A 63,738-nucleotide genomic window follows, 5' to 3' on the forward strand; every position below is an offset into this window, starting at 1 on the left:
ACAAATTGACTACTGTTTTTGAAGATGGTAAAAGTCGAGCTCAATGCAAAGATTGTAAGAAACTGGTAATAGATGATAGTCATCATGGGACGGGTAATATGAATAGACATTTGAAAACATGCCCTGGACAGACTAGTGGAGTATTGTCGGTGTCTGAGTTTTGTTCCCAAAACTTTGATCCTGTGGTATTCCGTGGGTTATTGGTAGAGGCCATAATCAAGCATAATCTTCCCTTTAGTTTTTCTGAGTACGAGGGAATTAGGGCTTTGTTTGCATATATATCTCCTGATATTAAATTACCATGTAGAAATACAATTAAAGCTTGTGCGTTGAGGATGTTCAAAAATGAAAAACAAAGGCTTCATAATTTGTTAGCCTCAGTTGAAGGTAGAATTTGTTTGACATCAGACTTATGGACCTCGCAATGCACTGATGGGTATCTTGCTCTTACTGCTCACTTTGTAGACAAAGATTGGAAATTGCATAAGAGAATTTTAAGTTTTTGTCACATGCCTCCTCCTCATACTGGTGTTGCATTATCTGAGAAAATTAATGCATTGGTGACTGAGTGGGGTATTGAGAAGAAGTTATTTTCTATTACTTTGGATAATGCTTCTTCAAATATTTCTTTTGTTAGCATTTTGAAGAATCAATTGAAGAAGTCTTCTCGTGATGAATGGTGACTTCTTTCATGTGCGTTGTTGTGCTCATGTCTTGAATTTGATAGTTCAAGATGGACTTAAAGAAATTGATTCTTCGGTGATAAAAATTCGTGAATGCATCAAGTATATAAAGGGCTCTGAGGCTAGGAAACTAAAGTTTTGTGAATGTGTTAAACAAGTAGGGATATTGGATAGTAGGAGAGGGTTGAGACAAGATGTCCCTACTAGATGGAACTCAACCTATATTATGCTAGATAGTGCAATTTTCTATCGATATGCTTTGATTCATTTAGGGTTGAGTGATTCCAATTTTACTAGTTGTCCATCTTCTGAAGAGTGGGATAAAATAATGAAGATTTCCAAGTTTTTGGGGTACTTTTATGAGGTTACTTGCTTATTCTCTGGGACAAAGTACCCCACATCAAATTTGTTCTTCCCTAAGGTCTTTGTAATCCAACTTCAAATTAAGGCAGCCATGAATGACTCTGAAAGCTTCATGAAGAAGATGGGGACTTACATGTACATGAAGTTTGAGAAGTATTGGTCGGAGTATAGTTTGATTTTGGCAATTGCAATCATCTTAGACCCTCGTTATAAATTGCATTTTGTGGATTGGGCTTACACAAAGCTTCATGGTGTGAATTCGGTTGAATTTACAAAGGTTGATGACAAATTGAATGATCTCTTTGGTGTGTACTTGGAAAAACTTTCACATCTTGATAATTCAAATACTGCAGTGAATTCAGTGCCTATTCATCAAACAGAATCTGTGGATGTTATCTTTGAGGTAACCTAAGTTTGTTTTTATTTACTTTATATATTTGTAGATTGTAGTATTAGTACTATATTAAGTGTTGAAATTATATTTGAAATTGACATGATGCATGCTTTTTTATGATGTAGGATTTTGATAATAATTATGATGGTTCAAGTTCGATTGAAAAAAATGAATTGCAGAAGTATTTGGAGGATAAAAGAATAGATAGAAAAGTAGACATAGATGTTCTTTCTTGGTGGCAAATGGAGCGTTTTCATTATCCGATACTTTCTCAGTTAGCACGAGATGTGTTAACGATTCCCATTTCAATTGTTGCATCAGAATCTGCATTTAGTATTGGGGGTAGAGTACTAGATCAGTATCGTTGTTCATTATTACCAAAAACAGTTCAAGCTTTGTTGTGCACACAAGATTGGCTATTTGGAAAAGGAGGTAATATATTTTTATATGGTATAGTATTATTATTTTATTTCTTTTCATAATTATTTTGTTTAACTTTTCATAATTGAATGATTTTTAATGTTTGCTTTTTCTATACTTAGTTTATGCGGAAGAGAGTTCTGACGTGGAAAATCTTACTGAAAACATCTTCAACATAACTCTTGAAGGCAATAGATCAAGCCAAAGTTCCAATACAATTTCATGATGATCGATGTAAATTGAAGATTTTGTAAATGGAGGTGTAAACTTTTAAGAAAGACTTACAATCTTAAAAACAAAAACTCTTTATCCTTGCACATTTAATATTTGTAATAGATTAGTAGTGTATGTATTATTTTTTTTATTAGGCTTTTATTTTCGAGTGTAGATATAGTACTTGAACGAGAAATGTTTTAATGTTTTGAAGTAATATTTATGTGGCAATGTGTGGTATGTGCAAATTTTAAAAAAAAATATTTTTTTTTCTTAACGGGTCATAACGGGTCGGGTCACTTTACCCGTTGGGTAAAGTGACACGACCTGTTAGGTACCGTTTGGTACGTGGGACGGGACGGAACAGAGTTGGACAAGGCGTTCCGTCCCACGTTTGGTGCGCCTAAAACGGGTGGAACGAGCTGTTCCACGGGACGAGTTTTGGGTGAATCTTTGTTCCGCCTCACCCCCCTGGAACGACTCGTTCCACATCCGTGGAACACAAAATTATAACCTCTCCGTCTCCTTCTTCTTCCTCCTTATTTCCATCCGAGCGCATCTTTGCTCCCGCTCCGTTCCGTTCCATCCTGTCCTGTCCCGTCCCGTCCCGTTCCGTTCTGTCCCGTCCCGTCTGCATACCAAACGATACCAAGGACCCGTTAAGATAACAGGTGTGACACGACACGACCCGTTAAGATAACAGGTGTTACACGAAAATAACACAAACACGATAGACACGACCCGTTTGCCAGGCCTACACGTGATGTGTCAAGCGACTCCCACCCACGATGAAAAAGAAACAATGTGTCCTCCGACGTGGCGTCTGTATGTCAGAACGATCTCCTCGTCGAACCCTTTATTCCCGACCACGAAGGAGAATGTCGGGTGACGCGAACTGACTCTGTAGAGTGCCTATAAATATACCTCATGGTGAAGTCATGGCCTTCACCATAGTTAAGCCCAGAACACCCTAGACTTAGGCATCAAAGCCTCCACGTCGGGAACCACCAACACACATCACCCCACCCCCCCCCCCCCCCCCCCCCCGGCGGCCCCCAACCCCCGCACGCGCGCCTGGACTCACGGTGTTTCCTTATCTTTGGTCTATGCAGGTTTCACTCCACGACAAGTCAAAATCTGCTCCAACAACTACTAATTGTTTAGATAAATACGTATAAAATAAATGGAAATAGCATAAAATTGTATGGCCGTATAGGACATTTAGGCCTTCATCCTCTTAGGCCTTGCATGAAATTTTTGGGCCCTAACAAACAAGGAAATACTATCACCTTCGATTACAAATGATACTATACTACAAATATATATACATCATACTGATATGATCCACATTACAACTTTGTCGCTACAATAAACAAGAAGCGTCCCTCCTCAATCACCCCCCATCCCACGACGATAAACTACCAACTGCACAACCTAACGCGAGCTTAAATCCTAGCCTAAGGGAAGGAACCAATATTTTAAGAACAAAAAAGATTCTTGTGAGAAAATACCTACTGAAGGAAAAGAATATTCCCAATTTTCAATCGAGCATCAGACAAACTAAATTGTAAAGCCTTTTCAACAATATCTGCCTTTCCTATGTAAGATATTAGAACTCTGATTTCATGAGTTTTACTTGAGGTCCTATGTAGACGTTGTCAAAAGGCTTTGCCTGTTCCACATGGATGTAATCCCTTGTCTTAAGCACCTGCAAAAGAGTGAGTAGAACCACGAGTGAAAGATTATTAAGCATTTCAAACTACACACCCACAATTTGGACAAGTAGGCTAAAGTATACCAAAACAGAGTATTAAACTTAATGGCTACTAAAACCCTATTTTAGTAGTATTTACATGGGATAAATGAGATGATGAGGCGCCGAGGAAGAATGGTGAGAGGGTTGTGGAACAAATGCATAGGGTATGGTACACAGTTCTAAGTTATTCTCCCTAAAAACCTATAAACTGAACACGGATCTAAGTTGTTTTCCCTTTCAAGTTTTTGTTTCATACATTATCCTTCATTTCTCCCTCCTCCCACCTATCACCCTTTGTCCCTCTTTTCCCCCATATGCTCTCTCTCTCTATTTCTAGCACAAAAATAAACTAAAAACAAAGTTTTATCAAATGGGCCTAAACTAGTTAGACAGGAAATTATTTCCCAAATACTTTTCTAGAATACATAAAATAAAAGATCAAAATTAAAAGCTTAAAGCCTTCCATTGGTAGTTAATATCTTCCTTCTCTTGTAAAATTAATGATGTTACATAAGAGGTTGCCTCATGAATTGCTGCTGCTGTAACCTATCTTCAAAGTTTTTGCTTTAACTCTTTCAGGACATGCTTTTGGAGTTCCCAACATTGTACTACATTCTATATATGCATATATATATATATATAGAGAGAGAGAGAGAGAGAGAGAGAGAACACACTACATCCTCATTAAGTCTTCTGACTAATTTAGCAGATCACCCAGATATAAGAAAACCTCAGCATAACATTCAATTATAACACTTACCAATGTTTCAAAAAACATCCTTGATGCTTCCTTTCGAGTTTTACCATTTAATAAACTGTCCATCCCAAGAACCTTTTTCCCATGCACAGGTTCCTTATAAAGTAAAGTCTGGAGATACTTGGCAACAGCCCTATAAGAAAATCAAGAGTCGGGTCTTAATAATAATAGAAAACTGATATCAGAATGATAACAAATAATTGACAATCATCATCACAAAAGAACAATCAGCAATTTTAACTTAGGAACTGTGACTAAAGGAATTGTATAGCATAGGAATTATGAAAAACACCTATTTACAAGTACACAACCATTTTCTCAAAGTGGAGAGAGAGAGGGTTTCGGGTTTTTCCATTTAAAAATTCTTAAATCAAAACATAGCAAATTATTTCATATTGTAAGGCTTCAAAACATAAACTTGTCAGTATCACCTTCAATGAGGTCATGCAAACCAGAAAAAGTAATTCCACTGACTTACAATAAAATGAAATTAGCAGCATGAATTAAACATGGAACTGACCATATTAAGCACACATACCTGGTGCGGGAAGACCATCCACTATTCTCAAGAAGACGAGTATCTCCAGCGCATGGCATGTCATCGACATCTTCAGCTATTTCATCATCATCTACATTCAAAAATTCTGAGAACAACAATAAAATATGTTATTCAAAGGAACTCCAGCACATAAGTGCAGGGGCAAAAGAGTATTTTACTTAAAATAGACGTGTAGACACCAGAATAAGAAAGCACATAGTCATCAATTATGCATGCACAGACAAATCTTCATTTATCCTTTAGGTGTTTCACAGCATTTAGTTGTAGCTAAAGTCCAACAAAGTTGAGAAAGGAGTTTGGAAGGGCCTAAAACGTACGAAGAGTACATTCATAAATGCATAAATAGTTGTGTGTAATGTGGATAGTCCGTGTACACCAAATCTTCATACCAATAGGTTCTAAGAAGGATACATAAGAAAAAAGACAGGCCAAGAGATATAAATAAGAAGTCAAGAAGGCAGGAAGAAGAAAAGGTCAACCTGTATCATCTCCAAAAGCTACATCTTCATAATCCTGCACAATATAGCCAAAATGTGAAGTTAAAAACACATATTGAACTTTACAGAGAGACAATGCCTATAAAACAAAATGACATGATGCAGAAAAGAGCCCTGTTTCCAGACGATAATGCCTATCCGCGAGGCAAAAACATAAATAGTTTAGGAACAGCATTACAATGTCACTTCATCTTTTTCTAGTCATTATTAGGGAACTTAAATCAAACAATTCTCAAAGAATCCGGGGTAAAATATGGCAATCATAAAATGAAAAGGATGGCCGGGAAAGTAGTTTTGACAGGCAAGGGAATGGAGTAAATACTTGTTTGAAGAATAAAGGTTTTATTTAGTTCTAACGGAAATAGGGCATCAACAGCATGAGGGTGTACCATCGTAAACAAAGCCAAATATATACGTACATGTGTACAAAATGTTTTTGTCCCCAAGAGAAAAAAAAAAAAAAAAAACACATGCATTGGGTTTCCTTTTTCCTTTTTAAAGGCTTACATTCAAAATAACTCTTTTTTTATATAAGAGAAGTTCCAAATTATTTTCAGAACCAACAAGAAAGAATGTTAACAACTTACACCACGATCTTCTGGAGGGGGGTCTGCAGTGACTTCTGCATCAATACCGCTACGTGGACCAACCTCCCGGCAACCTAGATTTTCCTTACCATTCCAGGAAGCATTCTCGTTGTCTTCACCATGAATACAATAAGAGTTTGGGTTGTCATCACAATGCAAGTTTGCCTCCAGGACCTCAGTTTCATTCACAGTATGTTGCTCGCTGTTTTCAATTTCTCCCACAGATTGATCAGTTGAAAAACTGAGGTTTTTGCATTCCCCAGTTGCAAGCGTAACATCTACACTGTCAATAAGTTCAGATGCACCTATCTGAACATCCGCTCTGATTTCGACACTGTGGTCAACAACTTGAATGGCATCAACTTCTTTCTGGATACTTGACTCCACTATCAATGCGTCCACCTCCATGGGTTGGGCGTCCAACTTATTGTCTAGTGACCCGCATAATGCATCGATCTGCAGTGATGCATTTTCCTCCTCAGTTTTATCCACAAGCCTTGACTGGACGTTAACATCAGCTGACACCTTGTAAATATCTTCTAAAACAGGATCAGCAACTTCAAAATTTTCTTTGTCAATTTCCATTTCAGCTATCTCTCCCAAGTGTTCATGTTTGGAAGTATTAAGTTCTTCCAAGTCACTGATCCTTTGTTCTTCAGCATCAGTATGGTGAGACTTTAGGTTATGATCTTCCTTCTGGTTTTCGTTCTCAATGTCAGCAGGCTGTACTGCTGTGTCATCTCTCGCTATTAAAGGTTCAGTGCTTAGAAGGGGTTCAATTTCTTTAGTAGCATTTGGCTCCAGAGAGGATGCTACATCCTTCAATGGCTCCATAGAAGCATTGTTTTGATCATTTTCAGAAACCCGGATTGTGCTCAGATCAAATGTTTCAGTGTGCAGATATATCAGTTCCGCCGACATGCCTGACAAACAGCAAACGAATTCAGGTGGCTTGTAAAGATTTTGCGAAGTATATTAATCATTCACATGGCTACCAGTATTCCTAAATAAACCAATAAATGATAGGCAGTAATTGTATCCATGCACATCTAATTATATTTAACTTACCAGTAAATATGGGTTCGGTGAAAATTGCATCTTCCAAAAATTGTCGCTGAATCATTGAAATTTCTGGGCAAGTACAAGGAGCCTTTTTTCGCACACGACGTATGTCTTCAGTATTTGTCAACTGCTGGCGTATTTGACTTCAGAAAACCAGCAGGCAAGTAGTTAGCATTAAGAGAGAGAGAGAGAGAGAGAGAGAGAGAGAGAGAGAATAATGTAGTATGCAACAACTCATACAATCAGATAGGCCTAGCATGCTTAGTATGTTTATTTTCATTTCAAAAATTTACAGAGTATCTAAAGTATATCTAAAGTAAATTACCAGTCAGTCAGGTCCCACTCTGCTACAACTACCGAACAATATACTTTTAAGGAACAAAATGCCAAATTCTCATGGAAAAACAGGCCCACACCACCCCCCCCCCCCCCCCCCAACAAAAAAAAAAACCAAAAAAAACAAATTAGCTTCTATATGCAGCTAAAATGTCAATTATACAAATTTAGTAGTATAGGCTTTTTATAGTCTTAAAACAAGAAAACATTATTTTCAAAAGGAAGCACTTTTCTTATGCTTGATCAAAATTAGTTGGTGTCCGTTATCACATACTCGCCATGCAAAACCATTGTATCATCCATTAGCACTTTCCTCTTTGAAGAGGTACCACGGACAGCAGTTCTTGAGCGTTTTGTGCACATTATTTCAAGTGCAGGCGGAGTGGGTTTCATTTTTAGAACTGAAGACCTTCTTCCAACTGAAGCAACAAAAAAAATTTAGTTCAGTCTTCATCATATAAGCCTTATAACTCTATCAAACAAAGATTTAGGGACAAAAAAAAAAAGATAAATGCCAGAATGATCTATCAACACAAAATGACATGTAGAAATTTCTGATGGCATGAAGAAAGAACCCATTTGATACCTAAAATAGAAGACAATAAATCATCATCATCAGGGATAGATTCTGCAGTTCTCTCTTCTCGGGCCACCCCAAATGATTCAACTGAATTTAAACTCTGCACTGTCATTGTACTTTCTGTGGAACTACGTTTTTTCCCTGATATGAATTTAATCCCATCACCATCACCGGCATCCCCAACTATGACTTCTTTTTCAGGCGTAGTTTCTACTATAAAATCACTTGGTTTAGAAGTGAACCCCTCTGGTACAGAGAGCAACTTTTCAGGTGCAGGCAAGTTAGAAGTGGCAGATCTATCCAAGTTCTCCAATTGAGTCTCCAAAGATGTTGCATTCTCCAATGAAGTTGGCCCTACAACCTCAGATGGTAAGTTGCAAGGGACTTCCGAAATTTTATTGGTAGGAGATGGTATATCATGATGACTTGGGAGGGAGCCACATGCCCGGAGCACAGGCACTTCAGCAGCTGCTGTGTCTTCATACGTAACAGGCTTCAAAGGATCTGTAATGATATGTGTGCACGATTCTCCCATATTATTAGCAATTTCAACATCATTCTGTATTTCAGGCTTTAAATATGTCTGTTGATCCTCCAAATAATCCTCTGATACTCTCGGAAAGTTACTACTTGAACAAATCTTACGAGAAGGGTCGTCCAACTCAGATGTGACCTGGGAGCAGCTAGGAGATGCATCAGTTTCATCCAACCTAACTCCAGCAGGTTCTACATGTTGGTCATCCTTTTGATCTAGGCAGGGCATAAGTGGTTCATTGTTTATCACAATACCATTATGTATATCTTCCACCCTGTTTCGGCCATCCAATGCACCAACTGTCCCCTTTGAACATTCCAATACTGGAGAAAAAGGTTTAATTTGGTCATGCTCCTGTGGCCTTGCTTGTTTGATCTCTATATCGCCCAAATGATAGCCATTCTCCTTGGTACTATCATCCCCACAACGCGGACCTGACATACTACCAGCATTTTCTGAGTTGCCCACGGATGCTAAGTTTGATAAATTATGGTTTGATAAATTATGGTCTTCAAAATCCAACTGATCATTGCAGGCCATAGGTTCCTGAACAGCAAACAGATTTGGCTCTTCAAATAGTCCAGGAGTTGATGGAGCCTGAGCATATGTGACAAAATCAGTATTTGCAGCCAGGACTTCATTCTGTTCAAAAGGGATAATAAAAAAAATATTCGTCACTGAGGCAAGAATTGTATTATACATAATATTGCATGAATCGCACCTCCGTCCACCCCTCAATAACAACGAAAAAAGAAACAGAATAGAACCTTGCTTACACATCGCAAATGACGAATAATTAGGACAAGACTTAAAACAGAAGAAAATAAGCTTTTGGGTGGTATTAATAAACCTGGCTTTCAATCCCATTCATTTGCATGGTTTCTGAGGTTCCAGGTATCCCCTCATACATATCATGCTTTTCCAAAGGTGTTACTGATTGGCCCAATGTCTGAGGATCACCACTGAAATAGTAGAGAATGAATAGGGTACATCAGAAATGTTGTAGTGTCCTAAGTGATTCCATGGATCAAAGAAATAAAGAAACCACACAACCATACACAACACCGCCTAACAGGGACCAACCTCATCAACATGAAAAAAAATCCAAAGAAACAAATAAATGCGTTGAGGGCAAAAAAAACCCAACTTTATTATTAAGTAGATAACCGCATACCACTCACATTTTTCTTCTGCAGTTTAATGACGGGGAAAAAAAATATACTTTGCTTAAAAATTAAAATAATAAATCACCACCACCACCACCACCATTCAAACTTACAGATTATTGAATTCCAGACGGATAAATTATAAATTTCAGCGTTCAACTTTACCATGAAAATTGGAGCTAAAACATGAGAATCTACAAATCCTAACACTTCAAATTTGTAGTCTCAAATCCTGTGATTTAAAATTTATTGGATACTTCAAGTTTACCTTATCCAAACCCACGATTATTACTTTTTCCATATATAATTAATCTTAAGGATATGGTGGTCAAAAAGAAGATGGGTGAAAGCAGAAGCTTTGTTTACTTGAAAAGAGGTAGAAACATAGGTCTAAACAATCCAGCAAAGAAGTGTTTTTTTTTTTTTTTTTTTTTTTCTTTTCAGATTCCAGCAAAGAAGTTGAGATGCTCTAATTCTAACTTATAGAATCCTCTTTTTGCAATCAAACAATGTGTGAAAGAATTAAAATTGAAACCCATGCTTGACACTTTTGAGATATAGAGTTTACTCTGAAATTCCATCATTCCCTTGAGCTGAAACCTTGCCAAAAAACAGGTCCTGTTTTCCATCATTCAAAAAACAATAGCATCTATAAGTGACATACATACATACGTGATATAATAGTTTTGTATTGTAGGAAACATAAAGATTATATTAGTGAGGTACGGAAAACAAGCCGCCATAAACAAGGTAAATGACAAATATATCACAGTTAAGCCACTATATTCTTGCATAAGCAACACATAACACCAAAGAGCACCCAAAAAAACAATGAAAGCTACACATAGCCCAAAGGATTTGAAGACATTAAAAATTGGTGAAACCCTACAATTGAAAATCAGCCCAAGCTGGCTTTGTGATTATATAAGAGATTTAAACAAAGACATTAGAGAGACAGGCACGTATGGTTTCTTGAAGTGGTTATAAATTATATACAACAGTCAGTAAAAACCCACTAGCCCGCTTTTTACTTTGTCCAAGCCCATATGAGAATATGAGAGCTTGCACATGTGAACTTTAGCCACTCCAACCAACTTGAAGCATTCTAAGAAGGCTTTTGTTTTAGTCGGTGAGTGACACAGGTAATGCCAAACCCTATAACAATCAATTAGCGAAACTGTAGTAACAAATCAATAAAAGCAGTGGCAAGCCATAATTTCACTGCAACAACACAAAGTTTAAGTAAACCATGCATAAAGAGGAAAAAAGACAAAATTTCCATGTATGCAAAGGAAGAAGTCTTGTAATTTCATACTATTCAACTATCCAGTCCATTACCAAATTCTTCCACTTAAAAGTTAATACTACAAAGCAGGAACAAAATATTACCTCATCAAATTCCAAACCAATTTGAGAAGTATCGCCATCACCAAACCGCTCTGAAAATAAACCAGGAAATATTGGACATTTAAGTTAGCTCGTACATAAACATCGTTAAGTTTTATCCTAACCATAAAATTTAATTCAATGTACAATCATTCACTCATGACAGTGAATTGATGAGTACTAACCATCCAATCCAAACTGAGATGTTGAGTAAACCACACCCTCCATTGTATCTTGGAGAGTTATTTGCTCCCTTGTACTGACATGATGGTCAACATAGTTACTGCAAAACAACTAAATGTTAAAACCAACACAAACACAAATCTTCGTATCCAGCATCTCTACAGCGAACGCTTTAGTCCTAAACATAATTGAACATACTAACCCCTGAAAAAATTCATTATCTGGTAGCTCAAAATCATCAAGATCAAAAGTCTCAGGCAAGGTTATGGAATGATACGGAGCAGTAGATTCTTCTGGAGGTAAATCGACTGCAGTGGAGCGAAAAGCTTGCTTTATCTTAAGCAAAGCCTCGCTACAATCATCAAACAGGTAATTCACCTTTCTAGAATAAATCCTCACCACACCAAGCAGAAGATGGCTGGACAACCGGAGAGCAATCGGAACTTCAGGAAAAAGAATAGAATCTGTAACCAAAGATAGATCATCAAAGTTACATGAGTGGATAGATGAATTGGACATTAAGAGAGAGAGAGAGAGAGAGAGAGAGAGAGAGAGACTACAAATTGAAAAACAACTGAGCTTACTGAGTGCAACTACATGCCCCATGAAATTTAATGCAAGAATAAGATCTAAAAGAATTTAAATGCATGAATTAACTAAAAGTGCTCTGCACTTAAAAGAAATTTTCTTTTTCTTGAATTTTTTTTTGGCAGAGAAGAATGAAACATTTAATTAGAAACAGTAAAAGATTGAAAGCAATAACCACTGATACAATTACACCACAACCATACATTATGACATGCATGATGCACCATAAGTCAAGTCTGTCTGATGAATTACAAAGCCTTAATTTATAGAACAAAAACCAAATAAGAAGCCCTGTGTAACTAAATTACTAAGACATCTAGCCTTGAAAACCCTGAGATAATTATACCACGAGCATAAGCAAGGTTAACGCATAAGTAAAAATATTTGAGAACTAGAAAACCCTAAATTAAAATAATCCTGGTCTATTCTGCATCAGGTACACTTCTGGGCATCATTAAGGCTTTCAGTTTCTTTAGAACTCATGGATAAGTAGCTTTGCCACATCTGTTGAGGCATTCGGTGAGTGTATTCAGTTTTTAGGTTTCTTAGCCCAGTGGATATCTTATCCACTGCACTGTCCACCACCTGCTCTTTTAAAGAAGATCTGTTTTCTAGTGAATTAATAATAAAAATAACTGGGGAAGGAAATTCAGAAAAGAAGAAGAAAACGCAACTCTTCTTGGAAATGTTTGTGGAGATTCCCTTTCAAATTTAACTCCTTTAGGTAAGATGTGATTACACGCAAATACGGATTATATGTCAATACTATGGGATAATAACATTGTGGTTAATGGCTCCCTGTAGAATAATATCAAGGATATTATTATTTAGTTTCCTATATCATCTATATTCCTATTTATTATGGAATTAAAATTATTTTCCTACTTCTTGTAGATTTACAATCTTTCCTGTTTGTTGTATGATTAGGTTATTATAAATAGGTGCTTTGTTCTACTTCTTGTAGATTTACAATTCTTTCCTGTTTGTTGTATGATTACGTTATTATAAATAGCTGCTTTGTAATTCAATATTGGTAGACTTGAATGATTGATTAAAAGGATTTTCTCCCTGTTTTATCTTCTTTTATCTAAATCTTTATTCTATCTTGATCTTCTTCTCCAGAATCTATTCTAATCCTCTGTCTGATTCTTCTAAATTCTCTTCGGCCTATCCCTTTTCTGTTATCTAGCTCCAAACCCTAATTTCTGGTTACTCGTTCTACATCACTCCCATTGTTGTCCTTGGAAAGTCATTTCAGACCGCATTAGTTCATATTTCCTAATATTGGGTTGTGCAAATCATTTCCTCGTCTTTATAGATTAAAATAGAGTATGGTCCTCTCGTAATGTATCCATGGCAGTGTAGGTTGGTTTTCTTTTCCATGGGTTGATATCATAAATTTCGTAGGGTCCCTTTGACAGAAAAATATATCCTTACAATCTGCTAGATTGAACAGAAGGTCTTGGAAACTTGGAGGTGAGACACTTGGTCTTGTGCAAGTGTTATTTCAGCAAGTTAAGTGATGAGCCACCTTCCAATGGTTAATCATCCTCCCGTGATTTGAAAGGTTAAAGTAGCTAAACATGGTCCTTTTTGTACTGAAAAGCTGTGCATCCCAAAAGGCCCTATGTTATCAAGGGGTTTGTGCTAGTTTTTCTTCTTCTGAGTATCAATCCTAGTGGTCATCCTCTACTAGATCGAAATCCAGAAAGAGTAAAAGAGTTCCGAAATGGGCAGGCATATTGTGATACCATGCAAAAACAATGCCTAATTTTGTATTATATCCTCCCCCCCCACAAAAAAAAGGGGAAATGGTGTCTTGATTCATTGGGTAGCTTTTGCATGAAATTTTATTGCTGCTTTTTGCTAAAAATGAATGCAGATATGGCTTTTCAACCTTACGGTTTGATTTGGAAAATCTAAAGAGCCCCGTAAAGTGAAAGTCTTTACTTAGATAGGGGCTCATGGGAAGGTTAACACTTGCAACATGCTTCAAAAAAGAGGACCCAGTTCTTACATATGCTCTTAGTGGTGTATCCTTTGCAAGAATTGTCTATAATCTGCTGATTGCATCTTTTTACGCAGTCCAGAGGCTTTTAATCTATGTCTGCATTTGTTTAGGGAGTTCGCGATTAATTGGGTTGTATCCAGAGATTGTTCTTCTTTTATGTCAGCGAAGCAAAATTTACCTGCAGAGGTTTGGTTATGTTCTAGGTAATATGGATGGAAAGAAATAGGATAATATATGAGGATTTTGCAGGCAGTAGAGGAGAGAAGTTATGGGATGAAGTTCGCTTAAGGTTTTCGCTATGGGCTTAGGTTTCTACAAAATATAAAGATTTATCCTTCTGAGTTATTTGGCTTGATCGGAAAGGTGCAATAGTTAGCCTTATAGAGTTTTCGTAACTGTTTCAAATTCAGAGGGACTTTATTTGTTGTCTCGATTTTGCATTCTGTTTTTCGTTGTAGACATCTTGTCCACTTGTGTAAATTAAACTTCGTCTCTTTCTCAATTATGGCAGTTCATGGAATACAGTTTTGTGGCTATTGTTTGGTGGTTTGGATTAAAATTTGAAAGAAAACAATGATTTATCAAAAATAAAAAGTGTGGGAGGATGTGTAGTTCCTAGCGGATAAACACATTTGGAGCATTCTTGTAGGCTTTATTATTTCTAAATCTAGGGACAAACAAAATTTTCTTTATTCATGCAGATTATATTTTCTCCAGGTTAGCTGTTCTGTAATCATTGTATTGCTATCTGTACATTTGGTTTCCACTGTTGTAGTTGTATTATTTCTGTTTCTTTTGAAGGAAAATTTTTCCAGCGTTTAAAAAATTCAACCAATTCATAATTCAAGCTGAAAAATTGCTGCTATCATTTTCCTATATTTTCTCGAGAGAAGAAATCATAAAAACATGGAGCACAGAAGGTAAAAAAAATGAGAACTGACCTACGGAGACGCCAATATCGGTGTCGGCGACCTGATTCTTGCGAAGCTTGCGCTCCAAATGTGCCGCTATCCATATCGTTCCAAGAGGACCCTTCTTGGCCAATATAAACTGAGAATAAAACATTTCTCTCTGCTTTTTTTTTCCTTCTCACCAGCTTTCTATACAGGTACAGGCGAAGCGAACCCCCAATTTTTACGCCAGCCAACCCAGAGTTAAGAACATCAAAAGGAAAAATACTAAATATACATGACAAGACTTAACCTCCAAAACCTAAAAACTTGCAATCGTCTCCTCAACCTAACAGTGAGGATTTAGGAAAATCCCAAATTAACAAACAAAAAAACCCTAACAAGCCATAGCGCTATTCTACCCTTTCAGAAAGCCCAACACTTATCATCCGCGACTATTTGGCCAAGAATTTGGAGCTTTCGGAGAAAGACATACAGGAACGTAGTTGGAGTTGACGGAGCGTAGCTAAATTGGAGTTGGAACTTTGAAACCCAGGCGTCGTAAAACGACGCTGTGTAGATACATAGACAAAATTATACAGCTTGGAGTTGGATTTGCAAAGGTGCCAAGGACTGAGTTTGACCCGGTGAGTCAGAGATCGGACCGAGTCGAAGCGTTTATGGAGAAAGACTATGTGGAACAGAAGAGAGGTAGCGCCTCTGGATTTTCGAACTTGGTTATGTTATGGTGTGGGTTGGTGCACCTTTGGTGATGGATTTTGGGGATCAAATCGCGTGGAGCACCAAAAACGAAAGTACGTGGAACAACATTTTCTCTCGTTCGAAATGACTTTACCGTCTTAAATTTACACCATATTAATTTAGAATTTAAGTAAATGTCAAAACTTATAAATTGCCATACAATAATCTTTCATTTGAATTCATAAACATTTTCTACATAGAAAAAAAAAACTTGAAATTTGATACTTTCAATTCTCAAGTTTAAATTCTATATAAATAAATGTCATTTCCTAATTTCTATGATTAAAATTTTAAAAATAACAAATTTTGCATTCAATTTCACTGTTCTTTTAGGTTAACCAAACAACAAATTTCACAAATTCTAAAAAATAAAATCTCGTCATTTCAATTTTTTTCATTTTAAAATTCCTCCAAACATAGTGTTTAAGGGCCTATTCAATTGGAAATTTAAGAGATTAAAATGGATTTATAATTTTTTATAGAGTTTAATTGCTTTGTAGAAATTTATATAAAAATTATGATTCAATTCCCTCAAAATCTCATGGGAGATGTGAGATTTGTTAATACTTAAAATACACTAAGAAATCTCTCTAATTCCCTCTAATTCCTCAACTTTTTTAAATTCTTTAAAATCAATTTCTAACTGAATATACCTGAAATGTTATAAACTTCTTTAAAATTCTAATTAAATACACCCAATTTCTAAGGATTTTAATAAACTGCATTAAAATCCTAATTGAATACAAGTCGAATTTAAGATGATCCACTTAAAATCCTAATTGAATACCCCTAAATTTATTAAAAGAATTAAAATATCTCAAAATCCCAATTGAATACACCCCAAATCAAATGTTTTTGGTGTGGAGTTTGCTCATCAAGCCAATAATGGGTTGGAAGGGGTAGTTGGTACGAGCAAGTAGAGGTCAAGGGAGGCACGGTAAATTAATCAAATGTTTTTGTTGTGAAGTTTGCTCATGCGCTAGGTTAGAAAATTTTAGGTAAATAGATAAAAATGACCCCTTCTTTTAATCTTGTGACAAAAACAAGATTTTTCGAATATGCACAGGCCATGCACAACAACATGACAAAAGTACAATTTTTTTACACCTTAAAATGACTTAATTGCCCTCGTATATAAATGGGTTATTTCCTCCCATTTTCTGATTTCTCTATCTCTACTCTCTCTAAAATTGATAGTTATTGATTGTTCTTAGATTAATGAAAGATAATGAAAATCCTAGTTGGAATATTTGATTATATATGCTTTGGCTGGAAATGATAATTTTGCAATAGAAATTTGTTGAAACTTGTAAGAATGGAAATAAATAAATAAATAAGTCCCTTTAATGATTTATTTGGAGATTCTTTGTGTTTGCTAATTAGTCCTTTTGGAAAATGAACACATTTTTGTGCTTGCAGTTGCAGATTACAGATTGGGAATTTCTTCCTCAAATCATCTTCTCTCCAAATTCGAAATCCCATTCAAAACTCATCTGGGTCAAAACCAATCTACAGTCCAAAAAATTTTCAAATATCGAAGAAAATTCATTATGAAAAAGTAAAGACACCATTTTTTTCTACTACAATCTCTCTCTCTCTCTCCTCTGCCGATGAACGCCTTATCCTTATAAGTTCAAAGAAAATCCTAAATTTGGTATATTATCAATACGTGCATCATGCAATTAATAGTGTTGAGGGATATGTGGGGGCCTAGATTCTGGAAAATCCCTTTAAAATCTGTAGTTTACAAATGTTTGACCTGAACCTAGATTTTGGAAATCCCATTAAAAATCCTCTCTTTCCAGTGACATGCATAAGACATGCACATAATATGCTTACATATCTGAGCCAACCCAAAAACTCAGAGCTCATAGGTTTCTCTTTGAAATCAAAAATGACATCATCACATGTGGCGTCATCACCGTATACACTATATGCACACCACATGCACATGATATGCATAGAATTGGAGATCGGGCAACGAGCTTCTTTTTGCATTAATAAGAAACTTTAACGGCAACCTATTGGTATAGTAGATACAAAAACATAATTGTTACGTATATAAGGTCAAAGTGGCAGTTTGAAAAATCTTGTTACGTATATCAACCACTGCTTAACCGTGCACGTGGAAACATTATACTCATTGTCGTTATTTCATGGACACGCATGACCCTTAACGTCCTTTAATATTTTTCTTAATTTTGTTTTTTGCCAAGGCCAGCTAGGTTGTGGATATACTCGCTAAATTTCAAGGCACAACATACGTACATCATAATTAGTGAACATTCTCACTTCTCATATTAAGATGTAGCCATGCACACCATATGCACACAACATGCACATTAGGGGAAAATTTTCACAAATTTCTGCAATTGGACATTTGAACCAGAAATTTTTCCATCCAGTTTTAATGGAATTTACCAGCCAAAACATAAAATATGGTATAAACATCCTATCTTTAAGGATGGAACAAATTGTTGTGTTTAGTTATGGCAGAACAATACATATAACTCACAGATCTAATCTAAAACCCCGAAAATCCCGACCTCACTCTTCTCACCTCTCTTGACATTCTTGTATTCGAAATCAGAGATGTGAGGTCAACCCAAAACCCATCTTACTCTTCTCACCTCTCTTTGGACTTCTCTCTTTGAAATCCTAGCTCATAGATATGTGCTCAATGATGAGTTGATAATATACTATATATTTTACCCTAATCTTAGTGTTAATTTATTGGTTATTTTGTGAGAATTTTGACACTTTGAATTATATTTCCAATATAGGACATTCGATTTCCTCTTGAGCAAAAAGTTATCAAACGGACGAATTTTTGAGTGATTCCAATTGGAGGATATCCGTGAGTCTTTCAAGATGATTGTACCAAAGTTTAAGATTTTTCTACTAAGTCGTTTGACTGTGGCAATGAAATAAAGGCCCAGCACGCAACTTTCCCTTTGGATATTTTGGGTATTTTGGAGGTCAAAATGGCATATTTTGAGGAAGATTCCTTCTGAGGTTTTGTTAGGAATGACTTAAGCTTTCAAAAGAGACCTTTTGGAACCAAATCGAAGTTGATTTGCTTGGTCAAAAGTCTAATTTTCTGAGAATTCCAAATTTCAGTGCAAAGAGGAAACCTTTTATTTGATGTTTTATTATTTTATTCCAAGACCTTTTCTAAGTAGGGTTTTATTTTGTAGTATTATAAATAAGGCTTTTTAGCCATTAAGGTAAGAGGAGATGAGAGGGGGGAAAACGCATTAATACTGTGCTAGGCTTTGACAATTTGTGTTTTTCTTTCAAGGTGTTTTCTATCCTTTTTCTATTTTCATTAATATTTTGTTTTATGATTGTTCGTAACTAATTTTTGTTTGCTAGGGCTAGGCCACGAGCCTTAGCAAAAATATGTAGTTTCTTTTCAATTTGCTTATAATATTATGCATGCATGTTTTGAATTATTAATCACCGTGTTTGAAACTGATTAGCCACCATTAGGATATTTAGAAAAGTTATTTGATGTAATTTTCACAGAGGGCTATCCCTGGAATTGGCCAAGGCTTCTTGTGATTAATATGTGTAACTTTTTAGAATGGACGACACGTCTTAAGGGTTATATGGTCCTTCAAAATGTTTTCACATAACTTAATGAGTCTTGCATGTTCACATTCGATCTAGACATCATGGATGGGTTGCATGTTAGATATACATTATATGTTGGAGGTTCCAAGTAGGATATACTTTAGGAAAACCTAACCTTCAAATATGCATGTATAAGGCATAAGTAATTGGAAAAATTACATAGGATTGTTAAGATGATGGCGGAATCCTAATGCTTAAATATATTTTCAAAACTATTTTCTTTTGTTTTCTTTACTTTCCCAATTTATTTAATTGTTTTAATTAAATTCGTTTTTAATGTTTTAGGTCATAAAATCACCATTTTTCAAACTTTGTTTTCAAATAATTAATTAAGATTTGGTTAACATAAATTATTCATTCAATCCTTGTGGAGAACGATCTTGTTAGAGCCGGCTATACTACAATTACTTTGTACTCTTGCAAGTATTTAAGTATTTTTATCCCTACTTTTGTAGGTGGTAAAAATCCTATCAAGAAATTGGCGCCGTTGCCAGGAATTATTTTAAATAATTTGTGTTTATCATAGTCTTAGTTAATTATTTTTGTATATAACTTTTTATTTATTTTATTTTTTAAGTTATAATTTGTGCAACGATGGAATTTGTTCCTTTTCCTAGATTCAATATATAATTAGTAGAACCGTCTTTATGGGTCAAATATGCAAAATGGGGTTTTTATGGATTTAAACCCATAATTTGAGCACTTTGCTATGTGAAGACCCATGATATTTTGCAGTGTTCGAAAGGGAATATTTTCCATGGGTTGTCTAAGAGCATATCAATGTGAGAAATGACTCAAAAAGAAATTGGAACAATCCATATTCAGAGTTCTACCCCCAAGTTTGCAAAAGCATCTTAAGCACTATTTTGAGCAGTCTAATGTGCCACGAGCTTTTGGTAGAGGACAAACTCTCGAAATTGTTGGAATCAACTGAGTTTACATAGAAATAATCAATCATGGATTTCATATTCAAGCATTAAACTGTGGGAAAAGTTTTGATGATCAAGAGGATATTAGTGCAGAAATTGAGGAGCAATTTGCCATTTATTCACGCCCAAGGGAGGAAACAACCCTTGATGATCTTGAGAGTTCTCCAGAACTTGCTTTAACTCAAGTCCATATGGCACACATGCCCAATCAAGAGGCGGCAAAGAAACCAACCAAGCTGATGGAATTCATCATAACGGACATGTTGCAAGGGGTTGTTCACACCAAGTTAGAATCTGCTAAATCACATGACAATGCACCAACAAAGCCATTCATAATTGCAGAAATTAAGTGCAAGTCCATCGAGCAGGCTACATTTTATAACGAGAAGAAGAAAAGGCTTAATGGCTGCTCAATTCTTTGTCAAGACATTCGGCCTATATAGAAATTATGGGTATTAAATACAAGATTGAAGTCAATTCAAGGGAAACACAAGCATTGATGGAGGGGACCCTATTTGATCACAAAGATTCATTCACATAAAAGGGCAATTATGAAGGATTCAACCACTGATAAACATTAACTCACTGTTGTCATATGATGCTATCAAGGAATGATTGACTCTAAGAGGACAAGTGATGTGATCACAAACCTCATTCCAATATGTCTAGCTATAAACGTTAACTAAAGCACTAATCAGTATTTTATGTTGGGTTTTATTCTAATTAAAATTTTATTGTGTGGTTTTTGCATATTGCATTTGGAAGCACTTTGGCCCTAAATATCCAGTAAGCTCGCTTATTCGACTGAATCATGCATTCAGCAGCATTCATCCGTTCACTTCGACACATACATCATCCCATTCATCAGAATATTTATGGCAGTCAAATTCAACACAAATTCAAGCAAAGAATACAGAACGAGCACACGCAGAGGTCCAGGGATATACTCACAGTGGGGTTGCTGATGAAGCCCTCTGCTTCGCTTGGAACCTTCTCTCAGTCAATATCTCCCTCACATTTTATTAAAAATTCCATTACATTCATGTTTGGGAGGAACCAAGCAACACAAAGGAAGACCATTGATTAACTTCAGCACTCATATCTGGATTCATGCAAGTATTTTTCCCATGCATCCATCAATAAAGACATGCACACATACAGACAAATATACATGAGCATTGATGAAATTTTAGATCCATGGATGCATGAATGACAGCACAAAAATCTAAGCACTGTATTCCAAACAATTCACAGAACAGTACCAAGAGAAGAGTGGATGAGGAAGAGATCCTCTCCGGATCTCTCCCACCAAATCCTATTAACTTCAGCACTGAGATCCGGATTCATGCAATTATTTTTCCCATGCATCCATTAATAAAGACATGCACACATACAGACAAATATACATGAGCATTGATGAAATTTTAGATACATGGATGCATAAATGACAGCACAAAAATCTAAGCACTATATTCCAAACAATTCACGGAACAGTACCAAGAGAAGAGTGGATGAGGAAGAAATCCCCTACGGATCCGGCGATTCGGATTCTTAAAATTTAATTCAACAACTACAATTATTATAACTTTTAAAGGGACCCTTATAGCCGTGAGATTAAATTTCAAGAGCTTGAATCTCTGGATCTCTAGAATTTGGTGGGAGAGATTCGGAAAGAAGGGGATGATAGTTACCTTTGTGAGGAATCTTGAATCAACGCTCTAGACCATGGAATTGCAGACACCTCCTTGACAAAAGTGATATTTTGGAGGTCACTCAACCCACAAATCTAGAGCTCACATAACTCTCTCAACATCCTTTCTCTTCCAAATGAGAAAAGTAATACAATAAGTTGAGGGCTTTGAGTACTTATATGGGTATTTTAGTAATTTTGGTATTGTGTATGGCTTGTGCATGGTTGGTTTGTTCTATTTCTATCCCAAGATTAAGAAAATTGATCATTTTTGTCTATTTCCCAAAAATTTATGGTTTGAAAATGACATTTTTAGTGTGGTATCTTGTTTTGCTTTTAGCTCATTTTTTTCTTCTTTTTGGCAGCTACGAATTTGTTGGAAGAATTGTTCTTCCCAGTTGCAACACATAGGTTTTCATTGCATATATTTTTTGAGAAGGGAATGCGGTTGCCAATAAATTAGTCAATTTAGGGATGCTCTCGTCTTTACTTGTTTGGCATGCGGCTCCACCCTTAGCAACTCTTCCTTTTTTACATTCGGATTTTTTAGGCATTCCTACCTACATGTTTGTCTCCCCTTTTTTATGTGTGTTTTTAATTTCCCAATCATTTTGGCTCTTTGTTTTGCAGCTTGTTTTGCAAGTTATAACCTTCTAGGTTTAGTTTTAAGGGGTTTAGCCTTATGTTCCCTCTCTTCTTTTGTATTTTATTATTTAAGAGGGGTTAGGTTTTATGTTCCTTCCTCTTTTATTGTAATTTGTGTTTTTAATTTCTGAGGGGTAAGGTTTATATTCTTCTGGACTATATATAATTTCTTATTTCATATCAATAAAATTTCCTTGTACCGTCGATGTTTTAAAAAAAAAAAAAAAATCACCCATTATTAGCTGTTGAATTTTATTACAAAAATGCTAGGTGATCTTAGGGGTTGAAATCATATTTATAAGTTGTGTGGTACTTTGTAATATGCTTGATGCGAGACTCTATTTTCCAACACGTCTCCTCACGAGTGAACCCACATAGAGTCACAAGGGAAATCAATTCCTACATCGAGAACTGGTCAAATCAGTCAGTATCCACTCTTTGGAGCCAACACCAATCTTTTCAAATGTGCAGTCATTCAGTAGGATGTTCAAGCCCGTAACTTGGGCCCATTCTGTCTAGGAAGAAAATTCGAGTGTAGACTGTTCAATTAATCAAGCCCAAGACAGGTTGAAATAATAACATGCTATGATATCATAATAAACTTTTCAAGCCTATACAAGTCCACCACCTGTATTATCGATATTGCCCCCCAACTTAACCACATATTATTAAGTCCTGAGTTTTATCACAAAATGGCTTAGTGATATTAGGGTGGAATATCTCCTATATAAATTGTACTATTTTTTGTCATATGGTCGATATGGCATGTAGGACTCTATTCTTCCACAATGTGCAACTTAAAAATCGTTACAGTGAAAGCACAATTTAAGGTTACATCACATCGAAAATCAAGGAGGACATTAGATTAAAACTCCGCAGTTTGTCATACATAAAGTTCAATATGCCACAGCATGAGCAAGGTGACTTCACAAAATTTACAAACCACATTCAGAAACTCAAATTATTTATAACTATCCAATTATTCAAGGCTGTACGTAAATTGCCTCAACTTGGCCATCTCTCTCTCTTATAACAGTGCAAGCAGCAGAGAGAGAGAAAGGCGAATCATTCATTCGTGGGCTACACGAATAACTTGCTTACCAACATTTGTTCCCGCAAATAAGCCTACAAAAGCAGATGGAGCACTTTCCAAGCCTTCATTCATGTCTTCAATGTAAATAATCTTCCCTTGCTTGTAGTAACTAATGACATGTTCCAAGAAGCGTGGGTACAAGTGTATGTAATCACTTTGCAGGAATCCCTGCATCCTGATACGCTTTGATATCAGATTGAATACATTGCGGATCCCTCGGGGATCAGAGAGGTTTTTCTCAGACACCATTCCACAAACAGCAATCCGACCGTGAATTCTCATGTTCACAATTGCTGCATCAAGCATGTCCCCTCCCACATTATCAAAGTAAATGTCAATGCCTTGTGGAAAGTACCTGTAACAACATAACATACTGAGTGTAAACATCTTCATTTGACAATGGCCCAAAGTCTCAAATATCGTCATGTTCACAAGTGTAAACATCTTCAACATAACACGCCCCCTCACCCTAGCTCAAGTGCAACTAGGCTTGAACAAAAATGTGGATCAGTTATATCGAGGGCTCATACGTGGATTGGCTATTTTATGCCAAGTTAAAAGTAAAGCATCCAACCCAAAACCTTATATCATTGTATCATTGTATCGGAAGGTTTTACATTCGCAACATGGGTTATACTCTCAATACAACATAACTCAATCACTAACCTTTTCAAAGCTGCATCCAGGTCTGCCTCTTCTTTGTAGTTAAAAGCTTCATCAAACCCAAGCTTATTCCTCAGAAGATCAACCTAGCAAATAACATGTCCCAATTAAGTTCTATTTCTTGTCAGCGCTATTTTATGAAATATGATTCAAATATATTGTCTCAAACTATCAACATAACTAACAGAGAAACACAAATGAGACCTTACCTTTTGGCTTGAGCCACAACTTCCAACAACATAACAGCCATGCAATTTAGCAAGTTGGCCAACAAGCTGACCAACAGCTCCGGAAGCAGCAGAAACTAAAACACATTCCCCCTTCTTAGGGGAGCAGACCTCGTAGAATCCTGCATATGCAGTAAAACCTGGCATACCTGTAACAAGAAATTCTTGTTTGGTTACTGATTTAAGAGCTAAACAAAAGAATTTTATTTAAACTAATTTTTTTTAATCTAACGAAAACAGTAATAGTGTAATACACTAGTCTAGAAGCAGGGTTGATTTGAGTCCCTCGCATCCTCCCTCATTGCTGTCTAAGGGGGAAAGGAACAATTGGACACAGTTATACAACATTCTAAGCTAAAGCATACATTGAATAGAAAAATGGAAGCGTCTTAAATCTCCAGGAAAACAAGCGGGACTCTGAATGACTAGAATACTGAAATTGCGGCTGGTTGTTAGAAGTGATCAAATGACTCAGAATCCTTCAAGAAACTATCATTAGTTAAATGTTAATGCTTGATTATCTAGTGCAGAGTAATAAATAAATAAAAAATGAATGGTTCGTACTTTTAAAAAAAATTCTCTTGCTTAGTCAGTCAGCATTACATAATCAGTGATTGACCGGACAAGTACATGCGCAATCCAATCTTCATAAGTTCATAACCATAACTAAGGTCTTCAACTATTTACAATGACACTTTAGATATAACGAAGCACTTTACGTTTATAAGTTATCTAAACAATATCGTCAAAGGTGTTTCTAGGTCAATATTCAGATGATTTACTAGTGTTTAATATTCTGATGATATTATTCTTCTCCAGCGGAGTTATACATATATGCTGATTTACAAAACAAACAAGTGTAGGCATAAGAATCGAAAGATGAGATAGAAGAATAACATTACCAAGAAGACCCACATGGAATGATAGAGGGATGTCGCCGTCTGGCGTAACTTTTCTCAACTGCTCAGTTCTAGAAATCAAACTGTATTCTTCCCATCCAGTGAACCCAGAGATCAAGTCGCCAGGCTTGAAAGTCGGATTATCAGAACCCACAACTTTGGACACACCAAATCCTTCGATTGGCTGACTCATTTATGGGTGTGTATATAAGAGGAAGGAAGAAAAACACAAATTAAGAATGATTGAAAAAATGAGTGAAATGAAATGACAATTGTTAGGTAGGTAAGGTAGGTACCGTACCTGGCCAGGAACGAATGGAGGAATATAGGAATCACGAAAATCGCGCATACGGCCTCTCATGTAAGGGTCGCAAGAGAGGTAGAGATTCTTGACCAGAAAAGCTCCGGAGCCTTTAGGAGGCTTGAGCTCAGTCGTGGCGCTGACCACCACTTGCAAGTCCGTCTCCTTTGGAGTTCCCTCTACGAACCCCTTGAATATCACTTGCTTGTTCTCTACTAGTACTTTTTCAGCCATTCAGTTCAATAACACTAGACACTCACAGATGCCTCTGGTTTCAACGCTTCTTCCCTATCAAAACAATGTGACTGACTGACTGACTTTCGTGACGAGGGTGGGAGGGATTAGGGACACTGAGTAACTACTCCCTCTGCCTGCCTCTGGGACTGGGTCCGCCCGTACCCATCATTCCAATCACCGTGTTCGTTACCACTTACCTACCACCACCGTCCAACTTATACCTTTTGCACGTGCCATCGTTTCTATCTGCACATCCTGCCTACCTAAGACGGTAAGACCAAAACGGCGCTCTCATTTTTTTTACTATTGGATTAAATAAACTGGAAAATATTAATGAACAAAAATTAAAAAGAATGTGTGAGATGTAAAAAAATATGTAAATAACACTACCCTACAATAATGCCATAGAAAGAGAGATCATCTGCAAAACCTAAAATCCACCATTTGAGGAAGAAAACGAGGAATCCATGTTGTCGATGCCGCCAAGGCATCAAATATACAAGGGAAATGATCTCATACACCACTTTTCTCTTTGTTACAAACTCCTGTTCATTTCTCAGGAATAATGAGAGGTGCAAATCACTTCCCAATATAAGTACAACGATTGGCCTGCGAGTGCAATTTCCACGGTACGAATTTAACAGCAACCACCACCAGCATTCAATTATTAACATCCCAAAAAAGGGCTCAAAGTAAAATTCAGCTTTGAATTCACTATACCTGTACACTTCGGAATTGAAATGAATTCCATATATTATCAGTTGGACTGATAATAGGCGTAAACAGGAAAACAATGACTCTCATCGCTTGAACTGAAACACAGCTCCATGGACACAAATCAAATTTTGTAAAACCTTAGAAATTCAACAAAGTTTCTCGGTTATTTACAACAAAATCCTTGAAGAATTGGTTAATAAAAAAAAAAAAAAAAAAAAAACTCGTTCTGCCCATCAAAGAGCCAGTTTTAGTGTGCTGCTTTAAGGACTACGCGAACTCCAGAGATGGTCAACCACATCATAGGAACTGCTCAGGTGTTGAAAATCAGACCGGCGAAGAACCGTCCCTTGTGCTTGTCTGGTGCTGTCTCCAGTGGGTTCGTTTTGGTTTGTCTTGGCTGAACAGCTTTGGCGCACACATACACGGTGATGTCTTGTGTCAGTAGTGTAACTGCCACGCACCTTAACCACCAATATGACTTCCTTGTCTCTGGTGTCTTCACACCACCAAGTTTGTGGAACAACATCAAGAAACTCTTCTGGGGTTTGGTGCTCCTCGTGATGAACTGTCACCTCAGCTATATGATCTGGTCTGATAATGCCAGCTGAAGGAGTAACCTGGTTCAGAATCAAGACTAATTATCTTTGGCCAAAAAATTAACAAATTATTTTCAACTAAATGTTGGAGAGAACAAGGTTTGACCAAGGTACCACGTTACATCCTGATCCAAATGGAAACAATTTAATTATGCAACAGACGAATCAAATGATCAATAATAACACGACTTCTACTGCTACAACATTAGCACGCTATCCAGAATGTAGTCTGGTGTACAAAATTAAAAAACAGAAGAATTTCCATGTTAACAACAATAACTTTGGTAAACTTTGTTCCTAACTTACGGATAACAATGAAACATGGTTATGCCCAGAAGGATGAATGCACGAGTTTCCAACATTGGTGCAAGTCTGATTTTAAAATCCATATCTTAGTCTTAAATTCTCAATATAGAACAATCCTAACTTTCCTTACAGAAAAAGGAAAATGGCAAATTCATAAGCACTTTCTGTGGTCTAATTCACCTTTCTAATGGCAGAAAATCACTTTCTTTTCTTCCTCACCCCCCCGTGCGGGGGCAAACAAAAAAAAAAAAAAAAAAAAAAAAAAACCCAAAAATGATATTGCAAGGATAGAAACTGGCATAGTATCTTCCAACTCATTTCTAACAGCTCCAATCGTTGAAACTCCAATGCCTACGCGCATTCCTTGTCCTAATGGGTTATTGTAGCTAAAAAACGTATACAAACAACTTTTCACTGCAAAATTACCATGTTGACTAACACCCTCCACAACCAAAACACTCAATTATTGTAATGAAAATTGGGCCAAAAACAATAACTGGAATGAAAAGCACATGTACTGTTCCGAAGCTTGGGAAGTTACCTCAAGCCATCGTGGAAAGCCAAAGGAACAATAGTCTGATGTGGGTCCATCCTCCTTAATGATTGACTGCCCTTCGCAAATAATATCAAAAAAAGCATCTTTATCGCCACATTTATTTGTAATACGCAAAATGGAGGTGTCCTGGTTTTGAAGGATTATGTTGTTTGTACTGACAATAGTTTCTGGAATCTTGCATTGTTCTTCAATAATACATTTGATTTTCTCATTTGATTTAAGGATTTCTCCAAACTCTAGTCTCCTTAGAGACTCATCAACTCGAGCAATATCAACAGTAAAAATGCAACGGACAGGCTTGTGATCACTGTCTGTCACATCCATGCAGGCCTCGTACCTATAAAAGAAGATGTCAGACTTGAAACACATGTTACTCGTGCATTCATCATTCCATCAAAGATTTCACTGCCACCCAATCTCATGAACTTTGCATATTTCATAAAACAAATTTATTTCCAATAAAGTTTGCCTCTAACAACTAAAAATAAAGTCAATGTGAATGCTCGTGAGCATGAAATGCATAGGAGATGAGATCCTCTGGCCTCAATAACTATTTTCTTTCCAATCCATAAGTTACACAAGGCATAACATATAACAATAGGCCTGTAGGAATTACTTAACCCTATTCCTTTGAAATTTGAAATGGGAAAACTTACTGTGAGATTGAAGACACTACAGGGCATTCTAAGCTGCACTCTGATACTGACGCTGAGCGGCTGTCACGGTACAAAATTCTATCGCACCAAGCTGGAGTGCGCTTCTTCTCACCAGAATCATATCCTTTAGGAATGCAATTAATACGAGTTTAGAGTTCAGAAGAAAAGCAACGCAAATGCCTTACATTGAAAAATGTCTTATCTTTTTCTTGCAGAAGCATAAATGTCCAAACAGCACAATACAACATAAAAGTGAAACGATCTAGTAATTCAAAAAACAGAAACATTGTCACTGAGTCTTGACAGACCACCTAACACACAAGTTATAACTAAATACTGCTAAATGACCTAAATAGATTACTCAGCACTCAGTAAAGAATCTTCAACCAATCCCTTTTTTTTCTTTCACTTTTTAGTGCCCATCTAAAGCAATGAATTTAGGAATCACATGTGCAACAGTAAACTGTACCTGCTAAACCAGCTTGATGCCTTTCAAACTTATACGTGGGAGGAAACTTAATATCTGCCTCACGCATTCCTTGGAAGACATTTCCAGCTTCCATTTCCACTCGGAGCTGATCCCTTTCTCTAAGCCAATCAAAACATCTTTGAGAAACAAAATCTCTAGCTTCATCGTAAGATATACCATCAAGTCGATAGTTAAAATCGCCAAGAAATATGACCATGTCTGCCTCAGATAACTCAGGCATCCCTTCTGCAGAATTGTTACCAATAGCCTGAAAAGACACCAACAATGGTTTATAAGATGGCTGGAAGAAAATTGATCCTGTAACAAGTAACTTAAAAACCAAAAAGGTGCTTCTACCAATTTTACACATACATGTGTGCCACGAAGCATTTGAACTGCAGATGAAGCACTAGCTGCAATAGAATGGATCAATGGCAAGCCAGATCTATAAACAAACCAAAATAAATATATTGAGAAGGCAAGGGAACAATAGAAGAAAAGTTGAAGTGTTGTACCAGCTGCACAATTGAGAAAGTTAGGTCGGCAGAAGGTCATTGTTCGATATACATGATCGAAGTCTGCATTGCGGCGATTAACGGCTTCTAAGTGTGCAGCAAAGTGACAATTAACAAAGCACATTACCCGGCCATATATTCTAATCCTCAAACCAACAGCTCCCTGTTTGAACGACCTTTAGCCAATTAATATTGGTCATAACCAAATGAAAATGGCAACACAACAGTACAATGAACAAAAGCACAGGTGTACCAGTGTGTATGCAATATGCATGCTTATGAAAACACAATGGGAGACAGAGGGCTGGTTTGGTATTGCTGTGCTTTGAAAAAAAAGCTGCTTCTGCTGTGCTGTGAGAATAAGCAGCTGTGAAATAAAGCAGTAGAGTGTTTGGTAAACTTTTTTGTAAAAGTGCTTTTGAAAAAAAAAAGCAGTATTAGAGTGTTTGGTAAACTTTTATGTAAAACAGATGTGAAAAAAAGCCAGTTTTTCAAAGCTAGGTTTTGCAGCTTCTTGTTTTTGGCTTTTTTTCATCCAAAACTGTGAAAAAAAGCTGAAGCTAAGTGTTTACCAAACACAAAAACAGCTCCCAGCTTTTTTTGATAGCAGCTTTTTTCAGAATCACCTCAGTACCAAACCAGGTCAGAAACCCCCTAAAAAAATTTTTTTTTATAGAAAACAGAGTACACATATTAGTAAAAATGTAATACAGCAGAATGAAGGTGAACAAGCAGTCCAGGGCAAGTCAAGATAAATCAAGATGCACAATATGGGAAAAAATAAAGCAATCTCGTAAGTAACCACAGCCTTCCAATCCAAGAAGATAGGTTTTCTAAAAAACTCAAAACCTGATCCCACAGATGCCCAAAACAAAATTTATCCTACTAAAAATTCACCTCCTCACATTTGTTCTCAAAAAAAATTTCTTTTCATCTCCATCCAGAAATTGAGACCATCTAAATGACTACTAAAAAATATATGAAATTAATTGACCACCTCCTGATCTATATTCATCAACTTATGAGTAGAAACGTAGATTAGAACCAGAATACTGATGTTTCTACCCTCTATGAGTAGATTAATAAATAAAGTTCACCAAATTGAATAATATCACTAGTACAGGGGAGAACTCATAGGATAAGCAGGAAAACTATCAAATCTCATTTGTGACGTATAACCAGTATTAACACTAATTTTTCCATGAGATTATTCGTGTGTGGAATTGTGAACCTTGACCTCAAAACAGATACTGGAGGCACAGAGCTATTAAAATTCACTCACATGCAAAGCACTAAAGTTGATCCTTACTTTAATATATTTCATCTTTCCTTTTCCGTTTTCCCTTTATATCTTTGGCAATCATTTTGTTAATTATCGCAACACAAACACAATTTTTATCACAGTACAAATCGGCATAACAGAGGTAGCCCTACCTTGTTACCAATGGCACGCCCAAAACCACATGGAACTGCTGCAGCATCAACATCCCCAACATGAGTCCTAAGATTGTTTCTCACCCTCAAAGACAAAAAAACTGAAAAGTTATGATGACAGACTTGCAAGGGTAAAATCTCTATAAAAGGGTACGAAAATCAATTCTAGGGCCCGTTTGGATTTAAGGGTGAATTTGGACTTGGATTTGAATTTGGGTCTCTAAATCCAAATCTAGTCATTTGGGCTGCATTAATGAGAACCAGTCATTTGACAAATCCTTCAACCTCTTCAACGTCCTCGATGACAAAATTGCAATCGAACCGTCTCAGAACTCATGCCCCCATCTAAACCTTCACCACCCTCGATTAGAGGTATGTTCCTCATGATCTCTCTCTCCCCTCCGGCCATCTCTCTCATCCTTCTCTGTCATCTCTCAGTATTTCTCCCTTTCTTTCCTTTCTCCACTTGCGGATCAGATTCCAATTTTTATTTGCAATCGATGCAAAATCATGGATCAAATCTCCATCTCTCTCTACAAAGTGACCTCAAGAAGAGGGAGAGACATATGAGGGACATAGGTTGATTTGTGGGAAATCAACAATCAAATCCCACAAATCTCCATCTTCAGTATTTGGTTGTTGAGAAATTGAGGGAAAACGAAGGAAAATTCTGAATTGGTGAGACTGTGAATCACTGTTCTTTTACTAAATTTCAGTATATATATTTAACATTTTAATTAACTGATTATATTTTTTATATTTTTCTAAACCTTTAGATGAAATCTAGGAGCCAAGAATTTTATTCAAACAAAAAAAAAAATCAAATAAATGGATTTGAAAACCAAATTCAAATCCAAATTTTAAACCCAAACAGACCCTTAATGATGAAGAAATAATCAATCAACGAATTAGGGAGCTTCCTGTCAAAAGATACTCACCACACAGCAATGAGCAATCCTGCCAATTGCCTGGACCCAACGCGCTCAAATGTCAAACCTTCATCCAATGTTTTTCCAATCATATCCAGCCACCACTGCCCAACAGAGCTGCCCTCAAGCCCTACCTACAGATGAAGGAGAGTCATGACGAGGGGTTATAGTCAACCATACAAGTGACAATACTAACATGTGAGAAAATATCAAGTTACAGCCATTCCATTGCTTTCATTGGAAAGAGAATTGTGGTTAACGGGTTAAGTAAAGAAATACTCAAGCATCGCCTTATTAAAAATAAAAACATTACTATTTGTGTTTGGTTGCATCATAGAAGATACAGAATGCTGCTCCAGAGGTCCACTTCACCAGTGGTACATGTGCTCTAAACAATGCATGGCATTTGGGTGATGGAAATAGATTCTTAGAGTTTGAGCCCAATATTAATAATTTAAAATGATTTTTATATAAATGGCTATAACCTTAACATCCTCATCGTCTTAATTCTAGACCTAGGCTTCCTGAACTAAATGATTGATGATCACACACAATAACATACATCAGTATTTTTCTTCATCGAAGGCAGTTTGACAAGCATTTCAAAGATAAACTCAACACATGCATATTGCCATCATTATTATAATAACAATAATCTTCGTCTAGGCTTGTTGTATCAATTGAAACTTGCTCATATGCAAAAGAATGCATAAGCATTGTCCTTGATGGAAGGCATTTTGATGAGCATTCAAAGATACCTTTGGATACGATTAACCTTAAGGCATTCTATGTGGCTCAAAATTTCTTGCATCGAACCTTTTTCATCAGGCACCAAGCAGCAATTTATCAACTCTCTAGGCAAGAAAATTCATTAATAAAAAATAAAATAAAAACTTACAGTTTCTTTGGCTGCAGACATGGCAAGAAAACCAGCACCCATTTCAATTTCTTGCAACCCGACAACAACAATTCCAACAGTAGCAGCAACAGAGCCCAGCCAGGATATAAGTGAGTCCTGAGATGCTCTTCCCTGTCCAACATTCCATGTACCAGTCAATATTTTCAAATTTTCTATCCTTGTATATGTAAATTCTTTGCCGGCTAACTCTGAGCACAATATATTGTCAAGAGGTCCAGGGGACATGATATTCCATCCACATATACCACCTTGATTAGCCAAGGTAAATATAAAACCCGCTCCTGCAGCCATTTTTATGACAGGACTGCTGTGAGCCACCCATCCTCCAAGCAGATTACCCTCAAGGTCCAATACGTGGACAGTACCACTTGCATAACCAACCCATATACGTAGCCCAAATGTACAAAAGCATTGGACAGCAGAAGAATGATAGTGGTATTCTTGTATACGATTGCCATTTCTATCCCATTGTACAAGTAGGCCATTTGTACACCCAGTCCAAATCATTCCATCCATTGCTATCACCAGTGCTTCAGTTCTTCGATTATCATCTCCAAAGGCACCCTTCACTGCAACTCGACGAACAGCATCTGCTGCTCCCATTATGGCATTACGTGACCGCTGAAAGAAACCAAAAGAACTTTGTGTTTTGTCTTTCTTTGATCCAGCAATGGGTTCAGCGGAGAAGTCCTGTGCTGACGAAATGTCCACTCGATTCTCAATCTGACCATCTGTACTGAACAGCTTCAATAACTCCCTTGTACGAGCATCCCTGTATATGAAAACTACTAGCATAACTTAAATACATGACTTTATTTAGCCTGCCCTTACAACTGTAGGTGCCCACAGCTTACTCTATAAAAATGTGAAGCGGGCGGGCGGGCGGGCGGGGGTCAAACTTCAAACTTTGAGTAAAATATTCAACAACAAAAAAGTTCAACATTCTGCAGTAGAAACGCTTGCCAATTTGAAAAAACAAAGAGAGGAAGAAAGTCCTCCACACACGTAATCATTCGGACAATAAAACCTCTATATAGTCATAATGCTGGGACCAAACCAATTTATTACTACAGGGAGGTTATTACTTAATAGAGTTGCCGTTACAAAACTTGTTCTTTCACTTAGTTATCTAATGAAAGCTGTATAGATACAATAATCTACATTACTATAGAAACATGTCAATTCCCAAGATGTAGACATTGGAAAAAAAGAGAAACCTAGTCTCTAAAATATCTAATGCATGTATGTATGTAGTGATATCTTTAATGCCTAAAGTTTCATGCCAAGAAGCTCTAAACATGCTTGAGAAGCTAGAAACATATTGGCTTCAAGAACAAGATGTCCATGTTGACGAGTTATTACATACACGGAAGCTCAGAGACGTAGCAACAATTCTAAAGAATAACTCATTATCTCAAACAACTTTAGAGAAAATATTTCATTTCATCTTAAATTTTTATTTGTGAATTGCATATTTTTGGACTTACTGACAATTATTACCATGTGGAAGCAAGTTTTTTTAAGATAGAACCTAGAAAAATTATAACTAATTAAAATGTGGAGTTTATTCCTATTATAACTGGCCCAAGTTGGAACTGAAACTTTTCGTGACTAGATAAAGGTTGTTCCAATAGAGTATCGCTATGGAGAGGTCTGAAGTCACAAAAGGTTAGTAGTTTCTGCAGTTCTCATTCACTAATAATTCTAAAACATTTCATAGTGCATAAGATAATTCAAAGGGGCACTGAAAAAAACTTTAAACCCATATGCCAAAACAATACTCCCTAACATTTTACACACACAAAAATAATGAGTTCGCACCAGAAAAACCAAAATAAGAATGGTTGAATTCAAATTTATTACTTTTATCAGGAATGGTAGGCATTATTCTCAAAAAAAAAAATGAATATTGAGAGTGGTGACATACCACAATGCGAATGAGAGATAACCAGCAGTCCAGAGCTTGGCTCCAGAACGATCAGATAATAAGTAGCGAACATCTGAAGTTAATATGTTATTGAAACCATTGACGGCAACTTGGGTCCAAGGTTCAATGTAAGATCTCTCGACCAACAAAGAAGACATGTGCCTTTCTTCGGCTGTTAGGGAGAGAGCCTTTTCAAGAGCTTCCCGTGGCCATATCTTGATGGAACCACCCTCTGAGCCTGACCATAGATCCCCTAGATGGATCAAAGTAGTAGTAGTAGCAGCATTAGCAGCAGCACTAGTAGAATAAATAAATAAATAAACAAACAAATAAATTTACCATAGCAGGAGATGACAATTGAAAGAACGGGGCCTCTGTGAGCCTGCCAAGATAAGCCCTCCTTAAACGGATTCGTCGGAGTAGGAGCCGAATCCATCTTCCAACACCTGATCCTTCCATCCCTATGCCCGCTCCACACCACCTTATTCCCCTCATCCCCAACCAAGCATATCACAGCCGATGTGCATACCGACTCCCTATACGGCACCGCCTCCTCATCCCCTGATTCGCCTTGTCCTGCCGCCGAGTACAGATCGCTCAAGTTCCAAACCCTAACGGCGCACTCCGTCCCAACCCACAATTGGGACGCGGTGCTCACCATTGTCCGCAAGAAGCACCCTATCTGAGTCTCCCTCAGCGGGTGGGGCCTCACTTCCAGCCTCGGCGGCCGGTTCGGATGGACTGCCGCCCGAATCGGGACTTTGAAGATCCCAGTCCCTCCCCCACTAGCCACGAACTCCGGAAGCGAAGACAAGCAGTTCCCCTCGGAGGCGTTGCTCCTATTATTATGATTGTTGTAGTTACTGCTGCTGTTGTTGTTCTTGTTGTAGTCGTCGTCGTTGATGACGGACAGCTTGCGGTCAAGGAATTGGAGCATGTAATCGAGGCGTTTGGAGGTGGAGTGGAGGGAGACGACGTTGTCCTCATCAGATGAGGAAGAGGAAGAGTCCGGGAATAGCTTTGGAGCGGAGAAGCTCGGGGACGAAAACAGGTCCTCGTTTTCATCCATCTGTGGCCGAATCACAAATTCTGATTCAGAGATTTTGGACTGTTAAATGTTGAAGGCGGAAGCAGGAAGTAGGAAGCAGAGCCAACCCCCGATATTGGAGCTTTCCAGAGGATCTATGTCCACCTACACCGAACAAGAAGTATCATTTTACCGAAAGAAAGAAAAAAAAAAAAAGAAGAAGTATCATTAACTAACAAAGTGTCCGTGACCGTTTAATTTATTCCCAAGTGGCGAAATAGCTGCAAATGTAAATCCTCCGTCACTTTGACCGTCAGCTCAAACGTTCGTATTTTCTTTTTCTTTTTCTATTTGGTCAACTCAGCAAAAATGCCCACACGTCGCTAGTTCCTACCGTCGATATTTGTAATCAAATTAAGAGATTCATGTGTACGCACGTGTTGTTTTTTTTTTTTTTTTTTTTGGAAGTGAGAAGTATTTGAGTAACAAGAACAAAAATATAGAAGGTATCACTATGGTTTAGTTATTTTTTTTTTCACTTATAAGTAAGAGATTTTACATTCAATTATCGTCAAGATGAGTTTAAATCATATTATTGCTAGCATATTGTGAGACTAAGCACATCTCCTCTCTCTTAATGTAGATAATATCATTTGTTCAAAAAAATATATATAAAATGTATTCCATAAGTACACATTTTTCAATGACATTTTTTAATTGGAGATATTTTGCACAAAATAAAAATGATTCTAAACCTATTCATGCTACACTAATCTACACTAAAGGTACTCAAAGGAGGTAGGGAGAGTTAGATATGGATACCATCCTGATCCAAATTGTGGGGATCCTAGGGATCCTCACATCCTAACCACTTATCATACATCATACGGTCAAAAATCATAGTACCTAACAAAAACTGGCTGCACAATGTACTGAACTTTTAGGATGTGAGGATCCCCACAAAGAGGATATAGAGAAGATCCTCATCTGGGAGAGTTTAAGCTCAGGACGCAGTGAGTTAAAGAATAATACCTAACAAACAAGGTAATCCACTTATTATAGAGAGATTGAAAATTGTTAGGCCAAGTTTAATGGTTAAATATGAGTAGCACGCGGCTTCGGGTAGACCTTGCAATTTTTTGCACGACTCAACGATTGGACCCAAAATGGCACTAAAATAATGGATTTTGAGTCAACATGTTAACTAATAAGATCATTATCGTGTCGCTTGTTAAGAAAAAAAATTAATTTGATAATTTTAAACTACTAAAGAAAAACCTTACTAGTTACTACAATCGCCATAGTAGTACATAATCTCCCATAAAAATTCCAAATCACATTAAAAAATCACAATAATTAATTTACAAATGCAATATGTGAAGAAATATATATATATATATATACAAATGCTCGTGATTGCATCATCTACAGTTTGACGATGAGTACATCGTCGTTTGAGTTTCTAAAACCCTACAAACCCTCGTAAACAGTGGTTTTAAAGATAATTCAAATAAATAAAAATTCATAATTACAAACCTCTGTGTTACATCCCACATCGCCTAGGGGAGTGGATCATGTAAGCCTTATATGTATATTCTCATCTATACCTAGCACGACGCCTTTTGGGAGCTCACTGGCTTCGGGTTCCATTGGAACTCCAAAGTTAAGCGAGTTCGCGCGAGAGCATTCCCAGGATGGGTGACCTACTGGGAAGTTCTTGTGTGAGTTCCCATAGACAAAACCATGAGGGCATGGTCGGGGCCAAAGCGGACAATATCGTGCTACAATGGAGTCGCGGCCAGAATGTGGTGGGGGCTCGAGCGGGGATGTGACAATTTGGTATCAGAGCTAATCTCTGGTCGGAAGGGTGTCAACGAGGACAACGAGCCCCTAAGGGGGGTGGATTGTTACATCTCACGTCACCTAGGGGAGTGGATCCTGTAAGCTTTATATGTATATTCTCATCTCTACCTAGCACGAGGCCTTTTAGGAGCTCACTGGCTTCAGGTTCCATTGGAACTCCAAAGTTAAGCGAGTTCACACGAAAACATTCCCAGGATGGGTGACCCACTAGGAAGTTCTAGTGTGAGTTTCAATAAACAAAACAGTGAAGGCGTGGTCGGGGCCAAAAGCGAACAATATAGTGCTACAATGGAGTCGAGGCTGGGATGTGGTCGGGGCCCGGGCAGGGATGTGACATCTGTCAGGTGTAAAGTTTTATTACAAAATGTCTCGATATTAGTTGAAGTGGGGCAATTACATTTAAGGGACACTTTGGATACGGTCCCTAATTGTCAATAATCTTTGACTGAAACCTTATAGGTTTTCAATTTTTGATCGAAGTCCCTGAAATTAATGTGATAATGTATTTTTATGTAGGTTACTATATTTTTTAAATTAAAAATTTATATTTATATTTGTTTGTATTAATGAGATTTTAAATATAAAAAACCCATAATTTGTGGATTAAAATTATTAAAATATAAATTATACTCTCCATTATATTGTGTGTGTGTGTGTGTGTGTGTGTGTAAATATGGGTACATTCATCAAAATTACCAAAAAAAATATTGTACCAAAATATGGGTACATTCTTCAAAACCACACAAAAAATAATAGATACTAGGCTAAGTAAACATTAGTAAATTTCCTTGATTAAATTTGACATGGATACATTCTCAAATTAAGAAAAAGAATGTACTCATATAAGTTTAAAAATGGATTAGAAAAAAAATTGAATAGATTTTATATAACAAATAATAATAAATAAATAAATAACATTTTACTACAATAAATTGGTATATTTAAGAATGGGTACATTTTAAGATTAAAAATTTGAAAAATTACATGAATGGGTACATATAAGATTAAAAAAATGGAAACCTTTTTATAAAAAATTAAGGGGTACAAACTTATTCAAATTTTTTATTTTTTATTTTGGAAATGTTTTGAATTGAAAATTAGTTAGGAGTTTAATGTTAGGGACCTTGATCAAATTTTGAAAACCAATAAGGTTTCAATCAAAGAACATTAGTAACTAAAGACCGGATACTAATTTTTCCTATATAAAGTGAGAAGCCCAAATAGGTGAAGCTTTCAATATTCCAATCATGTCCTTACTTTGATACAGAAAATAATTAACATGACACACCCCGACCGAGATCAGGGCCTGCTGGCCGTCACGTGGAAGTGACGTAACCATGTGCACAGTGTGGAAGCGAATAAAATAATAGTGGAAATAGTAATATGAATGAATAAAAACTGGTTTTACATAAAGAAATAACAAGTGCGACGCTAAGTTCAGAGCATAACGCCTAAAGCAGTCCAAAAGAAAATGATGCGACAATAGTACACCCGAAGATGGCCCTACGCTGGTGATCGTCTGTCAAAAATGCCGGGAAAGTCCTCTGGGAAACCACCAAACCTGCTAGTCAACTAGAACCTGGAGGGGCGCAAAACAAAAGCGTGAGTGGGCAAAAACAAAGCTTTTCGAAAACCATTTAATAAATACGTACTAACCCCTCGCCGTAAAACCTGTATACTTCCCAGAAAAATAGATATACGTATGTATATATATACCAATCATGCTCAAGAATATGCCATGCCAAAATCTCAAAATAAAATGCAAGTGCTCAGGTATAATCATATCACTGTCATAAAATCTGGCAGCCGAAGTCACCTAACGTGACCTGTATGGCTGAATCTAGAGCTCAAATCTCAATCTCACTAACTGGACCTGCACACGAGTCGGAACCACCTAAGGTGGTCTGTATGACAGGCCTGGGTGTAATATATATATATATACGCTCAAGTGCTACGATCACGTGAAGGCTGGGCGAATAATCGCGGGTCACCTACGAGTCGGAACCACCTAAAGTGGTCTATACGACAGAACTGTGCACCTAACTTGGATCCAAGCTGAGCGTGTGGTGCGGGAGGTGAACATCATGTGAAGGACTGTGCCCAACTCTGGGCAGGAGCACTAACACCGGGGGTGCAGGTTATGAGTTTTCTATGCATCTCAAATCACTACTGAATGTAAACATGAATAACACTTACCTGGCACTTACCTATGCGTCCGCAGCACCGAATATGTATATATATATATAAACAACTAATCATGCAACTAACGATGCATAAACAACGGTAATGAAATGCATGGCATATAAACGAATAAACATTTGAATCAATTTCTGGGAAAATATATGTATATAGGTATATACGGAAAACCAAAAGCCCACTCACTGGTATGTGGAAGGGTCGTAGCCCCCCTACCTCGAATGACCACGCTCGTCCTCGGGATAGGTATCACCTATATGCGAAACAACTACAAAAATGTTAATTTTAAAGCACATAACCAACCTTTAGAAATAACTTATCATACAATGCTCAAATGGGGTGTATGAATACATCAACGTGATCTACTCAACCTCAGGAACATCCCCATATTTTTAAAATAATGTTTCACCGCCGCACGCGCCCCCACGCGCCGGCCACGCGCAGGCACGTGCCTGGCACGCTAACGGCGTCAGTTGACGCCGTCAGGAATATTTCGTTATCCCTAATAGATTCTGTCAACGGCGTCAGGAATATTCCGTCAGATTTGACGGAATATTCCATCGTCTTCTCCGGCGCCGTCGCCAGCGCCGGAAAATCGGGAAATTTTCAAATCGTCCTATCTTCTTCGTTTTTCAACCAAATTTCAAAAAATTGGTACCAAAATGAAGCTTACAACGAGAGGAACACAACCATACCACTTTCAAGTGCTAAAATCCACGAAATCTCACCTGGAAAATCACCCCAACTCCGGCCAACCTCGAAACTCGTGATCCCGACGTCCAAAACCTTCAAACGAACCACCCCGAGCCTCCTAGGGACCTCACCAAGCTTCCTACAAGCTTGAAATTCCCTAAAACGTGAGAAATCACGTGTGCATGAACAGTACCCAAAATCGGGCATCGTGAGTTCGACGTGAAAACGAAGGTATTCTTAGTTGAAATGGGTATGGTTGGACTTCTACGAGCCTCACGAGCCTGAATATGTGCTTGGTTTCTTCGATCTGTGAAGGTTAGGTAGGTTTGTGGGTGTGTCTGTATGTTGTATGGAAAATGGGAAGGGAAAGGGAACTCAGGATAGGGGGTACAGGGCAAGGGAAAGGGTGTGGGTGCAGGTTAGGGTGTGTGGCCCAAAACATGCCAACAAGGAACCCAAAAACAACCACAAAACGTAAAGAAAACACACTAGGGGCAAAACTGTCTTTTCACGCGTACATTTTTAAAATTCTCGGGACAGGCTGTCACATAACAACTACCCAACAAAATAGGGATAAAATAGTAAATATCGTACCATTTAGAAATCAAACGTGGAAAAGACAAATTCCACCACATTTGCAAATCAGTTTTTCTCAAACTATTAGATATCCTTGCCTAGGAGGATGGGCGGAGACCATTCTATCAATTTATCTCAAACTGCAGATATTCCAGCAAAGGCTATTGGTAAAGGCTACGGTACTGAAGAAGCAGAAAAAAAAGACGTATGTATAGCGCAAAAAATCATAGCAGTTTCATTATATATAAAGATTGGAGGGTACGGGCACTAAGTACCAATTGTGTGGGCTACAGTTTCAATCTTTGTCCAAAGTGTGCAATTTGGGATGATGGATGATGAATTCTAGATGGTTGCAACTTATTATTTAAAGCTACTGATAGGAGCATATTTAGGCGACTTACTTAGCTTGTTTTCGTGCATCTATGTTGTTAATTCATAATTGTTTTAGTAGTTTAAACCAGTTTCGTGTGTTTTTAGGTTCATATGGCTAAGGAAGCAAAAAGATGCATTTTGGAGCATTTTGGAGCAAAATTGGGCTTGGAATGGATAGCATATGCTTGGAGCCAAAGTGTTGGACGAATTTGAAAGCCTTGTATGCACTTTGGACATAAAACAAAGGGCCTAGCCCAATCAAACAATCCTTTGAGCCATGCAAAACCTCTAGCCCAATCAACAACCCTTAGCCACATGCATTCACATGCATCACAACCCCAAAACCATCAAGAAACACCATTCACACACACATGCACTTACTCTTTCATCATTGCACCACCAATTCAACACATGCATTTCCACCTTCCTACTTCATCATTTCATCCACATGCACTCTCAATCATAACAACCACATTCACTCTTAAACAATCACCCACATACACATGCATTTCCACCTTCCTACTTCATCATTTCATCCACATGCACTCTCAATCAGAACAACCACATTCACTCTTAAACAATCACCCACATATTCTCCCATTCCCCCTATAAAAACCCATGCATTCATACACAAAAATCACATCTCATTTTCATACACAACACATCACAAACACATCCAATCTTCCCTCATTGCCTTGAGCTACCATTCCCTTATAATCCAAACACCACTCCTCATCCATTTCCATAATTCCCCAATCCATTCAACACACCAACAACATCCCTTAGACCTTGTGCTACGACGAAGAGGAAGATAAGAGGGCCTAAACGTTCATACAATTCAAGTTTGAGTTGTTGGAATGTTTACGTGTTTCTTTGATTCTCTTTGTTTTGTACCATGAGGAACTTCCTCTCGGCTTCATTCCATTAGATACACTCTCCCATTTCTTAAAGGATTTCGACATCAGTTTTGCTTCAAGGGTTCTTTCTTCTTAATCCTATGTTCACTCATGTTATATATTTTTATGTCAAACCTTTTGTAAACATGAAGTGTAACTAATCTCTCTCTAGGGATTCGATGTAGCCTTGCAAGATTGCCATGTAGTTAATTCGGAATTCTCATTTAATCTATCTATTTCTTGTTTCATTCTCCGATTTAATTGTGACTTAGTGTGTTGATTTTAATGCTTGATCATCATTTGAATTAACCACAGGTTGTTTAGCCAAGATTAAAGCACACATCATGCATAATCTTGGTAGATATGTGAATGAATGAAGGGAATGTTTTGCAAACATCCTGCCGAGTGTTCCCTTTGGTTTTGTGAAAGTTTCTTGTGCACTACATAGTCTTGATTAGGAACCAAAGTTGCACATCACAATTAGGCTCATGATTAGAGACATTTGATCAAATCCACACATCATATGGCTGATCATATCTAAGTGAAACAAACCCAAGAAATAAGTAGAGGGATGAGTATAATCTGACTTAACAAGCATGGACTTGGCTTAACAATGGTGAAATCGAATCTCTAGCTTCATCTCCATTTGTGCTATCTCTTTTTATTAGCTGTTGATTCATTCATTTTGTGTTTACTTCATTTCCTTATGCTTTAATTTACAATCTGTCATTTAGTTTAATCAAAACCTAAATCCCCCTTTACCTTATTGTTCAATTTAGTTAGAAATCAATTTAGTTTATGCTTTAAAGCATTTTGAGTCTTTGGTTTGTCTTAGTGTTTTAAAGTTTAGTTTTGCATTCTTTGAGTCTAGTATAGTGTTTTAGATTGTGTTTTTAGCGTTTTTGAGTCAAATCCAAGTGATTAACAATCCCTCCTAATCCCCGGTCCAGAACGATCCCTACTTACATACTTACTACAATTGTCAAAAAGAGGGTTTAATTTGTGTGCGTATAATTCTCGCATCAGCTACTCCTTGCTTCCTCTTTAGTTTTCTTATTTGCACATGTTTCTGTTTGCATTTTGATATATACGTTCTCTACAATTGTTGTTTGTAGTTTGACTATTTATTTTTACTCTTCAATGTTCGATATATGTATTTCATCAACGGTGATTAATGCATTCGTTACTGTTTTCCACAAAGAGTTTGCACTTTCTCATCCAAACGATAGTGACATTGGTGATTAATTTTAGCAACAAAAATACATTGAAGCCACCACCATGGATCTGGGGATTGGTGGTGATCGGAGATTGAAAACCCTAGAAACTGGATGTTGACGTGTAGGGTTGAGTTGGGGAAAAGTAACACGAAACCTGAATGGGCAAACGAAAACATTTGGTACTTCAAGTATAGGTGGGTTTTCTTCTCTCTCTCTTTTTTTTTTTTTAGCTGTTCTTCTTCCTTTTCCGGCAAATTTTCTTATAACTATAGGCCACGATTGCTTATAAAGTATTAAAATCATAAGGGTTTGCACAAAAAGATAGGAGAGACTGACATTTGATGGGTTTCTCTTATTAATTTTTCATTCATTTTTCCTTTTTTCTTTGTTTATTAATTTTATTGACACAAGTTTTTTCATTAGGGATAGAAATTTGGACAATAATATGTTACTGTGATGTATCTTGCAAGGCTAAAGACGCTTCTATGCATGTTTGCAGGAACAATCTGAGTTTGTCAAACACTAGCGGGGTCATACAGGTTCGATTTTTCCCATTTGTAATTTTAATTATTCAAGTTCTTCATTGTCTTGGTTAATTGCTGCCTTTTTATCTTATCGCCTTATTGTGTTCACTTCTAATATCATACTTGGAATCTCAAAGCAGTATTCCAAATTGAGGAAGAGTAAACATATAGAATATTTGCATTTAGCTTCTTCTATATTTACAAAAGTGGGTTGAAAAACATAAGTAAAATCATGTGTCATAGTTCCCTTCTAAGAGTGTCAATGCTAGCATGGATGTTGGCAATGTCCATAGCTCAAGTCGTGGCTTGAACGAAGAGGTGAAGAAAATGAGGGAGGAGTGGATGAATAAAGAAGAAAAACACAGTAAGGCTGTGGAGTTGGTTTAGTAAGATTATGCTACCAAGCTTGATGATTTGGAAGCTCAAGTTAGGTCAGTTTTAATATCAAATTAGCGTTCAAAAAAAAAAAAAAAGGAAGAAGAAGAAGAAATACTGAATATATGTTGCTAGGTTTATTTTACAGTTTCCATTTTTTTTCCTATCAAGATTGATTTGGGACATTATGTTTAGCTTCACTCTGTTTATGTGTTTTTCTCTTCCAGGTACGGAGGTTTAAACAATATTAGTTCAAGACTAATAATATTGACCCCTCCATTATCCCATGGAAATAAATTTTGCGAGGATCAAGAAATGAATAGAGATTGAATTGTTAGGTCATTTTGTCTTATTTATTTGTTAATTGTATACTCATAACAACATTTGAACGAGTTTAAGTTTTTTAATCAAGGTAGAAATTGTTATTTTTTTTGTAGCTAACTATGATCTCCATGCTTATTGTTCTATGTGGGTTGTTACAAAACACTCCAGAAAGTGAGCCAATTTTATTTGACCTTGGATTGGTTAAAAGAAGAAAAGCATGTGTTTTTTGCAATAATCAATTTTCATTGAACTTGGAGAAATACTATTTGACCAACTAGGATTTTAGTTTGTTTGTAACTTAAGTTAAAACTATAGCGACACTATTAATGTCTATGCCCAATGAACAATTATGGTAAATGGCTAACACAATACATCTTTAGGGGCGCTTAGCGTCTGTGATTAGAAAAAAGGTCTCTTGCATGCGCGTGAACGCGTGCGGAGAGGTTAGTCTCTATTAGAGCATCTCCAAAGGAGATGTCAAATTTTGAACATAAAATTTAAATTTAACAGCTTATGTGGTATTTTGAGATCTTTTAAAATTTTTATTATCCACCCAATATGTCAAATTAAATTATTATTTTATTATATTATAAAATAAATGATTAAATTAATAAAAACTTAATTGCAACATTAATTGCAAAAGGGAACCGTTTCCCTTATACAGTGTTAAAAAGAAAAGACGGGTCAACAACAACATTAATTGCAATGATAAAAAATTAATAAAAAACATTAATAATTAATTTTGAAGCTGCTGTCAAATTTGACAACAACTACCTTGCTGCCAATCCATGTTATCGCGACATAGAATTTGACATTTCAGTTGGAGAATGTTAGTGTGGTCTTTTTTTACTGTTATAACTTATGTAGATATTTGGACATCTCCTTTAGAGATGCTCTTAAAAAGCTAAAAGTGAGTTTTGATGTCTCATAGTTTCACCAAAAATTATTGGACTAACACATCCCTCAAACAAAAAAAAAAAGCTAAAACTGGGCGAAAATAATGAAAACAAATTCGCAAGGATAATTTTGTCATAAAACTATGAAAACCTGGAAATTAAAAAGTAAATTGATTTTTTTTTTTTTTTGGTCAAATAAAAGGTAAATTGTTGGAAAAGTTTATAAAAAGGGAGAAGGGATGAAGACGTGATGAACCTCCACTGCACTACAATATCACTTTGTAAAACAAACCGTTTTTTCTCCTGAAAAAAAAAAAAAAAAAAAAAAAAAAAAAAAAAAGAACCGTTTTCCTCCTGAAAAAAGGAAAATCATGAATCCAAAGTTTGGAATTGGATTGGTATTCGCTCTCTCCTCTCTCTGGTTTTATGCATTAATTTTACTATTGGATACATTAGGTTCAATTTTATGCAAAATCTTCAGGGAATAGGGTGCGTTGAAAAATAGATGTTCGCATTTCAACAAATTCCACAATCTACAGACCAAGAAAAATGGGTATGATGTACGTTCTTTGGCTTCATTTGGTGGTTTAACTCATTTACTGTGGAACAAAAAAATGGGTGTGATGTTTATCAGTGAAGGGTTTTTTTCGATCAATGAAGGAACACAAGTCTTATCATTTTTCTCTTTATGCTAACGGAGGATATTTATCTGTTTGTTAGTGATAATTGAGATGAAATTATGGTTTTTGTTGCCGAAAAAGGACGAATGATGTGCAGCATGCTCTAGATGAGACTGACCCTTTCCCGATTCAGTCCACACAGAAAAGGAAGGGCCCGCTGTCTAGACTGCATTTCTGGAGTTTGATCACAATCCCATTTCAACCAGAAATACAACCCTGTTAAAGGTCCTAACCTTCCTTCCTTATGAGGGGAAATCCAATTCCATTTTGTCCCTATTGCAGTTTCTTCCCATGATGCCAGCGGAGGCTAAACCAATGAGGGTGGATATATTTGTCAGTTAGCACGAGGTATCACAATTCACAGGTATAATTTGATTTCCACAAATGTCAAAAACATTTTTAAATAGAAGGGGATGATTAGTGTTTCTCTTTTCTTTAGGTGGGAAGATGATGGACGTCTTCTTCCTCAAAAAACAATATATATTACTCATAGTAAAGATATGTGACCAAATATGTTTGATGATACTGTCATTCGTCGGTTACCAATAACGGGTTTTGATTTACAAGAACAAGGTGTGGTTTATTTATGAAGAATATTTTCATGATTGGTTACGGTAGTTTTGTAATTGTTTGTCTATGTCTTTCTAGATTGGTTGTGGTGGGTCTCTCAATTGTTTTATTCTTTGATATTATATGTCTCAATAAATTTTTGCTATTATTTTCTCAATTTTCTATTTTTCTATTAAATATCTTCTCTTTCACTTGCAATGTGTGTAAAGTTTTGGACGGATTTTATTGTGTCTATTGGTGGTGTTTGATTACTCATTGTGTAGGACATTAAAAGTGACGCATCTACAGTGTTAATGCCTCTTAATTTTTGGATTCCATTCTTCGTTTACATTGTTTTGGAGAAAATCATGTATGGTATGTGCAGTTTTTCAAAGTATGGCTTATTTCCACTAAAGTATATTGGTGTGTCTCCGCTGTATTTTCAATAACAAAAGAAGCCCATGGAGCGTTGGTCAACTCATTCGTTGGGCCATGTTGGCAATGAAGACAATCAAAGCCGAATTTATATCAGTAGGTGGATTAGTTAAGAGTGTAGGGAAAAAAGGATTATGTAAAATTGGACTACCATAGTACCACATATTCGAGTACTTCATAGGTTTTTTCTGAACTACAACATATAAGTTATTACATATTGATTGCATATCCTACTATACATTATGTTTTGTATTAAAGTTGTACAGTTCACATTACTCAATGCCGTTTGTTAGTAAATCCTGCTTAGAAGAAGTCCCTTCATTTGAACTAACTTGCATTTTTTTCCTAACATTTATTTTATCTTATTTTTATTTTTCTTGCTACCATACTTTTAAGGAAAACTAATGAAAAATGCTTAAAAACTATAGGGAGATTCACACACCCCAAATTACTTTTTTCACATCTTTTTAATTTTTTAATATTTTTTAATCAAATGTTAGTGGTGTGTAGAAAATATTAAAAAATTAAAAGGGTGTGAGAAAAGTAAATTGGGATGTGTGAATGTAATCTTTCTTAAAAATAAGGACAAAATAAATGGTAAAATGAATAGTAACAAAATTGATTTTTTTGTATAAAAATGTGGTTTTTCGTTAAAATCAACAGTACCGAGAGCTTTTTATTAAAGTTCTTTTTTTTTTTTTAATGAAACTTACTGTGACATCCCACATCGCCCAGGGGAGTGATCCTTAAATGTATATTCCTATCCTTACCTAGCACGAGACCTTTTGGGAGCTCATTGGCTTCGGGTTCCATCGGAACTCCGAAGTTAAGCGAGTATCGCGCGAGAGCAATCCCATGATGGGTGACCCATTGGGAAGTTGCTCGTGAGTTCCCAAAAAACAAAACCGTGAGGGAATGGTAAGTCCAAAGTGAACAATATCGTGCTACGATGGTGGAGTGAGCCCGAGAAGTGGTCTCCCCCAGGCCGGGATGTGACAATTTGGTATCAGAGCCTAACCCTGGCCGCGTGTGTGCCGACGAGGACGTCGGGGCCCTAAGGGGGTGGATTGTGACATCCCACATCGCCCAGGGGAGTGATCCTTAAATGTATATTCCTATCCCTACCTAGCACGAGGCCTTTTGGGAGCTCACTGGCTTCGGGTTCCATCGGAACTCCGAAGTTAAGCGAGTGTCGCGCGAGAGCAATCCCATGATGGGTGACCCACTGGGAAGTTGCTTGTGAGTTCCCAAAAACAAAACCGTGAGGGAATGGTAAGCCCAAAGCGGACAATATCATGCTACGGTGGTGGAGTGAGCCCGGGAACTGATCCCCCCGGGCCGGGATGTGACACTTACAGTTTAATGAATTGATTGTAGAATGTTAATTATATTGTTTTCTTAATTTCTATAGTTGTAGAATTTGATAATCTATTGCATATGGGTTTTGAAAATTAAAAAAATAAATAAATAAATAAATAAAACCAATGATGAACTATATGAGGCCATCGATGACAAGGACTGTAGTTTTGAAGCAGCACTATAGCTTTGTTTGTTTTTATTTGAATTTATAAGGTGTTGCTAGGTGTTATCATGATACTTTTAGAATATTGGTTTTAGTTTTTTTTTTTTTTTCCCTTCTAATGATTCCATTTACTTGGCTTTAAATTAATTGTTTTGGATTTCTACTTTAATTGTATTACTGAAAGTTTGATTACTAAATTACTTTGTTGACAGAGAATTCACAAAAGCCAAGAAGATACTAAGGAACTAAGACTTACAACATACATAGTGACTCAAAATAGTCTTGCTATTTTTACTCTTTTGTTTCTCTCCATGTTTTATTGTATGTATTCAACCATTATTTTGTGTTAGTAATTTGTCTACATGCATGTACATGGTTGGTATTAAGAGATTGTCTACAATTAGTGTTTTTGTATATGTATGTACTACTATTTTTAAACCTTTTCACAATGCAACACAATCGGTTCATACTTCATGTAATAAAAATTGATCCCTTAATTCAAAAATACGCTTGCCAAACACACATAAAAATATAACAAATGTTTGTAAGAAATAATGAAACATAAAAGTATTCAATATCGAATGACATAGTTTGGACATATATAAAAGATCTTTAGGGGTGCATAAAAGTATTCAATACTAAATAACATGGTTTGGACATGCATAAAAGATCTTTAGGGGCGCGTAGCACCCGTGATAATAAAAAAAACCTCTCACATGCCGTTAGTGCGTGCAGAGAGACTAGTATAGTATAAAGGGAAAAAAAATTCCAAATATTTTAGGGTCTATTTGGTATTTGACTTGGATCTAATTTTTTTAACTCAAAAACAAGTTTTGAGTCACAATTTTAAAGTTCTTGTTTGGTATTTGATTTGGATCTAATTCTCAAAACCACAACTCAAATTTTTTTCAAAACAAAGCCTTCTTGTTGAAACACAAAAAGTGTGTTTTTAGACTCTTTGGATCTTCTTTCACGTCTCTCTCCCAATCCCCTCTCTTCCCTCTTGCCTCTTAGATCCTTTTTCTGACCCGTCGTCTCAATTGGATCCCTCATACCAACCACCAGTGGCGCAGCCACGTCGAACGTCAAAACCTGCATGGAGAATCTCCGCCATTGATTTCGACTACCAAGTCCTGGAATCCAACCCAAAGCCATCCTTTATTTGCAGGACCAATATCGTCTGTTGGGCGAGAATGTTGCCAAGATTAGAACCAATCTCATGAAGGAGCATCTTACCACTTTCCGAACCCACTTGGAAGCTATCGCTCGAAAGCAACAGGTCCCTTTTTTCTTCTCAGTCAATCAATTTCAGTACGAAATAACCCAGCTTTCAGATCAAAATTTCATATATGCACGAAGGTTGGAGTGAGAGAGATGATAACAATGAGTTCATCAACGTTGGGCCTGGGTATTCAAATTTGTTTCTTTTTTGAAAGAGCACGGTAGAAATTTTGATTAGTTTGAGATGTAGAACTTGCATACCAAACAAAGTTTTGGATTTAAAAATTTTAAATTAAAGCATGAGTTTTTAATAAAAATAAAATTTTGAGATCAGTTCTCAAGTAAAATAACAAATAGGCTCTTGGGTTTTGTGCCTTTTTGTATTCATGTGTAAGCATGGGGTTTTATGTTCTTTTTAATCAATGCCCATTTTTTTGTTCGTGTGTGTTTTGAAGAGTAAGAGAAGGAATAGGGCATTAATTTGGTAATTTTTAGTGGCTGGGCAAAACAACTGAAGAATTAAGAAATTCATCCGAGCAATACAAATCTAAATTACTTATTAAAATATCATTTTTGTTAACTAAAAGATGGTGAAAACACTATTTACTTTTTTATCATAGAAAAAATGATGGACAATAATACAATTCACAAAATCAAATTTTACAGTTTTTTATTAAAGCCTCATTTACATATGATTTTAGCATATTTCTAATCTCTATTCTCAGTGCTGCTCCTATATCTTCATTTCTCTGTATGCGTCTTAACCTCTCTCTCTCTCTCTCCCCTTCTTTTTTCTCTCTCTCTAATCCCTCTGTTTGCATCTCACGCTCTCTTCCTCTCTTACCATACACGACCAAATGGACAATATTTTCTACACTGAAAGAATGAAATGTGTTTTGCCTCACAATGAGCTAGCAATAATGTGGTTCAAACTCGCCTTGGGCAAGAATTGAACCTCAAATCTTTCACTTACAAGTGAAGAGGAATATCACTAGATCATAGTACTGAGTGACAATCAATCCTAAGTTTTATGTTTTAATTTATTACCAAACAAATTATTAGTTCCTAATTATAAAATTGCCTAGTTGTTGACCAATAGTAGCTTATGTGTAATATATAATTTGCTCATAAAGAATGTAGATCAATCAAGATTAATAACACCGCCTGCAACTCCCCTACATTTGATAAAATTAAGCAAACTTCGTCGCTTTGTGTTTGTGTAGTTTGGACTCTGAAATTGCCGGCTAAGATTCCATGTGGCAACCTCTGTTTATGCCGATGCTATGGGGGTTAGCGTATAACTCGATTCATCCATGTTTGATCGATGTTTATAAATTATAAGTTATACCTCCTCCTCTATGGGATCGATCGATGTCCTATATAGATGTTGTATCTAATTGCAAGGAGCATTTTGCAGCTGTAGTTAATCAAAACGAAATGAGCTAGAGGGACCTAAAAACCCTCAACGTTAGATATATAGAAATAGTACCATGAATTCGAATTCGAAACCGAATGGAGCAAGCTTAAGGGGTGGTACCAGGAGGAGAGTTCCCGGGATGCCCTTGATCAACGGAGGACGGAAGGACGACAGAGATCATGATCAAGATCTTATTCTGTTCCAGGAGTTGCAAAAGCGCGAAAAAGAATGCAATATCGTCAGCCTCCTCCAACCCGTTTCTGACGAGTTTGAGCTAAATGGTACGTACGGCACTGTTGCATATTAATAGCACGTGTATATATGCAAATATTAACTGTATAATAATTATTACTATATATATTAAGTTTTAGAGGCAAATTAAAATCATATTTTTAGAACTATATGTGAATATTTCATATATCCTTCATCGGTTTCTTAATTTGATTCATTTACTATAGCTAGCCGTAGCTAGCTGTTTGTTAAATAGTAAAATGAATAGTATCATGATTAATTTTTTAATGCAAAAATATTATTTTTTATTAAAATAAACAATACCGAAATTTTTTTGTTAAAGTTTCTTTTAATTTACCTTAGAAAACCAAAAAACTGCGCGCAGGAAACTACCAGCTCTACAGAATTGCGTCTGCCAAGAAGGGATCTGAAATTTATGCCGAAAACGACAAGAACGACTATGATTGGTAGGCCTTCTTTATTTATCCCTTTTTTTTATCCATTAATTTGATTGCAACCTAAATTTAATTTTATTTCTAGTTTTGTTTCTAGCTTTTTATTAAAGAGAAATACGACATAAAATAAATAAATCAAAGCAAGAAAAGGAGTGACTAATTTTAAGTTTTGAAGCAAGCGATCATTTACTACAATGGTGAAAAACTCTGTTGATGACTAATCTAACATATAATTTAACAAAATCTATCGTTTTGCAAAAATAAATAAATAAATAAAATCCTAAATGTTTAAGTTTTAATTTACCAAAAAAATTATGAGGTCCTAATTATAAAATTGCCTAGTTGTTGACCAATAGTAGCTAATATATATGTTGCTCTTATCTTATGTAAATCAATCAAGGTTAAAAACACCGCCTGCAACTCCTCTTTTCCCGTCTCTAGAAATGGACACAAATGGCCCTAAATTGGTCGTTCAAAGGGAATTACCAATCTTCCAACCTCTTTCGCGGGTATGTAAATGTTTTCTTTTAATACATACGATATTATCTATACAGAAGTGTGGATGAGTGGGCTAACTTTCATGTTAGGCTAGTCATAATAATTTGATTCGAATTCTCCTTTGGCTAGAGAATCGAAACCTAAGACCTCTCGCTTATAAGTAAATAAAAACACCACTAGACCGTAGTGTTGAGTCAAATTTGAACCACATGCCATGCATGTAAGCATAATGATCCACTTAGTACTGCGCTCTAGTGGTATTCCTCTTCACTTGTAAGTTGTAAGTGAAAGATCTTATGTTTGATTAACGCCAAAAGTAAATTTGAACTACATTATTGCAAACCTATTGTGAGGCTTAGCCCACTCCCTCAAGTTTAGTATAAATAATATTGTTTGTTAAAAAGAAAATTCCTAATGTCATGCACATAAGCATAATAACAGAAAATGTACCAAAGTTTGGATGAAATGACTAATTCTCTCCATTTTGTCAAATTCAAATACCATAATTAACACAAAATCAATTCAGAAACGAAATCTAAACTATGATGAAAATTTAAGGACAGATTATATGGTTTACTCTTTTTATCAATATTCATAAAATTCATATATCGAAATGATTGTGTTTTTCAACCAAAAGAAAATTAATGACTTTTTAGTAAGCTATTAAGAATTTAAATTTTTTTGTAATTTCTTAGTCCGTAAAAAAGTGAGACCTAATTTCATTAGACGATTGAAATAACGATTTTTGAACTATGGTCGAATTGAAGTTCTAGTTTTTGAATTAAAAATCCGTAACATTCGATATAATAATTTGATATATGTAGAGAATGGGTTCTTTTAACTGATTTTGTTAGCATTTTTATCTAATTATTCACGTGGTTATTTTTTAGTCAACACAACCTTACTTTAAAAGTTGATCACGTGCTTCTACGTTTGCAATTTAAGACCAAAACATGAAGGTAATTGGCTAAAAGAATTAATGCTTCACGTTAAGGAGAGATTTTTCGATGTGACCGTCACACGAGATGATATATCACGTGTTGTTATATAAATTGTGGGATATATATGTTAAAAAGTTAATAACTTAAAAAATAAAATTTGTCCCCACTTACATAAAAACACGTGGTGTACCACTCGTATTCCCATCACAACTAAAAATTTCTCCGCATTAAGGCAAAAATATCACGGATTTCTAATTCTATGGACAAGGCTCCGACTTGATCATAATTTAGAGGTCATTCACATGCCATATTAACTAATGAAAGGAATTACTAATAACAAACATGGATGAAACTGAAACCAGTTTGCAGGTAGCAATAGCAACACAGAGGCAGTTGAGCCAAGAAATGGGAGACCAAAATCTCCAAACCCAAAACCGAAAATCCCGGTGAGGAGAAGTGTCACCCCGAGTCAAAGACGAAGCATCTGCAGCAGCACAGGCACAATTGTGTCATCCAAGGCTCAAACAAAAAACAGAACGACACCAGTCGCAGTTTATCCTCGTCTGAACCAGAAACCAGCAAAGAATGTTAATATTATTAGGTCATCAGCATCCGTTGACACAAGAGCAAAAAGATCAGCAAATAATAACGTGGTCGGTGAAACATCAGCTCCAATAAATTTCTTATCCTCGTCGGGCATGGCCATGGGACTGGGAGGAGTACTGAAGATGGAATACTCAAAAACAAAGCCAACGACGTCAACAACTACTACTACATGTGTCTCTGCTGCCTCCCCTGATCATCTAATTGTAGCTGGATTTTCTAACGAGAAACCAGCTAGTGTGAGGACAGAACAACGCTCAACTTCTGCTACACGAGGAGGACGAGGTCGTACCAGTACGATGCCGACTCACCTGATCCCGACCAAAGCAGCTGCACCAGAAACTGCTTCAAAACCAATAAGGAGGCAGTCATGCTCACCAAGCGTCTGTAGGGGTCGGAAAGTACTGGAACGCACAATGCAGGTGCAGAAGATTACTACTACTACAATAGCAATTCACGGCAGTTTGAATAGTACTCCAAGTCTAAAAGGAAGAATTCAAACAGGAAACAACGGAACCCAAGTTCTGGGAAGCAGAATAGTGCAGAGAGTGATGAATGCTAGAAAAGCAGTTACTCATCATGAAGAAATAAATGATCATAAAAAACCCAGTGCGCGGTTTCTGATTAATGAAAGCTCTGGTCTTCGAAGAATGTACGGTACTCATGCTAGCTAAGACTACGTACAATGGGCAATGGACCTCCAATTCTCAAACATGCATGCATATGAGACGTACTTATATATGTTGGAAATTTTATTATTATCTTAAATTTATTAATTGAATGGAAGTTATAAGTGATGTCTTTTAGTGAAAAACTAGAAAGTTTTGCCCGCGCGTTGCTGCGGGATTAGAAATTGTGTGAAAAAATGTGTTTAAAGGTATAAACACATCAACTTTATCACATCTAATTGAATTACTGCATCAACATATTGACGCGCTTAATATGAAAATCCATAAACTATTTGACAATATGAAATCCAACAATCTCTAAAGATGAGAAATGAATGTAGAAATTCAGCAATCTCTAAAGATGAGAAATGAAAGTAGAAATCCTACCTCATATATATTAAAACAATTAACAAATTCTCAGTAAATGATCACAAAAGAGGTAATAAAAAAGTAATTCAATTTCTTAATTTAAATCAGTTCTCACCATAACAAAATAATGATATCGTTTTCACATTAACTTGGATTGATTTCGATCACCAGCATTAATAAAACCAGTGACTTCAACCTGTGCAAGCAAACGACCAAATTAGATGCAAGCCAACCAACTTCGAATTTGACCAAATAAAAAAATAATTACAATTAAACTAACCTCTTATTCCAATATGAAGTAGTTGTTGTTCCCTGTTTTGCCTTTGTGACCTCTTCTTCCCATATGAAGTAGGTGCTCAATCAGTTGATAAAAACCATTTACTTGCCATTTTATTTATTCTTTACCTTTTGTTATTGCGATGTAATTCGGCAAGTCATTCTTATTGGGCGGTTATATTTTTCTCTAAATTTTGTTTGACATTATTATTTAATCAAGGACATCACTGTTTATACTAAAAAACTGATTAAATAAACTGTGTAAAGAGAGTGAGATAACAACATTTGGCAACTATAAAGAGTAGTTAGTTTGATAGACAACTTCAAAACAAAGCATGTGCTAAGAATCTTAAATTTCAACTGTAGTCAGTTTGATAGACAGCTTCTTAAAAAATTGGAAAATGAGAATAGATTTGTTGAATTTGTGTACAGATAAATTAAAACTTGTACAAAAAGCAAGTATAAAGAGTAGTTACCTAATCTTTTTTTGGAAGAACCGGAATCTGTTTTTGCAGCAGTTGGAGATGACTTTTTTTCAATAGCTTGTTAGGAACTCGGTCAAAGTCCTGCGCATTTTCTTCTAAGATATCTTCTACATCACTGTTTGAAATTGGTCCAAAGATCGGCAAACATGAGCATGCAATAGTTTAAGATTTGGACATTGGTAAAAAAAATTATACAGTTAGGAATGACCTTTGTTCAGAACTGGCAAAAAGACATCTTCTGACCTAAGAAGAATGGGAAAAGTAGTTTAAAGGAGGTACCCTAGGAAAGGGAAAAGAAAAGGATTGAAATACATGAAACAAAATTGTATCACAATAGAATTATATTATGAACAAAATAAGGATAGATTGTGTTTACCTAGTGTTTTTCTGCGGGAAATAAGTCTGGTTTTGCATGAGTTGGAAATGACCTTTTTCTGGCAATTTTATAGGATGTCAAGAAGTTTTTGCCCGTTTGTGTATGCGAAATGTACATTAAATAAGAGTTTGATTAAACATATGAAAAAAATATTGATTAGTATGGTGTAAACACAAAATTACACATATCAGTCAGGATGAGATTGCAATTGAGGGTTAAACCCCTCAGTCGTCATATGCATTCACAGAATGTAAACTGATTGGTATGTTTAAGCAGTAATGATGATACTTTTGGTCTAGCATAGTTAGCAATATGTACAGTACATGTATTACCCTAATTGTATCTTATTATTAATCATTATAAGACTAAAATCTCCCCTCAAGCTTGTAAAGAAGGTTGAGTTTAAATTGACTTTCCTACTTTGAACAAAACTTTATTCAAATACCTCAAATAATCAGAATCATATAAAAACCAAGCATCCTAGTCGCTAGCTAGTACATGAAATCGTGGTTTCACTGATTATATTAAAAATATTAGGAAATTTTTTAGATACAAAAAGCAAATAAAGTTTGAAAAATCACTCATTGAATGTCCCAAGAGATCCTTATTTACAGCAACATTTCCAATCCTGGCTAGCCATCTTCCATATTGATGACGTCTGCTACACAGAGAAGAAACAAAACAAAGAGATTTTAGAGATTTTTATTTGGTATTTATATTATTTCTTATCGATATTTTATCTAAATTATTATATAAAATTATGAATAGCTATTAAGATCTTGTAATTCTTCTGTACATTCAAGCCCCTCTTGAGAATCCATTGCTTTTCTTGTAAAGACCGCATTATGTTAGTAATCAATTAGCATTTAACCGTTGTTGTATATATAAATCTATTGAATGCATGATTAGTAGCATGAACTAAAACAACATGGTTTGACAGTTAAAATGGTAAGCCAAATTATATGTCAAAAAATGCTTACCCAAGTAAACTGAAGATCCATCATTTGATTGTAATTCCCCAGCTAATCAAAGAAAAACCAAAAATTAAAAAATAGAATCAGCATATAGTATTGAAAATAGTCAGAACAAAAGCAGAATTTGACTGGAAAAAAATGCACATTTCTTGTAATTAAAAACATCATTGTTTTCTTGACAAACCTTGCTTCCCTTCCTGCTCTACCCTTCTTTGTTGCAACTATTGTCCCACAGATGCGCTTCGTATTGACCAGTCCATCTATACCTGATCAATAGAAATGCATCAAGAAATATAAAAAAAACTTAGCATCGAGGCAACTGTTCTTTACGGTTTCATATAACAAAAATGCTCAATCAACCATGAATAAACAATAGCAATCATCGCTCATCAATCTTTCACCAAGAAACAACAAAAAAGCATACTTTTGAATATGCATTTGCGAGTAAATTTGTTGTCATGCCAACGTCAAGCTCTGGCCACCGAACTTATGACAATTTCCTCCATGCAACGTTGAAGTTCCAACTCCTGCAACAAAATGCAAGTACTTTCATAATTCTTCCAATTCTTTTCTACATTCAACCAAACAAACACCATGTACTTGTCCAACCAATCTATTATAAACTCCTTCCACGACAAAACATTCATTTCACGAAAAATTAAAAATTCCTACCTTTAAATTGCTCCAGAGGCATACCTTTGAAGATGCATTTCCCAATAAATTTGTTGCCAATCTAGCCATCGAATCAGAATGTCAACCTCTAGTCAGTGGCCATCAGAGAAATTTGTCGATGTAGGATTAAATTGCAACTTCTGGAACAAAATGTTAGAATTTTTATCATTATTTGAATTCCTATAACAAAACAAATAAAACTAATTCTTGCAGACCTTTTGCGTTTTCTACCATTCCAGAGTCCTTTGATAATCTAACAGTCATCTTTATAAGCATTGCTAGAGCATGAGATTGGATAAAAATGCAAACATGATCCGAATTTTTAAAAACCTTTACGATAATTTTTTTTTTTTTTTTAATTTCTAAAACCTTTTGATTAGTTTTCAGACTTACAATGCGTTTGTGGTTTTTTCAACCCCAACAGAGGTAACCGCGAAGTAACAACATAGGGCAGATCCCATGGAAGCTCTTAGACAATTAGTAAAAGATGAATGCTTAAAAAACTGAAAACAAAAACATTTAATCAAAGAAAAAAAATACATACTTGATCACAAAGGGCTTGCAGCCTTGCAAGCTTGCAGACAAAAACCCCAATATTCGAAGACCAACGTTTCCTGAAAGCAAAAATCAAACCAGATCAGACAGCCAAAAGTAAATCACCAAAAAAATTTAAATCAGGTACACAAAAATCAAACCAGTTCGATATTGAGACCTTACGAAATCTTGGCGTCGGGGACGTCATTGACTGAGTGCTTCTCGACCTTGAACTGGAGCTGGTGACCATCGGGAAGTTCGTTGTTCTGTTTGGCCAAGAATTTTGAGCTTCAGAGAGAAAGCTATGTAGGAAAATTAAAGTAGATGGAGTTGACGAAGAGCAGCTAATTCGGAGGTGGATGATAACGGCAAATGGAGAACGAAGGGTTTCTGGGAGACAGAACAACAGAGAAAAGGGGAGAGGAAAAGAAGTGAAAAGCAAAACCACAGAAACCAAAACAATCGAACTCAAATTAGAGGAAAAGAAGTGAAAAGCAACATAAGGAAAAATAGTGAAAAGAAAGGGAAGATGCCAGAAGACGCTGCGATGGTCGACAGGTGGAGTGGAAGGGCAAAAATGCATTTTTACTGTAGAGAAGCCTAAACAAAAGGCAGCCATGACAGCATTGTAAGGGCATTTTCACCATTTTACTGCTCTAGAACAGTACCACATCAGTTTGAGTTTTAGTATATATAAATATGTGTCTATCCTAATGAAGAGTTGCAACTTTTGACTCTTCATGAATAATTACATACTTCCAAAGATATCTCAATTTTTACAAATAGGGAAGCCCCCTAAAATTGTAAAACAACTTTTTATCATACATGTAATTATACATATAGTGTAATAAATATTAGAGAGTCTCATTGAGTCCATATGAGAGAGTTTTCAACATAATCGTGGTTCATAAAGCTTTGTGATTTGGAGTGCTACTATTACAAGGACATGATCGTTGTTGGGAGACACCATAGTGGAGCGTATGGAGTGCTACTATTACAAGGACATGGTCGTTGTTGGGAGACACCATAGTGGAGCGTAAACTTGTTTTACGATCAAAGTGTCCAACACTTATCTCAATCGTATTTTCCAGATTTTTCTAATCCATTATGTCATGTTCATTTAATATTGGTTACTTATGTGCATACATTATTTTCATATATAATTGTACAAATTATTTCTTGATTTTAGACCCTATTTTTTCAACAATATATGCTTCTTAACTTTTTCATGCTTTCCATTTCATATCTAGTAATTGTATCCTACAATTAGAATTGTTTATTTATCTCCCATTCAACCGCTAAATAATTTTACTGCAGCCAACCAAATAATGATGATGTAGTTGTTTAGATCCATAGTAGCTTGGTAGATTTTAAGTTGGGTAATGTTAAGGAGACCATCTTTTTTAAATAAAAAAATTCCAAACAATGGTTGTAAACATTGAAATTTCCGTGAAATAAATGTTCACCAACATATTAAAGTTTCAACATGTCAGAGTATATGCGGATTACACCATGCGTCTCACAAATCATACATGTGAATGTGACTCATCAAAATTGGATGAGTCATCAAGAATGATATATGTCAACACTTGGCGGAAATGAATTATTTGATTTTAATTAAGGGAATTGTTATTGGCACTCCAAAAATCCCATTTTGCACTCCAAACTTTATATAATTAGAAAGAAAAATACACTTGTGAGGAATGTATAATGAGATTTTTGGAGTTCTAATAACAAATCCCTTAATTAAATTAAATCAAATGTTAATTGATGGAGTCAAATCACGAACCGGCCTATAAATCGAGTTATGGTTCTTTCGTCAATTAATCAAGCTCACAATCAAGGTCAAACCATCTGTAGACAAGGCTTGAAAAGTCTATAAATACGAGGCTCCAAGACAAAGAATGGGTCTAGAAAATCATTCACGTAGGACAAGAGGCGGAACGACCTCTCGATCTATTTACTGTAGCCCAGGAATAAAACCATCATCTTGGGGCTCCCTGTTGCTTCCAGACGTTGAAGTTCTGAAACTCTGAAGCTCTCAAGCATCCAAATTCCCCAAACAGTCAAGAAGACTTGAAAAACTCTTTAATTTCTTCGTCAAACCCGTGAAGAATCATCAAGCACTATTACCCGTGGCAGTTTTTTATCCCCACAAGTCAAATCCTTATGGCAACCGTTCATCTAAGGTCAAGTCATCATGACCTTCGGATTAATCACACACATCTACACATTTCAGAGATCGAAATAAAGGATTCAAGTTGTAAAGAGATTGTATAAACTCATTAATACAATACAATTATTTTGTACACGTGTTCGTTCATTTGCTATAGGATTTTCGTTTTTATAAATTTGGCACGCCTGGTGAGACAATATTTGCCTCTCATCTCTTTCTTCATTCAAGAAATCTAAACACACTTCGAAATCAATGTCTTCTAAGAAGAGTCAAGTTGTCATCGCCACCAAGGCAAAGAGTATCATGAGCGCCTCAACTGCAAGTGGAGAATCTGTTGGCGTCATAACTAGAAGTGAAGCAAAGGCAGTAACCACACTTCAACACGCCCCTTCCAAGTTAATGTCATCGAGAAATGGGCGGCTGATAGTGGTTTAAGCAATAATGAGTAAGGCTGGGCAAGGGCCGGGCCGGGTACAACAAATTTTAATACAGGAATCAGACCTAACCCCGCCCGTTTGAAACGGGCCAATTCTGGTCGGGTCTATAGGTCCAATTCCTTTTTTTTTTTTTTTTTTTTTTTTGGAATTTTGGATTGGTGCATGAGCATTCAGCTGCAGTATCAGATTATTTTTGTTCATAAGAATGCTGCACATTCAGAGTCCTAGCTTATTCATACAAGTATTCAAGATTCAAATCCAAATAAGACAAGAAGCAGTCACCACTTTAAGCCAAGCTCTTATATTTGGAGTAGAACCTCTACAAGCAGAAGTAGCATGGAAAATAAAAGTATTATGAGAAGACAAGTAATTTCTAGGCTAATATGTTTGGATGTTTAGAGCTAGCATTATGAAAACATGCCAACAAAAGTGGCAAAACTGCTAAACTAGTGTACAAATACATGTACTAATGCTACTAATTCACAAATATATATATATATATATATAAGGTTTACAGATATATATATATATATATATATATATATATATATATAGTCCAAATTCAAATTGAGAACACAGAAGAGCATACCATATTCCAGAACCCAGAACAGATTCATCTTCCCAAAAGCAATCTCGAACTGATTCTTAAAACACCATTATATCAACATAAGTATTCACACTAGAAAGCAATTTTCACAAATCCAAATTCAAAAACTTAAATCCCTAAGACCATCTCCAACCCTAAGCTTAAAACCTAAAATTTTTAGCCCATAAAATTTAGGTTTTAACTTAGAAAAAGATTTTCTACTCCAACCCTTCTGACCTAGAATTTTAGCCCCAGATTATTAAAGAATGAATTTAGACTATTTTTTTTTCTTAAAGTAACTTTTTTAAAATAAAAAATTATGTAAACTATCCTAATTTAATTTTACGAACAATTTAACCTAAAAATATTTAGATTTTGACAAATACTGAAAAATCACTAACCGACACCATGAAACTCGTTAAACACCACGAAAAAATATGAAACAAATGAAAGATTTTTTTTTAATTACTTTAGCCGTTATATTTAAATTTGGACAGTTAAATTTTTTTTTTTTACCATTGTGTCACATCCCGGCCCGGGACGGATCACTTTCCGAGCCTGCTCCACCACCGTAGCACGATATTGTCCGCTTTGGGCTTACCATTCCCTCACGATTTTGTTTTTGGGAACTCACAAGCAACTTCCCAGTGGGTCACCCATCATGGAATTGCTCTAGCCCCTTTCTCGCTTAACTTCGGAGTTCCTAAGGAACCCGAAGCCAGTGAGCTCCCAAAAAACCTCGTGCTAGGTAGAGATGAGAATATACATTTAAGGATCACTCCCCTGGACGATGTGGGATGTCACAATTGGTTTCAATGTATTTATAAATATAAAACTAAATAAAATATACATTTATGGTGGGTCTGCCCCACTAATCCTGGGCTAAATTTGGCTTCCATTTGAGTTTTAGGTTTTAAGCCACATTTTAGCGTTGGGTTGGGTTGAGTTTTTTTTGTTGGGGGGGGGGGGGTAGAAGTGGAAATTTGAGTTTTCGCTTAGGGTTGGAGAAGGTCTAAAATAAAAAACCCTATTTCATAAATTAACTAATTTTTTGCAAGATGGTGGTGTGTTCTCGATGCGATGATGGGGAGGTGGTGGTGGCGACTCGCGATTGGGAGTCAAGAGAAGATGATGGTGAATCGGTGATGATGGCAGGCTGTGTGGTGTAAAGGAGGGGGAAACTGGCCTCGTTTAGCAGCTCAGACTGTACTGACTATTTCAGTCGGATAGGATAAACAATCATCGGATAGTACTGACTAAATTAGTCGGGCGTTTGGTGAATGCCAGACTAATAACCGTATTATTTATTATGTATTTGGTACATTTTTTTTACAAATATATGTTTGGTACTTGTTAATAATATTTTTAAATTGATAATTCAAAAAAAAAAAATACAAATGTGTTTTTTAAAATAAAAGTTCACAATCCCCTAAAAAAACGAAAAGCAAATAAAAAACCATCAATTATTTCGCCACCATTATCATCTTCCTTTTTTTTCATCCACCGACCAATCACATTTGCAAAAGCAAATCTCCAAATTATTGATCGTAGCTTGCTCACCTAGCAAGCAGAAAGTCCATGTCCATGCTTTACAAGGGACTC

General features: G+C 36.2%; 5 protein-coding genes and 1 long non-coding RNA gene across 24 annotated transcripts; 2 read left to right on the plus strand and 4 right to left on the minus strand.

Annotated features, from left to right (window-relative positions):
- Positions 1–3,343: 3,343 nt before the first annotated feature.
- On the minus strand, positions 3,344–15,823 carry LOC137744852 (sister chromatid cohesion 1 protein 4). 2 transcript variants are annotated; one of them, XM_068484659.2, is made up of 14 exons: positions 15,018–15,823; positions 11,680–11,941; positions 11,480–11,577; positions 11,298–11,347; positions 10,477–10,526; positions 9,593–9,704; positions 8,214–9,384; positions 7,902–8,046; positions 7,298–7,434; positions 6,230–7,152; positions 5,625–5,658; positions 5,125–5,230; positions 4,590–4,719; positions 3,344–3,781 (listed from the first exon to the last, which is right to left on the minus strand). In XM_068484659.2, exons 1-14 carry the CDS (start codon positions 15,139–15,141, stop codon positions 3,683–3,685), a joined length of 3,441 nt encoding a protein of 1,146 aa, XP_068340760.2. In that variant the 5' UTR covers positions 15,142–15,823; the 3' UTR covers positions 3,344–3,682. The 2 variants fall into 2 exon arrangements, with proteins under 2 accessions (XP_068340760.2, XP_068340761.2); XM_068484660.2 differs by having other exon boundaries at positions 8,214–9,339; positions 15,018–15,728.
- A 7,649-nt stretch (positions 15,824–23,472) lies between these two features.
- On the minus strand, positions 23,473–26,612 carry LOC137744684 (Zinc-binding dehydrogenase family protein). Its single transcript, XM_068484455.2, has 5 exons — positions 25,812–26,612; positions 25,514–25,694; positions 24,594–24,760; positions 24,388–24,470; positions 23,473–24,076 (listed from the first exon to the last, which is right to left on the minus strand). The coding sequence occupies exons 1-5, from the start codon at positions 26,043–26,045 to the stop codon at positions 23,698–23,700; spliced, it is 1,044 nt and encodes a 347-aa protein (XP_068340556.1). The 5' UTR covers positions 26,046–26,612; the 3' UTR covers positions 23,473–23,697.
- Positions 26,613–26,876: 264 nt separating this feature from the next.
- On the minus strand, positions 26,877–36,368 carry LOC137744683 (type II inositol polyphosphate 5-phosphatase 15). Of its 2 annotated transcripts, XM_068484454.2 has the most exons (11): positions 35,412–36,368; positions 35,073–35,325; positions 33,125–33,917; positions 32,236–32,360; positions 31,298–31,382; positions 29,864–30,026; positions 29,721–29,761; positions 29,349–29,616; positions 28,880–29,003; positions 28,209–28,560; positions 26,877–27,382 (listed from the first exon to the last, which is right to left on the minus strand). In XM_068484454.2, the coding sequence occupies exons 1-11, from the start codon at positions 36,139–36,141 to the stop codon at positions 27,026–27,028; spliced, it is 3,291 nt and encodes a 1,096-aa protein (XP_068340555.2). In that variant the 5' UTR covers positions 36,142–36,368; the 3' UTR covers positions 26,877–27,025. The 2 variants fall into 2 exon arrangements, with proteins under 2 accessions (XP_068340555.2, XP_068340554.2); XM_068484453.2 differs by having other exon boundaries at positions 29,721–30,026; positions 35,412–36,333.
- A 15,086-nt stretch (positions 36,369–51,454) lies between these two features.
- LOC148692105 (uncharacterized) lies at positions 51,455–53,063 on the plus strand. Its single transcript, XR_015954479.1, has 3 exons — positions 51,455–52,136; positions 52,472–52,553; positions 52,942–53,063. It is a non-coding gene; the product is annotated as an uncharacterized LOC148692105 (long non-coding RNA).
- A 1,097-nt stretch (positions 53,064–54,160) lies between these two features.
- On the plus strand, positions 54,161–55,391 carry LOC137745354 (uncharacterized). The gene has a single exon (XM_068485297.2). The coding sequence runs from the start codon at positions 54,679–54,681 to the stop codon at positions 55,255–55,257; it is 579 nt and encodes a 192-aa protein (XP_068341398.2). The 5' UTR covers positions 54,161–54,678; the 3' UTR covers positions 55,258–55,391.
- Positions 55,392–55,613: 222 nt separating this feature from the next.
- On the minus strand, positions 55,614–59,634 carry LOC137713177 (uncharacterized). Of its 17 annotated transcripts, none has more exons than XR_015954470.1 (10): positions 59,116–59,634; positions 58,948–59,017; positions 58,428–58,543; positions 58,156–58,258; positions 57,916–57,997; positions 57,738–57,779; positions 56,758–57,415; positions 56,590–56,624; positions 55,901–56,496; positions 55,614–55,816 (listed from the first exon to the last, which is right to left on the minus strand). XR_015954470.1 is itself a non-coding variant. In XM_088682059.1 (9 exons), exons 1-4 carry the CDS (start codon positions 59,554–59,556, stop codon positions 58,199–58,201), a joined length of 603 nt encoding a protein of 200 aa, XP_088538185.1. In that variant the 5' UTR covers positions 59,557–59,634; the 3' UTR covers positions 55,614–56,496; positions 56,590–56,661; positions 56,758–57,415; positions 57,738–57,779; positions 57,916–57,997; positions 58,156–58,198. The 17 variants fall into 17 exon arrangements, 1 of the variants encoding a protein (XP_088538185.1); XR_015954465.1 differs by having other exon boundaries at positions 56,590–56,661; XR_015954472.1 differs by having other exon boundaries at positions 55,614–56,496; positions 56,758–56,815; positions 57,339–57,415; positions 59,116–59,632.
- Between the last annotated feature and the right edge of the window lie 4,104 nt (positions 59,635–63,738).

This window comes from Pyrus communis, chromosome 12 (assembly GCF_041283825.1).
Source record: "Pyrus communis isolate YQ-2024b chromosome 12, ASM4128382v1, whole genome shotgun sequence".
Taxonomy (NCBI): domain Eukaryota; kingdom Viridiplantae; phylum Streptophyta; class Magnoliopsida; order Rosales; family Rosaceae; genus Pyrus; species Pyrus communis.

Excerpts from the sequence above, each read along its gene's own strand:
- LOC137744683 (XM_068484453.2), bottom strand. The coding sequence starts at position 36,141 with ATGGATGAAAACGAGGACCTGTTTTCGTCCCCGAGCTTCTCCGCTCCA. Across the intron at positions 35,326-35,411 it reads AATTGTCATCTCCTGCTATG|GGGATCTATGGTCAGGCTCA; the intron begins GTAAATTTATTT and ends TGATCCATCTAG. Across the intron at positions 27,383-28,208 it reads GCTTTCCACGATGGCTTGAG|GTTACTCCTTCAGCTGGCAT; the intron begins GTAACTTCCCAA and ends ATTCTGAACCAG.
- LOC137744852 (XM_068484659.2), bottom strand. The coding sequence starts at position 15,141 with ATGTTTTATTCTCAGTTTATATTGGCCAAGAAGGGTCCTCTTGGAACG. Across the intron at positions 11,942-15,017 it reads CGATATTGGCGTCTCCGTAG|ATTCTATTCTTTTTCCTGAA; the intron begins GTCAGTTCTCAT and ends CTTTGGTTACAG. Across the intron at positions 11,348-11,479 it reads ATCTCAGTTTGGATTGGATG|AGCGGTTTGGTGATGGCGAT; the intron begins GTTAGTACTCAT and ends GTTTATTTTCAG.
- LOC137713177 (XM_088682059.1), bottom strand. The coding sequence starts at position 59,556 with ATGGCTGCCTTTTGTTTAGGCTTCTCTACAGTAAAAATGCATTTTTGC. Across the intron at positions 59,018-59,120 it reads GTCCCCGACGCCAAGATTTC|GAAACGTTGGTCTTCGAATA; the intron begins GTAAGGTCTCAA and ends TTTTGCTTTCAG. Across the intron at positions 58,465-58,947 it reads TGCAAGCCCTTTGTGATCAA|ATTGGCAACAAATTTATTGG; the intron begins GTATGTATTTTT and ends TTCGATGGCTAG.
- LOC137744684 (XM_068484455.2), bottom strand. The coding sequence starts at position 26,045 with ATGGCTGAAAAAGTACTAGTAGAGAACAAGCAAGTGATATTCAAGGGG. Across the intron at positions 25,695-25,811 it reads CTCCATTCGTTCCTGGCCAG|CCAATCGAAGGATTTGGTGT; the intron begins GTACGGTACCTA and ends TAAATGAGTCAG. Across the intron at positions 24,471-24,593 it reads GTTGTGGCTCAAGCCAAAAG|GTTGATCTTCTGAGGAATAA; the intron begins GTAAGGTCTCAT and ends GTTATTTGCTAG.
- LOC137745354 (XM_068485297.2), top strand. The coding sequence starts at position 54,679 with ATGGCCATGGGACTGGGAGGAGTACTGAAGATGGAATACTCAAAAACA.